Genomic DNA, 72,089 nt, shown 5'->3' with positions numbered 1-72,089 from the left:
GCAAATATCTCCTCCCATTCCATAGGTCATCTTTTAGTTTTATTAACTGTTTCTTTTGCTGTGCAAAAGTTTTTATCCTAATGGAAGTCCCAGTAGTTTATCTTCGCACTTGTTTCCCTTGCATTTGAAGACATATCTAAGAAGAAGTTGCTGTGACTGAGGTCACAGAGGTTGCTGCCTGCATTCTCCTCTAGGCAATGTTCTCAAGAGCCAAAATATGGAAAGGGTCTGGATATCCACAGACAGATGAATAGATAAAGAAGATGTGGTGTATATATACAATAGAATATTACTCAGCCATCATGTATGAGCCTTAATTAAAAAGAGCATTTTTTGGAAACATGTCAACAAAGATGAAAGATTAAAAACCTCATTATATTAATCTACAGCATTATTGTATTTTGAGGAAGAATTATTATTTGAAGGCCTATACATAGAATGTGCATATGAATCATTATAGGTAAAATCCACAGAGCATATCAGTTGCTTATTTAAAGGCTATATTATAATTTGAATTCCAAATAAGGAAAGGAATATATTTTCTTAACTACCTGTTGACAGAACCTTGACTGTCTTTTACTACAAGTGTTTAAATCTTTAGAAAATGGTCTCCTATAATTTCAGCTAAAACACAATCCAGTGAGAAGGGACAGGAAATATCAAAGGTGATACCACCATTCTAAAGTGTAGAGCTCTTTATTTGCGTTGGTTATACTTTTTTTCTAATCAGGTTAATTCAAAATAAAAAATGAACACAAGAAAGTAAAAAGGTAATATAGAATCAGAAAAAAAGAAGTGAGATAGTTTCACTCTTTTGGCCTCTTTTCATACTGTCAAGTATCATTTGTGGTGAATTCCTTATTATACATTGTCTGAACTTAGAGTAGGGCCACAACAGGTCTCTAATTCATCAATGTCCTTCATATTCCTGCCCTTCAAAATTCCACTAAAATTATTTTAAGAAATAATATATTTTGTATCTCTTATGTCAAAAAGTCAGATTTCCCCTTGAGTAATGAAGAATGATCTAGACCTTTTCTACTCCAAATTTAAAATACTTTATTGTTTATTTCCTCTTAGCATTTCTTCCTCTGAACTGAAGAGCATGCACTGGGAATAGCTCCATGGTTTTCCTCATGGTATTCCATTTTATTCCAGCTAACTAGTATTTCATTCCACTCATTTCAGTCTATTGAAATCTTGTTAAAAGGTCAGGGACAGAGCATAACAAATAGCATGGAGGACATGGGGAGTTAGAGAGGAGAAGGGAGTTGGGAGAAATTGGAAGGGGAGGTGAACCATGAGAGACTATGGACTCTGAAAAACAATCTGAGGGTTTTGAAGGGGCGAGGGGTGGAAGGTTGGGGTACCAGGTGGTGGGTATTATAGCGGGCACGGATTGCATGAAGCACTGGGTGTGGTGCAAAAATAATGAATACTGTTATGCTGAAAATAAAAAATAAAATTAAAAAAAAAAAAAAAAAGGTCAGGGGCACCTGGGTGGCATAGCTGGTTGAGTAACCAACTCTTGGATTCAGCTAAGGTCATGATCTCAGTATGGAGTCTGCTTGAGATTCTCTCTCTCTGCCCCTCCTGCTTGGGCTTTCTCTCTCTTTCTCTCTCTCTTTCTCTCTCTCTCTGAAATAAATAAATAAATCTTTGAAAAATAAAAATAAAAAAAAAATCTCAAATTTCCTGTATTTGGGAGTCCTTTTATGACTTTACTAGGCTGGTTTTTTAACTCTTTCATTTTTGATTCCATAATACTTTATTTATAATTACATTACATAATTTATTATGACTATAATGTTTTCTAGTTATCTGTGAACTTACTCCCTTTTTTAGTAATCAAAAGTTCTTTGTTTTTCAGTGTTTTTCTTTTAATTAACCAGTACAAAATTTGAGGATGTATACATTGTACCCTCTCATAAATGCTTGTTTAACTAAGTTAATATCCATCAATATGTGCCAGACGGTTAATGTTTTATGCCATAAGGTTTGTTTTCTTTTAATATCTACTATTCTGGGATCACTGCCCATTTGCCTTTGTGACATATTGGAAAGAATATCGATGAAACATTTCCCCCCAAGTTCACCTTGCTGAACATTCTAACTACTACTACTCCATGCCTTCTGCTTGCATCATCTCTTTTCTCAAACAGTTCCATCATTTTCAATTACAAAATTGTAGGTCATTGCATAGAGTTTCAGCTTCCTTCCAGAAATATCTTGTAAAAGCCAATATGTCTTCTCTTAATTATTTTTATATACATTTAGTGACGAATTCTCTTATTAACCTCTCAATTCAAGTCCATCTTGTCCTTGTTGAATCTCTGTACACTCAGAATAGAGGTGAATCTGCTAACCTCATCAAGGTGGGTTTTTTTTTTTTTTTCAGTAAGTTTTCAGTTGTAAAAAATGCAAAGAGAATGAAAAAGTCCACTGTCAAAATTAGGCATTATTCATCTTGACATTTTTCACTATGGTTCTAATGTGGCCAAGAAAAAGCCAAATATATTTAAAATCTTATATGAATAGAAGCATAATATCTAGATTAGAGTTCAGAATCCATTATTGAGGAAACTGGTGAAGTTATTTGCTTCCTTTGAGCTTTAATCTTCATATATGTAAAATGTGATAAATTTAGATAGTATCTATGTGCTTTTCCTCTTAAAATTCCCATTTTTTAAATTCAGTTTTAACCGATTCAAGGTTAATACTAAAACTATGAAAATTCACATTTAGGATGCCAGCAGTGAATAATTCTCAAAGTCACTGACTTATCAGAATATCAGAATCAGAAGGAAACTTAAAGACCACTCAGTAGTCTTTCTGCTCACAGCAAAGACTTAACATCAATACCCATACTAAGCGATAATTTTTTTTTTTTTAAGATTTTGTTTGTTTATTTGACAGAGAGATCACAAGTAAGCAGAGAGGCAGGCAGAGAGAGAGGAAAGCAGGCTCCTTGCTGAGCAGAGAGCCTGATGCGGGGCTCGATCCCAGAACCCTGAGATCATGACCTGAGCTGAAGGCAGAGGCTTAACCCACTGAGCCACCCAGGCGCGCCTAAGCGATGATTTTTTATAGTCAAATATGTTTTTCAATAACAAGTTTATTATATTGAAATTTAATCTGTTCCATTATTGGACAAGATAACTTGTCAGGACATTCTTAGATAGTATATTTGCATTTTTATCTTCTTCCCATCCTTAGTTAAAAATGCCTAGAGAATTTGAAAAATGTACCCCTAGAACTGTGAAATCTTGTCCATGGTCACAACGTTGAGCAGATAAGGATTCAAAAAATGGGGCCATATTAGCCAACCGTGTCATCTGTGGAAGACAGGATTCTGAAAAGCATGCCCCATCTGAAAATTCCAAACTTAATCCTCAATACTGTGACTATTATGAGCTATCACTCTGGTGATTCAGTTGTAACATACAGTATAGCTGACTTTTAGTGAGGGAATTTTTCAGGGTTGGTCTGACCTAATCCCCTGAATCCTTAACAGCAGAGAGCTTTCTTTGACTGATGACAGTAAAAGAAGTGAGAGGGACTAAATATGAGAAGGACTTGGCATACCTTTGCTGCCTTTGAAGGAAATTTAAGATATTCAGATTAAAGTCAGGACAGAAAATTCAGTGCCTTTTCCACTTATACCCCAATACCCATAACACCTAGAAGCCTCCATAGAATCATAGGATGCCATAGAACAAATATTAAAAATCAATGTATTGCTGATATCTGGTATATGGTATATGCTGATATCTTTCCATCTCTCTTATTCTTTTTGATGTTTAAAGTAATATATATCTATGCTCTTGCTTATTACCTCTATATCTTCTTTTTAATTATTTCTTACTCAGTAGTAAATAGCTTGTGGGTTCAGGTATGTCCCAGTTTAAGAATCTGGGTAGAGGGCACCTGGGTGGCTCAGTCAATTAAGTACTGTACTCTTGATTTCTCTCAGGTCATGCTCTTGGAGTCACAATATCAGGGTCATGATCTCAAGTCCTGGGACAAGCCCCACACAGGGCTCCATGATCAGTGTGTAGTCTACTTGAGAGTCTCTTCTCTCCCTCTTTCTCTGTGCCTCCTTACCAACATGTTCATGTTTTCTCTAAAAGAAGTAAAAAAAAAAAAAAATCTTTAGAAAATGAAAGAATTCAGATAGAAAAACACATTTTCTTTATTGTTATTTATAGGTGTATTGAAGCTACTTTTTTCCAGGTTGATGAGAAATTCCATCCCAGTCATGACTGGGACTCTCATCCACAATCAGAGTTTCACCATTATCTGGGATAATTAGGTAACACAAAGAGAACTTGGGAAGAACTTCTGATCACTAGTGTTTAATAGCTTTATTTTAAAACTTGCCAAAAAGTGGGCAGAAGACATGAACAGACACTTCTCCAAAGAAGATATACAAATGGCTAACAGACATGTGAAAAAATGTTCAGCATCGTTAGCCACCAGGGAGATTCAAGTCAAAACCACACTGAGATACCACCTTACCCCAGTTTGAGTAGCCAAAATTAACAAGACAGTAAATAGCATGTGTTGGGGAGGATGTGAAGAAAGGGGAACCCTCTTACACTATGGGTGGGAATGCAAGTTGGTGCAGCCATTTTGGAAAACTGTGACGATTCCTTAAGAAATAAAAATAAAGCTATCCAATGACCCTGCAATTGCACTACTGGGCATTCACCCCAAAGATACTGATGTAGTGAAAAGAAGAGCCTTATGTACCCCAATGTTCATAGCAGCAATGGCCGCAATCACCAAACTGTGGAAAGAGCCAAGATGCCCTTCAAGAGATGAATAGATGAAGAAGATATGGTCCATATATACAGTGAAATATTATGCCTCTGTCAGAAGGGATGGATACCCAACTTTTGTACAAACATGGACAGGACTGGAGGAGATTATGCTGAGCAAAATAAGTCAAGCAGAGAGAGTCAATTATCATATGGTTTCACTTACTTGTGGAGCATAAGGGATAACATGGAGGACATTCAGAGAAGGAAAGGAAAAGTGAATTAGGGGAAATTGGAAGGGGAGACAGACCATGAGACACTATAGACCCTGAGAAACAAACTGAGGGTTTTGGAGGGGATGGAGGTGGGGATTAGGTGAGCCTGGTGGTGGGTATTAAGGAGGACACGGATTGCATGGAGCACTGGGTGTGGTGCATAAACAATGAATCTTGGAACACTGAAAAAAATTAAATTAAATTAAACAAACAAACAAACAAACTTGCAACATTCCCTTTTAATCTACCAGCAGTCTTTTTCCTGGCTTACCAGTCAGATACTAGAGGCTTTTGTTTTTGTTGTGCTTTTTGCTAAAGCTAGGAACTTTATACCTAAAGGCCAGCATACCTCTAATCATGGCCCCCCTCACCAAACGCTGTTCCATAACACCACAGTTTCCATCCTTCTTGAAAGCCACAATTTCCCCTCATTCTATGGCATATGGTAAACTTTGGGGTTCTTTTTTAAAAAGATTTTTATTTATTTATTTGAGAGAGAGAGAAAGAGGGAGACAGTATGAGCTGGGGAGGGGGCAGAAGAAAAGGGAGAAGCCGACTCCTTGCTGAGCAGGACCAGATCCCAGGACCTAGGGATCACAACCTGAGCTGAAGGCAGATGCTTAACTAAGCAAGCCACCCAGTTGCCCCAACTTTTTGCTTCTTAAAGACAGTTAATTTTTCTTTAGGATAAGTAAAATAATTTCTTGAGAAATAAATCTTTATTTAGGATGCTTCTGCTTTATGTCTCATCAAAATGTGTAAGTGAAGGAATTTCATAAAATATCTGGACAGCAACTGATATGTGAGATGGTTTGAGGGTGGGGAGAAAATGTAAAGCTATATGGAGAAAAATATCACATGTACATGTTTCAGTACATTATTCTGCTGAATGATCTATATCTCATACTCTCAAAAATGTGAGGGTCCAATGGTCAACCCAGTTTTGACCATGATCAAAGATCTTTTCCAGACTCAGGCATTACTAGTGGAAGTCCCCAGGTCCTTTTTTTTTTTTTTTGCATATCTGATGTGTCATATCTTGTTGGCCCAAGACGACAAACGCAGTTTCCAGTTGGTAGTGTGATCACCTCACTTACACACAAAAAGGTCTCATCTAGTTCATTTAGTATCTTCATTTTGTATTCATATAATTACATGGCTGATAGGATATTTTCTTGGGAGTCAGGCCCTAGAAACCATAGATTAATAACTTGCTTATCATAAGTATTCTAAAGAAACAGGTATATCCAAAGTAAATTAAAACAGAATATCAAAGAGATATCTGCATTGTCATGTTCACTTCAATATTATTTACAATAGTCAAGATATGGAAACTACTTAAGGAATGAATGGATAAAGAAGATAAAGAAGATGTGATACATAGACAATGACATAGTTTTCAGTCATGAGAAAAAGAAGGAAATTCTGCCATTTTCAACAAAATGGATAGACTTTGAGGACATTATGCAAAGTTAAATGACTCTTTCAGATAGTAACACTTAAATGTAAAAAAAAATGTTTAAACTCAGAAACAATAAAAAAGTGGTTTCTGGTGGCTGGGAGATGGGAGAATTAGGGAAGGTTAATAAAAAAAGTACAAATTTTCAGCTATAAGATGAATAGGTTCTAACAATCTAAAGTAAAGCATGATAGTGCTGTATTGTATAACTGAATTTTACTAGGAGTATAATAGATGTTTTCACCAAGGGGGGGGATAAAAAAAAACATGCGGAGATGAATGTCTTAACTAGAAAGGAGAGAACCCTTTCAGAATGTGAATATCAGATCACCATGATGCATACTTTAAATATCTTGTAATTTTACATGATAATTAAACCTCAATAAAGCTGAAACAAAAATTAAAGAATGAAGTATATTCTTCTAAAAACATTGCTTAGATCATGACCTTCCTATGAGCAAAATACATTGCATTTTTCTTTCAGGAATCCCATCAGTCTTATTTTCCCCATAGTATTAGACCAGTTCTCTTGTCTTCTTTCTTTCCTGGAGGAGAGCCATAGATAGGCTGCTTAAATCCTTGCTAGAAAAGGTAGCATCTTTGAAATGATGACCATATTCAAAAGGTGTCAGTGGTGAAATTTTCAGTGGTAAAAATGACCTTAGAGAAGTTATTTGGGCATAATTTGGACTTTGCAAGCCCTCGACTCACTGCACATACACAGATGTGTAACCCATGCGATATGGTTCAGCAAGCAGTTGTTTGGTTCAAAGATGAAGCTATACCAATATTTAGAACATGCCATATTCATTTTTATAATCTCAGCACTGACACAGAAGCTGGATCATTTTTTCTGCTGAAAGATACACTGAAAAAATATCCGTTGTTGTATTTTTCTACTTAATTGAGAGAAAATTTTCAGAAATGATAGGTCCATCATCTTCTTGAAAAATAAAAGACTTCGGTTTTATCTTTCTGTGTTACTGCCTCGTTCAGTCTGCACACAATGACTCATTCTTCATGTACATGAAGAGATTAGTTCAACAAATAAGCTGGTTTCGAGAAAAAAGGGTAGCACCCCTTGGTATTTTCTTTTACTCACAAGAATGTTAGAACCTTACAAATAAGACACTTTAAATTCTATTTTACTTGCTTTGAAAACCTGGATACTTTTTCACTAAAATATGTCTTCATTTGGCAGTTGTCAGTTCTTCAAAAGCAAAATTACAAGGTGTCATTCCAAAGAAGTATATTTGTTGTTATTGCTACCAGACAAGTAATAGAGAGAGGACAGAAAGACTTGGAAAGATCTAGCCATGTAGTCAAAGGTAGCCAATACATCCTATGGAAAGGCATCAGATTTGTTATCTGTAATGCCGCTGACCCCAAATCAGTTTAACATTTTGAATATGTCATATTATTCATAATAGTGACTGGGATTCTAATATGACTTATATCTCGACCTTCGGAAAGGCCAAGGTATAGTTTATCTAGATAAGTCTGATTAGAACTCATTTTACCATTATTTTAGTGTCTGTTATTTGAATGAGAGAAAAAAAAATGTACCCCTAATATATCAAAGGGTATGGCACATTCGTAATTCATTTCAAAATTTCAAAATAAGTTGCTTTCTCACTTGTGTTGGATGGGTTAAATTCACCTTTATCCTCATGTGCATTTGTCTGGTGATAAGCAGCATAGTTTTTTTCAGAGAATTAATCATGATTAAGATTTAGAAGAAGTAAAGAGAAAATTTTGCAAGATTTTTAAGAGTTTAAACCCTGGAATTATACCCATTTGAGTCAGATTAACAGATACTAACTCTGTGGCCTTGGGATATTTGCTTTTTCTTTCTTAGTTTCAGTTTCCTATCCATAAAATTTGTGTAATATCAGAACTAAATTAATTAATTAATCAGCACTAAATTATTTGAAGAGATTAAATGAGAAAATACAAGGAAAGTATCTAGTATATATAGCAAGTACTCAATAATGTGAATTCATGCATTCAGTATAAGTATACAAGGAAAAATGTATTAATTAGGCCTCTAACTTTCCTAGGCCTACACTAATTTTTAACAAGTAGAGAACTTTATTCTCTGGACTTACTTTAATAACTAAAACTATTAATACAGTTTTTAATTTCATTTTTACAACCTGACTTTATTTAGTTGCCTTTGATCTGCTACACCAGAGACCAAGGAAGTTCCAAAAAAAGCTACACCACCTCCACAATTTCTACTGACTTGTTAAAATAGAAATGGTAGAAAAATGCATATTTTTGTAGACACTCAATTCAAATCACATATCCCCATGCTTTTTAAGAGGATGAAACTTTCAAAATATTTCCCCTGGCATTGGATTAAATGGAATCCTCAACTTAATGTATCATCCATCTTTTTTTAAAACAACTTATTCTTTTTGAATTAACAAAATGATTGAATATTATTTTAAAGATAAATCTATTAACACCACCAAGCAACAAGTTTTGATTCTTACTTTTTTCACTTCTTAAATGATAAATGTGAAAATGATAAATACACAGTAAACCTACTTGAGAATTAAAATTGTTACATTTTGGATTTGTTTGTTTTATTAAAGCATTTAAAGGATTTAATTTAGTAATTTGGAAAACTACTATGCCTTCTGGAGATGGATAACTTGGTAACTTGATAATGTCAGATCAGGGACATTATCATTTCGACTGTTTTTGAACATTTTAACTTTCAATAAAGAAGACTAGAGAGCAATAATCTGCTAGATTAGTTCACCAATCAGCATCTCTTTGATGTAACACATAGCATTTCCTGAATGCCCCTAAATTTATCAGGCTTTTGAAACTGTGGCGACTGGGAGATTTTCCTACAATTTTCTGTAGATCATGAGATCTCAAATTATCCTGATCCCTTTCCCTACCCTCTTTCTTCCACCTTTTCCTCCTTCTTTTCACATTTTTTCCTCTTCAAAATATGCATGCTAAGAAAAATGGCCATTTAGTAACTCAGCTGCATATTAACCATTTATTAAAAGGAAAATTGCTCTCATTCAATGGCACTGAAGTCTCTTCAGATTTTATGAGGCAAAGGTAGAAGCCCTTTCACTTGTTACATGGTGGGGTCTCGGTGGGTGCTGAGTGCAGATGGAGTGATAGAAAATCTGAGGGTTCTCTATTAGAGCTCATTCCCCTAACCCTGTCACCAAGCCTGAAGATGTGATTTAACAGCAAAATGCCAGCACTGGCAAATAATTAGATTTCAATGATCTGGATATTTGGTAATACCCAGTGAACAAGAGTTGCAGTAGAAACCAGGAAACCTAAGCCCGGATACACTACAAATGATTTGTATGACTTCAAACAAACACTCTTTCCTTGGTTTCTCCAATTAAAATACAACAATAAAAACTGTATAGCTATTTACAGAGTAATAGGAGTATATATGGTTATTTTTTTCAATCATTTATAATTGTTTTACAACTCATGCTATCAGATTATATATTCTTAATTACCTGTAAAGTAGAACAAATTCAGTTCTGAATCAAACATTCTAAATACTTGTGAATGAGTTTAGAGTTCTAGATCAATATGTGGGGAATATAACATGAAACAAAATTCAATTGTTGACCAGTTTTATCTCAACCTGTTTTGTGAATCACAGAAAGCAAATTGCTAGTAGATATGGGAGCTCAGGAGCTAAAAAACAAAAACAAAACAAAGTAACAACAACGAAAAAACCTATGCTTGAAAAGTTAAATCAAAAACAAGTCAGCTAATTTCCCCCAAATGATCTATTTTTCCTTAATTAAAATATTTCCTCATTAAGATAATTTCTCTGTTCCTACTTTAAAAACGTTAAAGAAGATAAGTGGGCTAATGAGGATAGTGTCATTTCCCAGGAAAAACGATTTCCATTTAATTTCTCATTAACACTTTTTCAAGACAGCATATGTTTCTACTTCTTTTCTTTTAGAGTCTGCAGTTACAAATATGTATAAAGGGACTTATAAAAAATTTACAATAACTCAAAGAGAAAGTGTTTTCCAAAATCCAAGAGAAAACCATACATAGAGTCATAATCACCCTAAAATAATATGTCAGGGTAATAATTAAACAGTCTAGAACCATAGTAACAGTTTTATAGAGTTTTATGGAATGTGGGTGTGATCCCTCTACCTCCAGATTCGTATGTTAAAAAATTAGCCCCCAACATGATGGTTTTTGGAGATGAAGTCTTTGGGATGTGATTAGGGTTAGATGAGGTCATTAAGTGTGGGGTCTGTAGGATGAGACGTTTGTCCCTAAGAGATACAAATAGCTTGTTCTCTATTTCCCTGTTTCTCAGTCTCTCTTTTCCTTTATCTGTCTCCTATGTGGGGACATAACTAAAAGATGACCATCTACAAGCCAGGAAGGGAATCTCATCAAAAACTGATTATTATGACACTTTAATCTTGAATTCCCAGCCTCTAGAACTGTAAGAAACAAATATCTGTTGTTTAAGCTTTCCTATCTATTAGGGTGATTTGTTATGGCTGCCCAACCTGAGACAGCTGCCTTTCTTCCCTGTGCTATCTTCATCCTCAGGTATTCTGTATTTTTCAATGATGCTATAAGTTCGTATAATGATTTCATTCATTAGAGTTGCATTATTTAATTATGTAGCCACCAAATACATGTAGCACTTGAAATCAGTACTTGACATGCAGTTGAACTCAGATTTGCTCTAAATGTAAATACATATTGGATTTTGAAGACATTGAACAAAAAAATGAATGTTAAATATCCTTTTAGTAATTTTTTTATTTTAATTACAATTTTAGATGTACATTGTTTTAAATAAAATATTATTAATGCTAATCTCACTTATCTTTCTCCCCCCCCCTTTTTTCAATGTGTCTACCAGAAAATTTAAAATTATGTCTATGGCTTTCATTTATGGGTCATGTCATATTTCTTTAGACAACACTGATTTAGAATCTCTTCTTGTGGGCGCCTGGGTGGCTCAGTGGGTTAAAGCTTCTGCCTTCGGCTCAGGTCATGATCCCAGGGTCCTGGGATCAAGCTTCAGGTCAGGCTCTCTGCTCAGTAGGAAGCCTGCTTTCTGTCCTCTCTCTCTCTCTGCCTGCCTCTCTGCCTACTTGTGATCTTTGTCAAATAAATAAATAAAATCTTAAAAAAAAAAAAAAAAAAGAATCTCTTCTTGTTCCTATTAAACCCTGACAAGCCCTGATTAAGAAAGTAGTGTGAAAAAGATCAGTTATATCTTGGCACTCATTAATTGTCACAACTTAAAAGATTCTTTCTAAAGAAAGCTTTAAAAAAGAGTCATAATGTTGGAAAAGATCTAGAACAACATCAAGAGCAAGAAAAGAAGTTTACACACAAAAGGGTTCAAGGAAACTTGGTAGACTCACTTTGTTTCAGTTCATAGTAGAACACATGTTATTTAGTAGGTATTGCAATCATTGGTTCATAGCATGTTAGAGCTGGAAATGACTACATAGACTATTTTCAAATAAGGAAAAAAGGATATAATCTATTGCTCCTATTCTATTTATCTTTCTTTATCTTTTGTCAATTCTTCCAATGTTTACTGAACTTTGTTTTCAGACATTGGTACTTAACTTCCATTTGAAAGGTGCAATATTATACTCTGTTCTGACTCATTTATCCTTGATACTGAGAATGTTCAAAATAGTTAAACTCATCAATTCCTAGTGAAAGAATGACTAGATTTTGCTACTCACCTCTTCTGTTTTAGAAAAGCTAGCAAAATTGTGTCATCCATGACTATGCTCAGAATTATATAATGATTGAGTAGATTACATCTTAACATTATAAACAAACAAACAAAATAAATAAAGGTTGCTACATATGAGGGTAAATAATACATATCATTATTATCAAAATAATCTATCATTTTATAATCTAAAATGGTATTTTATAATTTAAGGTAGATGTGTATAAATGAGATTTTAAATTTTGTATACACAGGTAGGATTTGAAACCTAGATTATATATACTAACCCCGAGAGGTTAAAGGCTTTAGGAAACAAAGCAATGAGGCTATCATCCTACATACCCCACCTTCCACTTTACCAAATTCTTAAGATTTCTTTCTTTCTTTCTTCCTTTATCTCTTCTTCCTTTCTTTTTCTTTCTTTCTTTCCAGCTGTATTTTAAGGTATAGTCTGTTTCTCTTCCTGTAGCTCTTACTACCATGTCTGTTAGATAAAACAAGTGAAGAGAGGCTTTTATTTCCTGGGTCTAACTAAAGATGTCAAATTTATGTGTCTGCTGTTAGAACATCCAGCCTTTTCTAGACCTTTCAGTGCCAAAAAACTTTCCAAATAGAGAAACTGAGTTTATTACACTATCAGATGGAGTAAAAGATAGATAAAACCAAATAGAGCATAACAGGGAGGGAGCTTTATTTTTCTCTGCTCCCAGCCTCTAACCCAGTGAAAACTCTAGATCCTAATGACTGTTTATTGTTTACTCACATCAGAAATCCCCATTTTTTTTAAGGCAGGGATGAGGGCATAGTGCATTTGAAGTTTCCATATCCATTCAGGGTGAACTTTAATTATTCGAAGTCAGTTATGGAAATGTCGTGATCTTACCATTGGTTTTCAGAAATCAGGCTTAAGCTAATAGATGTGTGGTGGTCCCCACATTAAAAGCACAATTTGGGATTAGCATTTGATTTAATCTGGGGTTATGAAGTGTGAGAAGTTTTCTGCTGGGTGTCTGCAGTATTGTCTTCACTCAGAATTGAGATGAACAGAAGGAGACAGTCTCTCTCTTTCAGATGTGCCACCTGGAATTTCTCCAGCCATTTTTGATGGTCTGTGATTAAGGCCAGGCACACTAAGGTTAAGACCAGGAATACCGAAGGCTGAGATGAAAGAAATGCGATTAAATGGAGCTTGAAACCTTCAATAATTTAGTCAACTGGAAAGGTAACTATCTCTGGACTTCCATTTATAGGAATCACTATTACATTTTCTTCTTTTTAAAAGCAATTTGAGTTGGACTTCTCATGTTATTATAGCCAAAAGCAACCTAATTTCTCCATGGTGTGAAGAAACTATCAAAGTTTGCTGCCACACAGACCAACCTATGTAGCTGACCTTAAATATCAAGTAATTTCTTTTGTTGCCAAAAGCTACATTGGAAGCCATATTACCTGGTCTAACACAAATACAATATAAGAGGTTCAGGGTCACTGAAAATCATCAAAACAAGCAGAAAGACAGTGAGAATAAGACCACGGTACCATCTTTGTATTTATAGTGTTCTTTTATTGCTGTTGAGATAGCCATGCTACCAGAATTCCTTTTATTTGAAAGCAAGAAAAGTAACATGTGTTTTAGTAAATGAGACACAGCTATGCTTGAGTCCATTATTCTGTCTCCTGGGGCCCAAGAAGTTACTCAAGCTGTGCATTTGTGGTTTATCCCACCATCTGCTACTCAAATGTTTCCTATTAACCATGACCACCAGTGGTTTAACCTTTCGGTATTTTTCAAATGTTTCATTGACAGGGAAAAAAAAAAAGTAACTAGGATGGATGCACAAAATCCATTTTGAGGCCTGTACTGTATAGGTAATAGATCTGTCATCAATTAAATGAGGGCATATGTTAGAAGAGTTACATGACCAGATACATTTCTCTGTTCTGAATCCATCCATCTACATTGCTAAAAGGCCATGAAATAGCTTCCTTGATATTTTATTACCACTGAGCTGTAAAATTTAACAGCAGAGCCAACATAGTCTGAAATCTACCTCTTAGGGAAGAAAGGGACAATGTGGAAGATTTAAAGCTTAACCAACAAAACATCCAGAAGTAGAAATGAATGCTTGGAGTGAGCCTTTGTTAGTTAGAACTAAAATCACTGCTGAATGAAATGACTTTCCCTTCATAAAAATAGTGTTCGACATATTTCAAATCCAAATGCTTATTTCTTCCTTCATAAGAGCACACACTTAATGTAAATTTGTTCCATGCTCTCTACTTTGGCTGAGGAAATGCAGCTATTGTCCCACAAATCAAATCCCTCCACACAATATCTTCCTTTCACTCATTTGTAGAAAATGCAAGGGATATCAGAGTTGTCAGAATAAAAAATTTTTTTTCCTTAGCAACAGCAGTCAGGAGTAGACTTTAGGGTCGTAAAAGGAACTTGGGAGGCTGAGAGAGAAAGCCCTAAACTGTTTATCATGGCTGTGTGGGGAAGAGAAGACAAGTCAATCCTGAACCAGGGTTACATTATTTATGTAATACATTATACTTGTAAAGCATTGGTAACTATTACATATATTTAAAACTAAATGCAATTCTCCAGGCCTATTTGACATTCATTCTGTAGAAAATAGCATATTTTTCCAGAAGAATCTATTAGAGAGCATGCCTTTTGATTCTCAACCAAAAGTTTTATCCATGCTTAATTCTTACAAAGCGGGGCGTTTAGAAAGAAGCTCAGATAACTGACACTTTGTATGCTGTGTTACTGTGGTTACCAAATCCTCTGAGATAAAAGCTTAATTTAACAAATTCGGACCCAGTGGCTAAGGATTTGGGGGAATAAGCATGACTCTCCGAGGGACAGGCTACAAGGATGGACATGTATGATCTCAACTGAGAGAAGAAACGTAACTGAAATTGTGAGAAAGAAGTTGTTCACTCCGACTTGACTTGGAATCCTTCTCTTGTCCATTTGCATTCAGAAGCCAGAATGTTTCTGTATAAACAGAAATCACATCATATCATTTCCCAATTTAAAATCATTCAAAGGCTTGTGATTGTAGTTAGAATAAAGTCTAAATTCCTTACATTAGTCTACAAGTCATGCTATGATCTAGCTCCTACTCACATAAAAAAATGAAACAAACAAACAAACAAAACCCCACACTACTCTATAAAATGCTGGACCACAGTGGTTTTCCATACTTTGTTTGGCTCCATTAACTTTTTCTACAGTCTTTATTCACTGATCATTCTCTGCATGGTTGAATTTTTATCACAAATGGCCTCTTGCTAAATGACAGCTCAATGAGCCTTCTCTGTTCCTCCTGCCTAAAGTACCCCTTCTTTTGTTCTGCCTTTTTTCGTCTTTTGTGGAAGTTATCAAAATTTGTAGCTATTTCATTCTTGTATTTGTGATCAAGTTTCACCCTGGTATCTGACAACTGCAAGGAAATGTTTTAGAAAGCATAAGAACTTCAATAAAAGTTAGTTTTCCAACTTATACAAAGGTCATTACTTTTGTTTTCATAAACTATGAAGTTATTAATTTACTTCATGAATTTTACTATTATTTGTTGAACATTCTACAGGATATAAGCTACTGAGTTGACATTTCATAACTCACACAAAAGATTCTTACATTTAAAAAACCAAAAATTTTGATGAAAGTGAATTACCAACTTTAAGCCAAAGGTTAGAATCATAGGATATAAAAGAAGGGTATTTTTGTTTGGCTGAGAAATCATTTTAGATACTTGGATAGCTTGGGTTTTTAATTAACTTTGAAAGTTTAGAAGAATATTGAATAGAAGTTTCACCTAAATTCTTTTGTGCAATGAAGTAGGTACGTGTGGAGGTAGAGGATTGAAGAGATATTGGACAAAATTTTAGTTAATTAAAGCATTAATGGAAAGGACATTCTAATTTTACAAGTAACTAGATAAATGGCAAAGCACAGGACATGTAAGTACAAGGAAAGCTGTTGGAAAAGATTTATTACAACTATAACTCCTTGTGAGAGTCGGTAGAGCCAGAAGAAAATGTATATAGTTGTAAACATTTGACAGTAGAGGGCCTCTGGAAAGAGCCAGATCTCCTGAATGAGCAAACAAGCAACTGACGAGGAACAAGCTCAGTGGGTTATTATGAGTTAAGTGAACTGGACAGGAGGAAAGCAGGGGGCAGTCAGAACTTTCAGAAGGTTTTATTAATATCTGCCCTATGGCGTTAACAAAGCTTTAGTAGTATCAAATGCAAGTCATCTGGTAGAAAAAGATTTTATTATGGACTAAAAATAACAATCAAAGCAGAATCAGTATTATCCTTCTCAGAATGAGGGAGTGGTCTTGCCAAACTAATCCTCCCAGAGAGGATCAGTATAAACTCTGGAAAAATGTTTAAAAAATCAACTACTAAAGGCACAGACAGTGGAAAACAAAACAAAACAAAACAAGCAGAAGTCTGAGGAGACTTGATGCTACACAGGAACAGGAGGTCACCCTCCCATTTTCATGGCTTCCTGTGTGAAGGCAGACCCAAATAGGGTAGAACTTAACACTCTCTTGAGAAATCATAACGGATATTTTAGGGTGAACTCAGTCTCTGGAATGTGACAATAAAAATCTGAAAAAGGTGAAAGTTAGAGAGGTATATCTTCAGATTCTGAAAGTAAACTCTATTCACATCTTGGGATGTTCCCAAAAGAGTGCACACATGGAGCAGAGTTCAAGTACCCGACTAAGCCTAAGAGAAGTAAACAACTGTGTTAGCTGCTTCACCACAGAAGAGGTAGAGCCTGGTTTCAGCCAAGTAAATTGGCCTCTGGAGTTCTTGCTTTATTTTCACTCAGAGGTGATTGGAAAAACACCCTGAAGTATGTTTATATTTATGCATATCTTAGAGAAGTTGGGTTTATCAGAGATAGATTTCAAATGTGAGAAAGACAGTTATTCGGGACACTGAGAAATAATAGGAAGGTGAAATCAGCTAAAAAGGTAGTCAATGAATAAAAAATAAATGTTATTTCTCAAATTGACTTCCATAAATAGTTCACTGCTTTAGCTTTGGTTCTTAGTGATGCATACTTAACATAGATTCTTCTCATCTGCATGTTCAAAATTACTTATGTGACTTCTCGGCTTCTCCCTGTTTGCCCAAGTACATTCTTCAGAAGCGTATGATTCTTGTGGGCAGACAAATATGACAAAACTTGTCAAAGTATATATATTAAATATATGCAAGTCTTTTTATCGCAATTAAAAAATACGATAAAAAAATTAAATACCTTTTGGAAAAGGCCACTTAAAAGATACACACAGATACATTACAGATAGTTACATTACTGTGAACTATGGGATAAAGAAAATTAAGATAATAAATGATTTTTCTTTTGGAAACTGAACAGTATGTTTATACTTTATATTGACATGTCTATCTATAAAAGCAGAACAACTACAGTTAAAACAGATTAAATAAAATGGACAAATCTCTTCTGGAAAAGAAAATTGTAGGTTCTTGTTCAACTACTAATTAGTATTTGCCCTTGAGTACCATGTAAATTTCAATTTTCTGGTTCTCAGTTTTTCACATAGATTATAAATTGGATGTAATAGTTGTTAATGTGTTTCTAGCTATGGATTCCTCTGACATTTCTATAAAGACAAGACAAAGGAATATCTCTAGATTCTGTTTAAAGTAATATTTCCATAAAACAATGGTCCATTAGACAAATGTAAGGTATTATTTGGAAATATGTTGTAATTTAGTAAAACTGATTTTTCACCTTAGGTTCCCGTAAAACAGATGAGACAGGATCTGAATGCGGGTGATTTCTTTGGGATCTGACTTCAGGAAGCATAAGAAAGAAAGAAGGGAAAAGAGAAAAGTCCAGAAGAGGGTGTTAACGAAGAGGTTGCCATTGTGAGCAACTGGGGTTCAGTCTCACAGGGACATTCTGAGAAACCAGCTACAACAATACCTTAATCCTGTCCCAGAAAATCCTGTCCTTAATTGGTCCAAGCCTGCTCCTAGGCAATATTAAATCCAAGGTGCTTCTTGTCTGACCTAAGGGAAGATTGAGAAAACTCTCAGAAGACTGGAACAACCCTCAAGCAAAGACACAGAGAGATATGACCTTTGAGGTGTCGTGTGCAAGAGTTGGTCAATGAGAGTGGATGTTACCTCAGCCTGTGGTAGACTGTTGGGATTTAAGTGTACAAAGTGTGTGTGTATGTGTGTGTGAGTGTACATATTGTTTATACACATACAATGTTATGAATGTGTAAACTATTTATATGAATATAAAGATTTATACAATGTGGTTTATCTCCCCAAATATTCTTTAGTCATTCTTCTAATTAACCAAAGGTAGAAATCACTAGTTACTTGAACAAAAATTGAAAAAAGAATTTTTAGAGTTTCCAGGAATTTTCATTAATTTACTCAGTTTTTCAGATTCTAAATTTTACTTTTTATTTCTAAAACATTAAGCTATTTACATTAATTTTAATGAACATTGACTTGCCCCTGTAGTTTGGTTTCTTTCTTTCTTTTTTTTTTTTTACTTTATAATTTTGGAAAGAATATCTCAGTAAGTTTCTATATTTAAACACATGCTAAACTATTCAAAAGATATACCTCTTCATACAAATAACCCACACTCTAAAAATGATAAATATTACATATAAACACTATAGAAAAAGATTTCAGTAGCCTCACCAAGTAAGAAATACAATTATTATATAACTTATTTATTCTAGTAACTCTGATATTCTCCTTCAGAGACATAAATGCTTTCAGATTTGTAACTTTATATTTAGTCAGTTGTAAAAAGAGCTTAAATTGTCCTCATGCTGTAGATTGCTTTCCCAACGGGATATTTTAAGTACAAAAATTCATCACTCTAAAACAAAGCTAATCTGGAGGAATTTTGAAGACTAACAGAAAGTAGTGAATTCAAGTGGCATATGTTATAACATGTTTTCTTTGAGGATAATTATAGAATTTATGGAGAAAAACTTCTTTTATTTAATGTTTAATTTTTAAAAATGGGCATGGTCAAATCTATTCAGCTCTCAGGTGAATATCCATTCTGTAATAAGTCACAGGAGATCTGCTTTGGAAGACCTTCCCAGGGAGCTTTCAGTCAAAAAATAGACCATCATGCCCCTCAGCAGATACAGTAGATCAAATTCCAGTTGAAGCTTTTTAATATAACGAAACAACTCTAGTGAGGATGAAAATACATTTCATAGATACCCTTTAATCCATTTATTTTCACCAGCTTGTACTCTTCTCAAACTTCAAAAATCTTTGGGCAAACTCCAATATAAAAATCATATAAAAGCTCAGTTTCTTCTCCCCACATGAGGGGCTCCCAGATTGTGACTCTCAATCCTTTAAAACTCTGCAGAGCACAGATTGAAACCCACTGATAGAGTCTTGCTATTGTCTTCCAGATGGCAAAGCTGAGTGTTGCGAGGATTAACATATTTACCAAAGCTGGTGGCTTGATGTGTGGTGTTGTGGGTCTAGAAGCTGAGTCTCTTCACTCTAGCTCTTGTCTTTGGAACTTGCTTCATTCCAAAAGAGGACATGCTTGAGGTTGTAGCCAAATACAACTCACATCATGTAGATGTAAGGATATTAAGCTAATAATTTTTCCTTTATTCTTCCCTACTGTATTAAAATGGGGTCCTCTTGCAGAATGGAAGTAATGCTGTCTGCATGGTTTAGATATCTCAGGGTGATATGTCTACATGTCAGCCAGTGAAGAGACCATGCTATTTTAAGAAGGAAAATGGCTTCCCAAATCTTTTCAAATGGTGTTCGCTTCTGTAAAAACTTTCTGGAAAGCTTAAAATTACTTTCCACAAAACTTAGTATTTTATTTTGGGTTTTCCTTACATATTCTAAATACCAAATGGCATGATTGACCTATGATAACATAACCATCATTTGGTGGATTATTCTTAAATATTACAATTAGATGAGAAGAGAAAGGTCATACTGAGAGCAAAAAAGATTTCCTTTCAACACTTTTAAAATTGTGTGGCACCTTCAAGAGAAGAGTATATTAATACTTTTATCACTATTATTTTGTCACTCGTAAGTGTTAACTTCTAAGTGCTATAAATCATGAAGGGCCATATCAATTATTTCTCTTGGAAAACAGTCCCAAATGTACAACATACTGTGAAATCAAAAACTGACTAAATCTAACAGACTTTGACTTTTCAGTGCTATACAATGTAATCATTTCAATGTTACTCACTCAAGTTTGCTCTTAATTCTTAAAAAAAAAAAATAAAGGTTGCAGGAGACCTTTATGGAAACGTTAGTTAGGGGCGTCTGGGTGATTCAGTGGGTTAAAGCCTCTGCCTTCAACTCGGGTCATGATCCCAGGGTCCTGGAATCAAGCCCCGCATCAGGCTCTTTGCTTGGTGGGGAGCCTGCTTCCCCCTGCCCCCGCCTGCCTCTCTACCTACTTGTGATCTCTGTATGTCAAATAAATAAATAAATAATCAAAAAAGAAAACATTTCTTAACAATTTAAATCTCAAAAGTAAAAAATGTTATCTTTTTCAGAACAACTATCATTTGACAAGGAAGAGTATTCTCTTTGTACCATAATTACCATCTCCGATGTAAATTTATTAGATATCATCACAATATTAAAAGATTGATTATTTCTCCCTATCTCTAACTATTTATATGATACAGTGTTTTATAAGATTAAAAAAACAAAGCGAAACAAAAAACCAGGACACTGGACAACTCATATACTAATATTATAAACTTTTTCCTTGGGTCTTTAAGTTATAGAGAACTCGTATATTATTAAATTCTTTAATCCAAGATTTTTTTGTACAATTGCTTTCTTTTATAAGTTGTTTAACCAAAATCCCTTTAAAAATTTAAATGCAAGTAACATAAATAATAAAGAAAAAAAGAACAGCTAACATTTAAATTCCCAGATGTGTAAACATTATTAAAACTTATTTAGAAAGATTTTTCTTAATATTATTTTGAACAATTTAATTTTTAAACTCTTAATTTTACTATAATTATTAATTTACTTTAGACGTATTTTAAAATAATCTAAACTTATAAAATGTTTCAATGATTACAAAGCAAAAACAAACAGATTGCAAAAGTATAATAAATTTAATATTTGCTTTTCTACACCTGCACTCTTTCAAATCACTACTTCCATTATTATTGTTATTATTATCACTTATTATTTTAAAGCTATATATCACTATTTATTACTTTAAAGCTTCCTAGATTTAACTTAGTTATTTTCGATACTTCCCTGTGTCTGGGGACACATTTATTAAGTACCTTTATAGAGTTTCAATCTTCTTGCAGAACCAAATGTAAGACAAAGATACCATCTTAGCCTCAGTTAGTTAATATGATCTGTTGGACTGTGCCTATGAATTTTTACTATCATTTGTGTATATCTCCTGAGACATGAGGACTAAGATTTATGTAGCTATATTTGTGAATATTCACATCAGCTGATCAATTATTGACAACCTTTCTACATTGTTATTATTTGGGACTATTGGTCCTGTTCTATCCTCTTCTGTTTTCTATTTCAGGACAATGTGGTTAATTAGTTGTTTTTGTCATTCCCTCTTTTCCATTTCCTGAGACAGAGAATACACAATCACATTTGCTTACAAGAAAACATTTTTTTTTCCACTTCAACTGTTTTTTGTTCTTATGAAATTGTAATTTCAATATTGCAATGTTTCTCTTCACTATAGTTATTTTGATTTTGATTTCTTTTTAATTTGGCTATTGATAATCTTGGCTGTTTTTGTACTTTAGGGTTATTCCTGAAAACTGCTAAAAGTATTCACATTACCAAGATATTCTGAACCAATGATGATCTTATTTTTTGTTCCAAGAAATGAAGTAGGCTGAAACCTAAATGTTCTTTCCTCCTTGTAATATTATAGAACAGGGTTCATGCCCTTAACTACTAGCTTCAAGTAATTTTAACTATCCAAGTAGAAATTTAACTAAGCATATGCTAAATATTTATTTGGTTACAATATCAAACTCATAGGTAAAAAAGTGAAATAAAAGTTGATCATAGTTTGTTTTGGTCAATTTCATCATTTTTACATTTTGTTTGCACTTTGAATTGATCAAATGTTTCTAATAGGTACAGATGTAACATCATAAAACCTCTGAAATACACAATCTTCATAAATTTATATATTTTGCCATTTAAAAAGCTTTCCTATGTATGTTAATCTTCTTTAACAATATGGTGAAAATGTGTTTGTAGACTTAATTTCTTTTTCACACATATATCTATTTAATTTCTGCCTCAAAAATACTATTTTTAATTGGTGTCATCAATATTGAATATGTAATAAATCAAGGGCAAAGTGGAAATCTGATGAGAACTTGGGTAAAGAAAAGCCTTTACTTTTTCTAAATATTAGTGGATAATTTGGGTCTAAGTAAAATTGTCACCTCTATTTCAAGATCATTATATTTCTCTCTGTGATTTGCAATAAATTACACAGCTCTTTGAGCAGTTTATATTTTCAGCAATTCCTTTTTATAGTAATAGTTCCATGGTATTATAAAATATTGTTTTACTCTTTCACAAAAAAAAAAAATCTAAAGTGAATATATCTTTGGAAATATATGTGCCATAATGAAGTATATCGAGACAACATTTCCAGTTCTGATTTTTGGATATGCCCTTGCATTCCAGATCCGAACTGAAAATGTAAGTAGCATCTCCAGAATTGTGCATTTTAAATTAGACTGCTGTGAGGTATGTGTCTGAACTTACTGTCCCAAACCTTACGTGTTGCAGTTTGAGTAATTATTGTTTACACTTTATTTTTTTTACCTGCCACCTTATATGTATTTCTGTTAGTTCCCCAACATTTATGTAAATCTTTAAAAGAGAAATTTATAAATTTTTAAGTCTCTTGGCCTCTTTAAAATTGTTTCAGTTTAAATTTTAAAAATTACCTTTTTTTTTTTTTTTTAGATTTTATTCATTTATTTGAGAGAGAGAGAGAGGATGAGATGGGGGTGGGGCAGAGGGAGAAGCAGACTCCCTTCTGAACAGGGAGACAACCTATGGCTCCATCCCAGAATCCTGGGATCATGCCTGAGCCAAATGCAGCTGCTTAACTGACTGAGCTACCCAGGGGCCCAAAAAGAATTTTTATTTTTTCTTATGTCAATAATTGTTACCAGAAAGATAAGATGTCTACCCATGTCAGTGTGTTTAGTTCAAAATTGTTATATTATCAATACATTCAATCTTTGTGACATAAAATCAGCTTGTGAAACTTAGTAAGGAAGAATTTAATCACAACAGATAGATTAAAAAGAATCCTTTGGATGGGAAAAGAAAAATATTTGTATAATACTCATAAATCAAATATGTCCTTTTCCCATCTAAAATAGTTTGGGCTCATTTAAGACATAATGACTTGAAGTCACATACCTAAATTATTTACCTGAAACAAACAATTAAATGAGTCCGGAAATCTCTTTATAGGAGTTTTGTGGTTTTGTCGTAGGCGGAGTTTCCACAAAAGTCTAGACCCCATACATTTGAAGAGTCTGGACTCAAAACAAAAGCTGGAAGGGTGGGGTCATGGTGGTGGTGCCTGGTGGTGGTGCCTAGGTTTCAGCTCAGGTCCTGATCTCCAGGTCAAGAGGTGGAGCCCCGAATCACATAGGGCTCTGTGCTTAGCGGGAAGTCTGCTTGGGATTCTCTTTCCCTTTCCCTCTGTCCCTTCCCCCACTTGCACACACTCTCTCTCCCTCTTTTTCCAAAATTAAAAAAAAAATTAAATTAAAAAAAAAATCTTGAAAAAAAAAAAAGACTCTTGGCTCATTGTTTCACCTTTGTCACTACTGCTTCACCACTGACGGCTAATAAAGACCCACACTGCGGAGTCACCTGCTGCTGCGAGCTGATCGTAGAGACAGTGCCCAACAGCACTCAGCCTTTAATATATGCACCCAGAATACTTTTCATCTAGAGTATTTTCAAACTTTAAGTCATAACCTGCTGATAACTTTGAAATCAATTTATAAAACCAACACAGGACAGAATATAAGGTGAAAACTTAGAATTCATCATGTAAAGTCAGAACATGTGTCATCAGTGAATGTTTTTTTTTTTTTTTCAGTTTTGTGTGTGTATTTGAATAGGGTCTTTATGCATACTATGTTTCTTTTTTTAAAGATTGTATTAATTTATTTATTTGAGAGAATGTGCACAAGCAGGGGGAGGGACAGTTGGAGAGGGAGAAGCAGGCTCCTCCCTGAGCTGGGAGCCTGACCCGGGGCTCCATACCAGGACCCTGAGATCATGACCTGAAGGCAGAGGCTTAATGGACTGAGCCAACCAGGTGCCTGACATATTTCTTAATATAAGTTGTGGAAAATATGCTCAAAAAAGCATTACTCTAAATGAATTTGATATATATCTGATGAACTCATTAAATCTAGAGTAAAAATTGAATGGAAGTTTGCAAACTATTAATGTGACTCCATATTCTGCCTATTGCTTTTCTCTTATAGTAGCACGTTCTATTACTTCCCATGTTTTGTCCATCAAAGTAGCATACTGCTTTTGTTTCTTAAATTGTATCTGAAAAGCAGGTTCCTTTTTCTCTTTTCTTCTTCTTCTTCTTCTTCTTCTTCTTCTTCTTCTTCTTCTTCATTTGAAGTAGGCATATATCAGTCTTCTATGATGTGTCAGGAACTGTGTTAAGCAAAGAAAATGCATATATATATATATATATATATATATATATATATATATATGCCTTTATATTCACTCTTAAGAACCTGACTATTGGAGACAACAAAAAAGTAAATAAATTATCGTTCAACTAAAAGTATCATTAGAACTTATTTGAGCTGATGACAAGTGAAAAAGGATTGTCAGAGTCCCCTTTATAAAGGAATTTAGGAGTAATGAAATTTTACCTAGAGACTAGGGAAATGATTTCCTGACAGAAAGGGATAAAAACATTACGAGGTTACTTGAAACTTGATAAATAGGAAAAGAAGCAATAATAGTACCTGGCCCATCAGTATTTAAGGTTTAAATGACATCTGAATGGCCTGTCTACTTCTGTGTTACCTGTCTCAGAGGAAATTCTTTCAGCTATATTGATAATATAGAAAACAGAAAATCTTATTCTTGCTACATGATTTACGCTGTGTGAGAAACAGTCTTTTGTGCTATTTTGCCATTTCTCTCTGTTGGTGACTGAACTATAAAATCTCCTGACTATTTTGTGATGTGAATTCAGTGTCCTAAATTTAGTGCTTCCTTTGGGAAAAAAGCCTGTACAGTCCCTAAAGAATCCTGAAACTACCCCTGTATCTACAAGATGTAATTCTTTCCACAAATATGTGTATGTGTGTGTGTATGTGTGTGTGTGTGTGTGTGTATACACGCATATATGTGTGCATGTATATATATTGTCCTTAACAATTCCTACTGTAATCTGGTCCTTTTCCATAAATGTTCAAACTTAAGAAAATAGATTCTTACGTGTTTCTTACCATATGTACTCCAGGATCCCATTTGCTTTTATAAATTTATCAAAAATGTTTCCAAAATAAAGACAGTCAGGGACAATGATTTCATTCAGCAGAATGTACTGTATACTAACACTCTGCCAGGCACTGGGGACACAGGGATAACCAAGTAGTGGCAACATTTTTGTCTTTGTGGGATTCGCAGTGATAGAGACAAATACAGTATGGAGACTGAGGGAGATAGGATTGTCAACAATAAATCCTGATTTGCACTTGAGCAGGTCTTTGGCTACTACGACAAGAAATGATGGAGAAAGACCAGGTTTGAGGGAAACAACAGGAATTAGTTTGGGAGCAGTTAGTGTGTGCATCAAGCTTCTATGTGGAAATGTTAAGTAGGCAGTTGGATGGATGGTCTGGAGTGAAGATGGGGAATCAGGACAGGACACAAAAATCTAAAAGTCATTGGTTTGTTGAATGAAGCAGAATCATGAGTGAGATTTTCAAATAAAAAGAAAGTGAGAAGGGAAAATTTTCTCAGTTTGTGTTTTGAGGAACTCCAACATGCTTGTGAAAAGTGTAAAAAGAGATTTGAGCATGTGTTCCATTTGAAAACACAAATGTATAACATCCTCAAGTAGATAATGGAACTGAATTGAGGGCTTCTTTTTTTTAGGCTTGTATTATGGCTATTTTCATGAGTCATTACCCTGTATTGTCCCTTTCTTGAGATCAGATGTCTTTTTTGGCTGCATGTGTCATAAAATCTGTGAGGGTGTTTCGATAAATATTTAATCGGATGAAGCAAACATGTACTTTTAAATTAGTTCTGAAATATTCTGGATCATAATCTGATCATTGTTTTTGACCCATACATTCACCGGGAGAGCCAGATAAAGTCAATTAATCGTTATGTTCCAGTTTCACCATTTAATAAGAAAAGCATAAACAAAACACTAAATACATTATTGACCAATTTATATTACACAAATAATAATAGAGGATGACACTGTTGGGTAGTTGATAAAGAACACTTCTTCTATCCCCCTTAAATTGAGAACTGTGGTTGATGAAAGAAAGCTACAGATGTGGTGACTTCTAACGACTCATGGGGGTGTGTGCCCCCTCCTGAAGTCTCTGGGTTGGCTTCTGGAACTATGTGATCAACAGAATATGGTGGAAGTCCCATTTTGCCATTTTCTGGTCCAGGCCTTAAGAAACAGGTGACTTCCTGGGATGGTTAATGATATGTACCAGTTTGACAGGATCATAGTTTGTCCCGATATTCGGTTAAACATTATTTCTGGGTATATCTGTGAGACTGTTTGTGGATGCAATTAGGATAAACCACTCAGTAAAGTGGTTTTCCTTCTCCAATGTGGATGGACATCATCCAATCTGCTGTGGGCCTAAATAGAACAAAAATGACCGAGGAAGGAAAAAGGAGCCTGAGCAGAGAAATCAATCTTCTCCTACCATTGGCTCCCTGGTCCCCAGGTTCTTAGACTTTGGACCAAATTATACTACAGGCTCTCTTGAGGTTCCAGCTTGCAAATGGCAAATTTAGGGGTTTCTCAACCTCCATAAGAGTGTGAGCCAATTCCTTATAATAAATCTCTTCTAATATATATCTATCCTATTAGTTATTTTTCTCTGGAAAATCCCGAGTAATACACTTTCACTCTTAGTCTTGTGGAACACTTTACCATGGAGCTCAGCTCCCATGCTGTGAGGAACTGCCAGCACTACTCGAGTAGATCGTTGTGAAGAAGCACACAGAGAAGAACTAGCCAACAATCCCAGTTAAGTTCTCATTCGACAACCAACAAATGACCATATCACCAAAGGTGTGAGACCATCATTCTGGGATTAGATTCTCCATTTTCAGGTGATGTTTTTTGAGCTGAGATGAACTGTTTACATTGAGTTTTGCGTGAATTACCAATTTAGAGGTGGGACAAGTTATTGTTGTTTTAGTTTTAAGACACAAGATCTTAAAGTGATTTATTACACAGCAGTAGGTCACTATAAAAAAGAATAAATTGAAATAAAAACAAAATCTTCGTGTCTGTTAAAGCTGCATTATTGATTGTGGCTTGGCTCTATGGTTATAGATTCCATAATCATACCATCCCCACAAGGTCTAGAGGTCGGAACAGCCCAAGAGAAAGTTTGGGTTAGCATAACAGATACACATATCTAGAATCACTAACTTCCAGGACTCCAGGATTTTATTTATTTATTTATTTGACAGAGAGAGAGAGCACAAGTAGGCAGAGAGGCAGGCAGAGAGAGAGGGAAGCAGGATCCCTGCTGAGCAGAGGCCTGATGTGGGGCTCAATCCCAGGACCCTGAGATCAAGACCTGAGCTGAAGGCAGATGTTTAACCTACTGAGTCACCCAGGTGCCCTAGAGTAACTCTTGTTAGAGTCACTCCCAAGAAACTTGGTGACAGATGAAACATTCTCCCTCAGGAGCTCATGATTGGTAGAAGTTATGCTAATTAAACTAGAAAACAAAACGGCAAATAATAGAATCACAGAGGAATATGTTTATTGTATCATAAGTAAACACTCAGCATTTTATTTCCATAGCCTTAGATATAGCTCACTAAAAAAGAGACTAATCTTCCTTCTACTTTACTTCTTTTTTACTACTTTGTTTAATCAAAAATTATAAATATAGCCAATGGAGATTGGAAATAGAGAATCAGGATAGGGGGAAAAAAAAGAATGAGCATCTGAGTGTGTGTGTGTGTGTGTATGTATGTGTGTGTGTTTCATGTATGTGTGGTAAAATATTTGAAGATGAGTCCTTTAAGAAGAACACAGGTTTGAAAGAAAACTTTAGTTATGGTTTTTTATGGAGGTTTCCTCATTGGGTATTATCTACACTTCTTTAAGGACTTAAGCTAAAATTTATTTCTGCATAATGCTTCTCCAGTTAGCTCTATCTTCTAACATGTATAAATAAGTAGGCATATATATTTTTTCACTTGTATCTCCTATTTCCAGTGAGACTAATCTGTAGCTATGCCTGCTCCCTTTGATTGCATATAAAGTAAGGTAGAAATGTTTTTATTTATTATTTGCATATTATTGTATAACAATATGCACTTTTGATATGTTTTACCTCCAAAAAGAGATTTATAAAAAATATTATTTCTTTCACCACAATTATGGTAAGATATATTCTTCAAGAGGCACATTAAAGTAATCATATTTTAGCTGAGCCTGACACATCCTTCATAATTACCTTTGTTCTATTACAGCACCTTACAAATTGAATTAATTCACAGTATTGTAAAACCAAAATATAGGATATAAAATCACTGAGCACCAGAGAATTTAAGCTGATATCAGTTTTGCTACCCAAATCAATCAAATAACACTCCTTTTTTTCAAACAAGTGACCATCCTTTCTCATAGAAAACATAAAGTAAAATAGCACAGGAGAAGACATTAGCTTATCCAATGACCTCTTTTGACCCATTCACCTCTTTGAAACATAAATATGGCTTAGTAAATCATATCCAGCAAGAGCAACAATTTATCACTCATTAGAACTTGGATGATTTAAAGCAAAATAAATAAATTTAGGCCACGACTGACATTGTTGTATTTTTACTGAAAAGCTATTAGGTTTACTTTTATTGTGGAATTCAGAAGCAAATGCCTTGAAAATTATTTCTTGTGTTTTTCATGGAAATTATCTATGTTCGCCTATTTAAAGCTTATACACCATCTCAACTTGGGAGAAGTGCCTATGATGACTCCCTCTGAATACCTCTATTTATTTAACTATTGGACTATTAAACTTAATTTCTTTTTTATTTTGAAATTAACATAGAAGCATGTCGGCTTGATAATAGCTTTTTTATTGTTGGGTTCATTTAATCCCACCTATACTTCTGTAACTAGCTTGAGTGTGACCTGACCACCACCGCCACTTTCTGACACCCTCACTGATACAGTGAATAGTACCAGAAGTTGCACTAAGAAACGAACACTTAATTACATGTATGAGACACATTTGCTCACCTATTCAATGCCTTCCTTGCTGGGAGAAAACAAACAAACAAACAAACCAGACACAGAGAAGAGCATCTAGAGATAAAGAAGATACCACCCTGGGGCACCTGGGTGGCTCAGTGGGTTAAGCCGCTGCCTTCAGCTCAGGTCATGATCTCAGGGTCCTGGGATCGAGTCCCGCATCGGGCTCTCTGCTCAGCAGGGAGCCTGCTTCCCTCTATCTCTCTCTGCCTGCCTCTCTGTCTACTTGTGATTTCTCTCTGTCAAATAAATAAATAAAATCTTAAAAAAAAAAAAAAAAGAAGAAGAAGATACCACCCTGAGTCAGTTGCACAGATCAGAGTAAATGGGAGGATGGTAAGGTAAACTGGTTCCTTCTGTTGGCCTAAAAGTAATATAAAGGAAAAAATACTCAAATGATGACCTTGGAAGTCTAATTGAAATTATGAAGGTGGAGCCAGAAAATCTCTATGAGGAAGATAACACTGAGAGTCAGGCCCAGAGGCTGACCTCATGGACTGTGGAAGTACAGTACCAATTAAATGCTTCTCCCCACCAGGTAAGGTAGTGCCAGGTAGGGTAAGGGAAGTGATAGGGAACCCCAGAAACCCGGATATTGACTATCGGTCATTTGAAGCTGAAAAATGGAACTCTCAAATTATGTGGGATTTCTTTTTGTGGTCGAAGCGTCTTATCCCCCTTCTGCCTGAGGGAGCTAGCTGTTTTTCTACTTGAAAAATCTTTAAATTACTCTATCTCAGGAAGCTGCCTTTTAAGGGGATTCTCTCCAGAACCAACCCAGACAACCCCTCATTTTCCTCCAACTTCACAATAAGAATTAGTTCCTAGCCCATTGTCAATATGAAAGGACAAAAACTGGCAGAAAAATAGTCTATATACTGACTATTAGCTATATTTTTAGTGAAAATATATTATAGTCTGTATAGGAAAAATAGTCTATATACATGACATTGTCCAATGTGGTCAACATGAACTTGACAATTCTAATGAGACTGCATGCTGAAGGTGTTAGAGAAGGTATGCATAACGTGGTGCCCTCTGAGCCTGGACTTACTGACATAGATACACTTACTCAAGCCTCTAGATTTGAAGTGTTATCTTGAACCCTGGGGAAGGCACTTGTATTCTGGGGGGAGGGACTAATTGCTTCACCTCATGTTAATGAAAAGGAAATATCAGCAGTGCTCTGGCATATTCTAAGGAAAGGAAGACACAGGCTAAATGTGAGAATATTGAAGTGGGTCTATTGTGTACGAACTGCTCACCTGGTCTTAAGCCTCACCTACTGGAATGGTTGATGCCAGCAAGGCATTATCTTCATGATAGAAGTAAAACAAACTCAGTGGCAAGGGGACACTTCAGGGGTGGCTCCTCTCTAGGTTACGTACAAAAATGGGGAATACCACAAACAGTTTGGTTTCTTGATCTAAATGAGAAGAGGGGGATCATAGTAGGTTGAGACCATCTTATGGCTCTTAAAAACAGAGACAAAGTGGTCACTAGGATAAAGGGGTAGCAATTAGTAACAAGCATGGTTTTCAAAATGTTCTCATCGGTGAGGTCTTTGAAGTAGCTAACAGATTCTGAGAATTCCTAGGAATGAAATTATTAACCAGACTACTAAGGTGTTTGACATATTTAAGGGGGCATCTGCTTCTGAATGTTGAAATGCTATCTATCATAGCAAAAAAAAAAAGAGAAAAAAGTGGGATACTGGAAATGTCTTCCACACTCACATCAATGTGCAATAGAGGAAACCAAACAGCAAAATTTCCTCTTTGGAGAATGGCAGAGACTAGAACACTGCCCCCCACCCACCCACCCAACCACCACCACACACACACAAAGTGATGGAAAATATAGGGATGCTGATTTCTCTATGATCCTCACTAAATTGACTGGTTGATTGGCCCACGACCAAAATAGATACTGAAAAGAAAGAAAAAAGACTAGTTTTAACTACCCTTCCAGACATCAGTCAGCATAAAAATCACCTGGGATTGTTAAAAATGCATATTCTAGAGGTGCCTAGGTGTCTCAGTCATTAAACATCTGCCTTAGGCTCAGGTCATGATCCCAGGGTCCTGGGATCCAGGTCCACGTCTGGCTCCGGGCTCAGCGGGAAACCTACTTCTTCCTCTCCCACTCCCCCTGATTGTGTTCCCTCCCTTGCTGTTTCTCTCCCTGTCAAATAAATAAATGAAATCTTTATAAATAAATTAGTATGTACATTCTAATTGAAAAGCTCTAAGAAGAAGTGTCAGAGTCCACATTTCTTTTTTTTCCTCTTTTTTCTTTTTTTTAGATCTTATTTATTTATTTGACAGAGAAGAGAGACAGCAAGAAAGGGAACACAAACAGGGGAAGGGGAGAGGGAGAAGCAGGCTTCCCGCTGAATAGGGAGCCTGATGCTGGGTTTGATCCCAGGACCCTGGGATCATGACCTGAGCTGAAAGCAGACGCCTAACGACTGAGCCAGGTGCCCCAGAGTCCATATTTCTAATACATTCCCAGTAAAGAAATACAAGTGCTGCTGCTGCTGGTTGACTATTACATCTTGAGGAGCAAGAGATTATGGCAAACAGTATGGTATTGATGCCCTTGGTAGCTGTGGTTCTAGAAAGATTGTAGTTACTAGAGAAAATCAGCATGACCAAAAATTATTGTTCCCATTTATATTGCTAAATGAAAAGAGAATCAGTTGACCTCCCAAGCTTTTGTAATAAATTGATAACTGCTGTGGATTGTCTGTATGTGTTCCAAAAAAACTGATATATTAAAGCCCTAACCTCCAGCTCAATGGTCCTTAGACTGTGGGTCTTTGTGAGGTAATTTACGTTTAGATGAATGGGATGATGGAATTACCACCCTTAAAGGAAGAGGAAGAGAGACCAGAGGTCCCTCGTGCATACTCTCTCTCTCACCATGTGAAGACAGAGCGAGAGAGTGACCATTTGCAAACCAGAAAGAGATCTCTCACTAGATGCTGAATCTACTGGCATCTAGATCTTGAACTCCCAGCCTCAAAACATTGTGAACAAAAGGTGTTTGTTGTTTAAGTCACCCACTTTACGGTGTTCTATTTTAACAGTCCAAACTGTTATCTTTATACTTATTATTCTTAATAATCTTGTCCTAATTATGGTTGGTGAGCAAGAGATAGGTGATACCATAAATGACTTAACAAGACGCGTACATCCCGGAGATGGGAGATAATTCCCGTACATGGACCTAAAAGCTATTGTACTACTGCCAGAGTATAACAGGCAACATTGCATCTGCACAGATGCATACCTTTCACACCAAAGGAAGGGAGGGGTGCCCTGAGCTCACCCCTTTATATTGCCTTTCTCATGCTCTGTCCCATAGAGATGACTATTTTTCTATAATGGTGGATTTGCTTCTTAAAGGCTCAGTTATAGGATCATCATTAGGAGATGACCCTTTGCAAGGTTACCTCTTCCCCATAACAGAAGGGGGTAAAAGTGGGAATGGCATCTCTCACTATTACTCCCATAAATGACTACATGTTTCTATCCTTTCGATCCTTTTATCACTAAGATTTTAGTTCATTTGAAGGTTCTAGTACCTAACGAGGGCAGAGATTTGATAATAATGCAGTTCTGTTAAATGGGAAGCTGGGATCAGAACTTGATAATGTTCATTTTACAGTCTTGGGGGTGAGAAAGAAGGAAAGGAAAAAGAAAAAAAGACAGTCTCTCCACTGGTCGGAGTGCCCTATCTCAATCACTGAAGGGAAGCTGGGCTATGGTAAAATAGCAAGAAGAACCCTATAGAACAAAGGATATTCACTGAGACAGGTCCTGGTTCTTTTCTGTCCAGTGGTCTTAATCATGGAAAAATACCGTAAGCCAGTCAAGACAGTATCAATAGATACTGAAGGAATGAAATTTGGGCTAGCCAATCATGGAAAGAATCCTGTCGAGCCAAGCTAGTAGCGGAAGATAAGGAAAAGACGGAAAAAAGAGAGGGACCGATAGCAGCTATGATTTCTGTTAGTTCTTTGTTCATTTTCCTTTCCTTTCCCCTGTGACCTTGTCTGATGAGTGTGCATAGTAATTGCACTTAGTTATCAGATCAGAGTGTGACCAAATAGACGTTGTTCTGAAAATATGCAGTAGCTAATGAGAGTTAGCATGTTGTCTGGTTGGGGAACACATTTTCTCTTCAGGGCAAGTGACAAAAATGGCTTCTGATGGAGAAAAGTAATGATCCTTTTTGCTGCTCTTATGCTCTGTGCTGTGCGATCTGAACAGTGTCCCTGGGCTCACTCATACTTGGGATCAAGATGTGGAGGGCGTCCTCCCCACTAGGGGACACTAATCAGAAGACTGAAGGAAAATGAGGTTGAGTGTTTATTCCTCTGGTCTGTCCAGTTCAGGACTGCTGTGTGTCGCTGCTCTGCTTCACCAAATACCACAAGCGCTGCTGAATGGCTCTCGCCTACAGATTCCGGTGAATACTCCTTCTTCTACCTTCAGACAAGTTGCTAGTGGCTCTGCACCATGGCCTTCCTTGGCACATTTGACCAAATCTTCTTGGTTTCCTTTAACTTTGTCCTGCTATTGTAAACTGTCCCTTTACTGACGTCACTTCCTATGTATTTTACTATTTTGGGTTTGTTTTCTCAGTTTTTCTTCCTGCTGTTTCCTTATTGGTGTAGAGAAATGCAACAGATTTCGGTACCTTGATTTTGTACACTGCAATGTTACTGAATTTTTTCGTTGGTTCTAGCGGGTTTTGGGGGGAGTCCTTTAGGTTTTCTACATGGAGTTTCATGTCATCTGCAAATAGTGAGGTCTTAATTCCTCCTTACTGATTTGATGCCCTTTGTTTATTTTTGTTGTTGTTGTCTCACTGCGGAGACTCGGACTTCCAGTGCCATGTTGAATAAAAGTGGTTCAAGTAAACATCCTTGTCTTGTTCCTGACCTTGGTGGTAAAATCCCTTCATATATACCAATGGATTTTGTCCTGTGCTTCCTGCTGGGACTCTGACTGATACAGAGTGAAAGCCAGCTTTGAACACACAGACAACACAACACCTAAGGTGTCTACAAAGGAACAAGATAAAAGGAACCTGTGTCTACTCTTGAATTTCCTACTAAGCAGAGCTGCCTACCCTCCCAGGACCTTTGCTCACCAGACTGTTACATGAAATAGAAATATGTTGCCGTCTGTTTGAGGCACGGCAGGTTGGTTTTGTTTTGTTTTGTTTTTTTCCTATCTGTTCCAACAGCTTAGCTTGTGCCCTAATTCATAGACCTACTGTGTGTTCAACACCAATTAAGTGATTTACACAGAATTTCTCATGTAATTCTCAAAAAAATCCTAAGAGGTTGCTATTCTTTTTTTTTTTTTAATTTTATTTATTTATTTGACAGAGAGAGATCACAAGTAGATGGAGAGCCAGGCAGAGAGAGAGAGGGAAGCAGGCTCCCTGCTGAGCAGAGAGCCCGACGCGGGACTCGATCCCAGGACCCTGAGATCATGACCTGAGCAGAAGGCAGTGGCTTGACCCACTGAACCACCCAGGCGCCCCGAGGTTGCTATTCTTAATCACATTTTATAAATGAGAAAATTGAGCTTCACACACACTGAGTAATTTGTCCAAGTTTACATAGGTAATAAGTGACCGAGTTGGGAATTGACCTGAAATCTATCCTCCTCCAAACTGTGTCATCTTTCTCCCACAGTGCACTCCCTCCTTACGTGGGTTTGCATTGCTCCATCCAGGTTCCCGTCTCCGTAGCTTCTTCAGAACTTCGCTTAATTAGCACTTTCTCCCGTCCATTCCTAATTTGTGCAATGTTGTGCTCTGATAGAATGTTCCACAAGCCTGAACCCTAATAAATGATAATTAAGCCTGCTCCCCACAATTAGTCAATCAATATTTTGTGTAATACAGATTAAAAATAGAAAGAGATAAATACACTTTTTTGCAGGATATCTAAGGTCTTTAGGAAATTTATTTGCTCCTCCATAAAGTAAAGTAGAGTCAATAATGATAAGAGGAGCTACAATTAGATGACGATGCTTATCAAGGATCTACATCTTTTGCCGGAGCCCATGCGAAAGAAAAAGATGAGATTCTGTTAACTTTGGCAGAGGCTTTTAAGCTGCCAACAGGACCCTAATCCTTGAAATGTTTGACAGGGAAAAAAAAAAAATGTATGCTGGCCAAAATTATTTGCTTTACATTTCAAGGACGACATTACAGCCTGCTTTCCAATGAGTACAAGCTTAGATCAAGGAAAATCTTCATAAATACAGCATTATAAAGCTTTGGTCCAACTTTTCAAGCTCTCTTTCCTAGTCTCAGTCCTCATCTTTGCCATATTCTGTTCTCAAGTGTAGTTCAAGAATGTCTGCAAATACGGTACCTGTTACTAGAACCACGGAGAACACTGACACAGTGCCACCTTCAGGATTGGGGGAGCCGTCATGTCTAATCTGGAGAGCAGAGATGCAAACATGTATGCAGTTACTCTCAGGAATTCTATGAAAAATATTAAAGCTAGAATTGAAATAATTAAGCCGATTCTATCCTTTATGCTTTGTACGGCCTCACACTGAACACTTTCAGAGATGTTTGGCCATCAGGCTAGAGCTGGTAGAATGGGTGGCTCCTGGCTCTCACAGATCCAGGCTCTAAGTCGGCTGAACATAAGACACTATTCTTACATCTAAACTTATATTTTATGTATTGGCATAGTATGTTTTAGATACTCCAACTCTTTGTAGACTATATTATGAGATTGAGAACTAGATTTTATTAGAAAGGCTGGATTCTGACCCAAACCTATTATACATAGATTTTGTGACCTCTATAAATATCATTTTCTTGGACTAGGATAGAGGTGGGAAAACCTTCACAATATAAGTTCTTTTCCCAAATGGAAGGGTGTTTGACCCACTGCGTAAGGACGTGGGTTTAGGGTCAAAACATGCAGGTTCGAATGCTGGCTCTGACACTGACTCCAGGAAATTCTCATAGCCCTACTCTCTATCACTTTATCTTTACTTGAGCATGTCCCTCTGCTGTTACTGACAACACTGATACATAGAATCTTTCAAACACAAAACAGGCCTCAGAAAGTGACTTTAGGATATTATCTTATTTTGATTCATTTAGATTTTCAACAAATACTCTGTGAGTTACTTTGTGACAGATCCTGAGATTGATACTGATCAAAACTCTAAAAGCAATTAGAATGAATGTCTAAAATCAAACCCTAGGAATTTAGTACCTTTCCATGCAAACATGGGCCATGTGGAAGTTCTTCCCAAGAGGATACAGTGTTTTGATGCACACTTCAGTAACATAACACAAGATGCCTTGGCTGCTCTCATCACTTGGAAAATTCCAAGGGTTGTAGGAGTTTGTGCCAGAAATTAGATGAAGATCAAGTATGTATTTCCTGTTATAAATTATGATATCACACAGTTGAGTCAGTTTCTTTAATAATTCTAGAATCATTTACTTTAAAATTTTTTTCTAGATATTGGTTTTGTAAGTTAATTTTTTTAAATTTTCTAATTTATTGGCCTGCATTTTCTATTATTCTAATTAAATTTTAATGTGTTAGATATGCACATGTGCCTAATTTTTATTCCAAATATAAATTATTTATAGTTTATTTCCCCTTCTCTCTTAATCAATCCTATTAACTATTTGAAACTGCCTACACTTTTTATCATTTCAAAGGATCAACATTTGACTTCATTTTTGTTGTTTTTAATTCACATTTAGTTTTGCCTCTAATTTCTTAATTTTAGACATTTTGTTCATTATCAGCCTATTTTTCTCCTTTTAATATTTCAGATTACATATTTTCTTCTAGGTGTGTTTTTTTTTTAACTGTTTTCCTCCTATCTTAATGTGCAGTGTTTTCAAGATCATTTCATTTTCAAAAGCTAAATTTCAAATTTTATCACTTATCTTCTTTGACATGTATTATCTAGGATTATTTCTGTGATACCTAAATTTTATTTATGTTTAGTTACTGACATCAGATATAAATGATTTGTCTCAAAATATTGCATTTGCTCAAGCAATATTCATTGTCTACTACTTGGCAGAGACTTTTCTTCGTGTGCACATATGCTAGTGAACAAACAAAAACCTTGCCTTCGTGGAGCTTACATTCTGTTGATATTGATTATTTGCTGAAGCTTGATTTTATGGCCTAAAATATCTTTAGTTCTTATAAATGTTCCATATGTGCCTGAAAAGAGATCATATCACTAATTGTTGGCTTAGGGTTGTATAAGAGTCTCATAACCCAAGCTTGCTATTGCGTTTTTCAAATCTTCTATTTGTGTAGCATTCTTTTTATGTTTGAAAGAGCTAAGTTGGAATCTTTCATTATGTTAATAATGTATTTAAAAATTTCTCCCTGCTGTTTTCTCAATTTTAGTTTTATGTGTTTTTAGGTTATTTCATTAGCTTCATGTTTTTATTATTTTAAAACTTTCTGGTTAATTGAAAATTGTATATAAATAATTCCAATTTCTTTTTTTTTAAATTTTTTATAAACATATATTTTTATCCCCAGGGGTACAGGTCTGTGAATCACCAGGTTTACACACTTCACAGCACTCACCCAAGCACATACGCTCCCCAATGTCCATAATCCCACCCCCTTCTCCCAAACCCCCTCCCCCCTGCAACCCTCAGTTTGTTTTGTGAGATTAAGAGTCACTTATGGTTTGTCAATAATTCCAATTTCTAACTATATTCCTTTGTGTATCTTTATTCTTTTCATTATTGCAGTTCTATATACATCTTCTGGGATTTATTTCTTATAAACAACCTATAACTAATTTTTAAAAAATTCATTCTGACAACTTATTTTCCTCAACTTAGATCAATTATATTTATTGTGTTTCATAATAAATTTGAAATTATGCCTTACTCTACATATTTTAAATTTTTCATGTTGCCTTAAAATGGACTTTTCTTGCTTTTCTGTGGGTTATTTCATTGCTTTTTTCTTCTTCTTTACAGTTTGGAAGTTACATACACTTCTAATTTTTTAATAATAGTTCTACAATTCTTTTTCTCTTGAGCTAATGAGATTATAAAGTTTGCATATTGTTAGGTTCATTATTAAAGGAAACAAGACTGAGACAAAGTGAAAGTTATTTAAAGCTTTATTTTATGACAAGTATTAGAAGTTAGACTGATTGGCCAGGGGAATGAGACTGAGACAAGAGGAAAGTTATGCAAAGCTCTATTCTGTGCTAAGTGTTAGAAGTCAGACTGACCTGCCAGGGCCGTCTTGGAAGAGAGTGACCCTGCCCAGCCTTACAGACTAACTTTTATAGAGCAAAAGCCTGACCACACATAGGTGGCCAATGAGATCGTAACATACACAGAAAGTTGCATAGTCATGTTAGGCCACATGCAGGTGGCCAATTGAATTATAATTTGTCCTATAGTAGCTGTTTGAACTAGCCTATCACTCTGCTTAGAATTGGCGCCCAAGTTTGGTGCCCAAAAGGCAGAGTTTACATTCTTTGGTGGTCAGGGAGACAGTATGTGTGCTTTACTGATTGGATGTCTCCACCTGGCCTGACTCGTCCTTGTATTCTGGGCTCTGTTAGCAGGAACTGGCTGACCTGGCCTTGTATTCTGGGCTCTGTTATTAGGAACTGGCCTACCATATTCTGCTGGTTTCCCAGACTTGCTTTTTTTTTTTTTTTTTTTTTTTTTTTTTTTTTTTTTTTTTTTGAAAGGGAAGAGATTAGGACGGGGAGGCGGGGGGGGGGGGGGGGGGGTAGCAGGCTCCCTGCGGAGCAGAGAGCCCTATGAGGGGCTCAATCCCAGGATTCTAAGATCATGACCTGAGCCGAAGGCAGAGGCTTAACCCACTGAGCCACCCAGGTGCCCCCCAGACTTGCTTTTAAGTAACTTGGGGGCAAGGGGGCAGGGTCAGTTTAAGTTTTACTGCACAAACAACAAAATGGCTTTTTAACCAAGATGGAGTTGCTCTGGCTAAATAGGTCCTTATACAAATTAATCAGATTCCTGAGCAATAAGTCCTTTACAATATGAGCTCAAGGCAGATTCTCATTGCTTTATATCCTGTTGTCCTCCATCATTTTAAGTTTTGCCTCCTTCTGAGGCCCTATTAATTACACATTATCTTTCTTATTTTGTAATAGTGATGTTTGTTTATATTTACATGTTTGCTTTTTGGTGTTTCTTTTTCTTAATTTTTCTTTTCCTTTCCTTTTCTTGGCCCTTTTGGAATTCCCTTTCCTTTCTGAAAGCCTAGTAATGCAATAAAAATATCATTTGATTCAGGATCTACTTGTATCATATTATTGTAAGTGGAAATTGGATGGTTTCTGTTATGGGATTTCAAAAGAAGAACAAGTTTGCCTGGTTTATATACTGGCTACTAGGTGTTGTTAAAAGAAAAAGAAATAGCTATTGTTTAAAAATCATTGCAACAGGGGGTGCCTGGGTAGCTCATCATTTAAGCAACTGACTCTTGGTTGCATTTGGTTCAGGTCATGATCTCAGGGTTTTGTGATTGAGCCCCGTAGGGCTCTGCGCTCAGTGGGGAATCCCGCTACCCCTGCCACTCCCCAACACTCACTTTCTTTCTTTCTAAAATAAATAAATAAATCTTTAAAAAAATTAGACTATTCTGCATATTGTCATGTGATTTGCAGTGGAAAGATGAAATAAAAGTGCATAGCTTCAAATGCAAGCAGTAAAGCTAAATTTTATTGTAAAAATTAATTTGTTTTAAATTTCCATGTTACTTGTGGAGCATAAAGAATAACATGGAGAACATTAGGAGAAGGAAAGGAAAAGTGAATTGGGCGAAATTAGAGGGGGAGATGAACCATGAGAGACTGTGGACACAGAAACAAACTGAGGGTTTTGGAGGGGAGGGGGGTGAGGGGTTGGGTGAGCCTGGCGGTGGGTATTAAGGAGGGCACGGATGGCATGGAGCACTGGCTGTGGTGCATGAACAGTGAATTCAGGAGCACTGAACAAAAAAGTTTCCGACTTTTGAGCTTCAGTTTTAGGTGTCCTTAATTAGCTTTGATTTTCTGAAATCAGGATTATCTCTTTTCTTTTTTTCAGTTTTGTTGAGGAATGATTGACAAACACTCTATTATTTACACTGTGCAACATGATTTTTTTTAAAGTGTCCAATGTGATGATTTAATATACATATACATGGTGGAATACTTACACAGTTAAGTTCATTAACACATCACTGGCATAGCTACCATTTGTGTACGTGTGTGATGAGAAGCAACTTTAAAATACAAAACTGTTACCCTCACTTTGCTCCTGGTTATCCTTTTCCTCAGTTGGCAAGAACTGCGTGGACAGTGGGGTTTAAATAACTTTTTTTTTTTTTTAATAGTTAATGATGTACTTTTACCACAATCAAGGAAGTGAGAAGATTCTATTTTAAGGGTTTTTTGTTTGTTTGTTTTTCAGGAAGTTTTATTCTTCCCTCAGGGTGTAGGGAGAAATCCTTTAAACTTCAGAAGTCTTGACTTCAGTGCAAAGATTAAAAGGAAGGATGGAATGTCAGAGGCTTCTCAAAATAAACAACGCTCTTCCAACTGTGAAGACAATCTTAATCCAGGATAAAAGGGCCATAGATGGAATAAATAACTTTATATTTATTAAAATTGTAGAGGTGTATTTGTCACTGACTGTGGCCGATAATACAGCTTCTTTAAAGGTGAATCCATAAGCTTGGGTTTTGTTTCTTGTTTTTGCTTTTGCTTTTTTTTTTTTTTTAAGAGAGAAGAAGAGAGCTCAAGTGTGTGGGGGAAGCTGAGGGGGGAGGGAAGGAGAGAATCTTAAGCAAGCTCCATGCTCCCTGTGGAGCTCAATGGGGACCTTGAGCTCATGACCCTGAGATCATGACCTGAGCCAAATCAAGAGTAGGATGCTTAACTTATGAGCCACCCAGGTCCTCCTTAAGTATTTTTTATTTAGTGTTTTGGTAGCATTGCATGATATATACAAGGCCTATATTCAGAGAAGAGTCTGTTCTTCCTGTTTTAAAATAAATCTGAAAAATTTTCAGCAATTTTAGCATCTATGTTTTTAATTCCCTAATTGAGTGCCTCAAAAAGACCAAACAGAAAAAAGAAGAAGAAGAAGAAGAAGAAGAAGAAGAAGAAGAAGAAGAAGAAGATCAATTAATGCCGCTTCCAGTCCGCGACGGGAGAATTAGGCACCAACAAGTCAGCTGCAAGAGACTGGGAGCAGGGGAAGAGCAACTCCACAGTCTCACTTTCATTGGCTAGAAAACAATAGCCAGCAGGAGGACCGGTGAAGGTCAAACGTTAATCCCGTCTTGCAGACAGGCAAGACGGAGGATCAAGTTTATAGTTGACCAAGCACATTCCAAGGACTCATCTAACTAACAATGGGCGCTTCTGGGAAGAGAAAGAGCGACAATGAAAAAGGGAAGCAGGCCATTTTCATTCCACCCTGAGCTGACCGGGCGTTCCCGGGTGCTCGGCTTCCCTGAAGCGGGCGGCGTTCCCCCCTGGGCGGGCTGGGCATCCCCAGCTGCCCAGCTTCAGGGTCGTACAGCGTCCTTCTCCCCAAAGACCTGTTGCCAGTATATGTATTTCTTAAGGCCCTGTCTAAATGTACTTGGTAACTAGTAAAATCCTCCAGGGGTTACAGTTTAAGTAACAAATTGCTCCAAGGGGCAGGCAGCAGCAAATTAATAATCCAAGTTAGTTCTCTTAAGAGAGAAACTTTAAAAAAATACAAAACCTATATTGCAAAAGCATTGACCTGAGAATAGCGGACTAGTTGTTGTTGTTTTATAAACTGTCGTGAGAGAGTATTTATAGTAACTTAGAAAATAAACAAGTAACTTTTTAAAAAAAATCTCCTACCACAGGCAATATTCTAGATCTTTATTAATTAGAAAATATAATCTAAAACCACGTCTGGTTAAGAAAACCCATAGCAACTCCTCTCACAATGCAAATATAAAATTCAATTGTTATGTTAGTATGAGGAAGAAAAATTTCCTCATAATGAATAACTTTTTTCATTTTTAAAAAATTGAGAGACTTTACACATTTTGAATAAACATTTTTTTTCATTTTTTCATTTTTAAAAAATTGAGAGACTTTATACATTTTGAATAAACAAAGAGATGGATTAGGAATCATCTAACATATCAGTAAATTAACAGCTACACATTATGTTTGAATAGTAGTATATCTCTAATATACTATTGTAGATTTTCCTCATATTTCTAAAATCCATCATGACAAATGTCTTAAAATGAAATCAACTTTTAATAACTTTTGCCAAACTTGTTGAGATTCCTGTAGGTGTTGTTTTCGTTATCTGTATTTATATAACACATATTATCCCCAAACCTCATTGCTTAAAACAGCAGTAATTAGTACCACATAATTTCTGTGGGTGAGGAGTCTATGCACAGGTTAACAGGGTCCTTTGGGTCTCTTTCATGACTTCAGTCAAAACACTGGCTGGTGATGTAGTAAAGTCTTGACTGGGGAAAGATCTGCCTCCAAGTTCACCCATGGGGATGTTGACAGCATTCGGTTTCTTATATGCCATTGGGAACTCAGTTCCTTGCTGGTGATGGCTGGAGGTTATCCTCAGTCCATTATCATGTGGGCCTCCCTCTCCATGGAAACAGCTTGCAACATGGCAACTGGTTTCTTTTTCTTTTCTTTTTTTTTTAAGATTTTTTTTTTTTTTTTTTTTATTTTTTTTAGAGAAAGAGAGAGAACATGAGCAGGGAAGGAAAGGAGAAGCAGGGTTCCTGCTGAGCAGGGAGACTCATGTGAGGCTGGATCCCAGAGTCCTGGGATTATGACCTGAGCCAAAGGCAGACACTTAGTTGACTGAGCCACGGAGGTGCCCTAAGCAGCTGGTTTCATTGAACCCAAAGAGGAGCAACAGAGAGCATGTGCAAGAGAGATGGAAGTCAAAAACTTTTGTAATAAAGCCTGGACGTGGCATCCCATCACTTTTGCCATATTCTGTTGAAACAAGTCAACAATGTGGAGGGGATGACACAAAGACGTGGGCACCAGGAAGCTGGTATCCCTGGCAGCCGACTCAGTAGCTGCTGATGATACAGAAATTATGATGCTTCCCCAGGCATTTCATAGGGTGTAAATTTAAAATCACTACACGGTTTGGTCTAAATAACACCCACCATTTTGATAAAAATAAAAATAGTTCAATAATCCAGATGTTACTGAAATAGCTGACTCTTAGTCCTGTGAAAATTTTTAACAAATTGACTGTTTCTCCTTTTACTAAGGGTACAGCTGGCAATTACCTTCAAGCATAGTGACGGGTTAACATTTAGGTAGAGCAGGATCACCAAATTCCTGTTGGAAGTAAAAGCTGATCACAAATGCCTCCAGTGGGAGGGACTTGATTAAGAAAGACATTTACCCAGGATACGCCGGTACTCTGATAATGCTCACTTGATGCATCTAGGGCAAGTCCATTTTTTTTTCCCTTAGGTTATAGATCAAAGGGATGATGATCATAGTTGCTTCCTTTATGACAAAATAAAGGAAATTAAACTTCTCATTCAATCCTAGGTAACAATTATTGCTATAATGGATTTAAACTGATTATTCAACTAAGATTTACTTGTTCCTCTCTAATGGTTATGTACCACATAGGAAGGTATTCATTTTTACATATCATAAATATATATTACCTATCATATGTATGTAATAACCTATATATTTTGCTTGTTTCTTTTTGTTTTGTTTTGTTTCCTTTTTTAAATTAACATATAACGTATTATTTGTTCAGGGGTACAGGTCTGTGATTCATCAGTCTTATGCAATTCACAGCACTCACCATAGCACATACCCTCCTCAACGTCCATCAGCCAACCACCCCGTCTCTCCTACCCCTCTCCTCTCTAGCAACCCTCAGTTCATTTCCTGAGATTAAGAGTCTTATGGTTTGTCTTGTGGATGGAACTGGAGGTTAATATGCTAAGCAACATAAGCCAACCAGAGAAAGATAATTATCATATGATCTCACTGATATGAGGAATTTAAGAAATAAGACAGAGGATCATAGGAGAAGGAAGGGAAAATTGGAACAAGATGAAACCAGAGAGGGAGACTAACCTGTGTATTTGTAGTCCATTTCCATCAATAATGTTTTTGTGGTAATTCATTTGTTTTCTTTCATGAAATTCACTTGTGGCCTATAAACAGAATTACTAACATATTAAATAACAAATTCCGTTATTTACCCATCTTGATCTTCTGTCTTTTGTTACTGGTTTCTTTTAAATGAATCCCAAATCCCTTTCATCCAAATGTGTTCATTGATTCATACATTAATGTTAAGTAAGTTTACTTTTGTTTTTTCCTAATCTCAGTTATTACTCTAATTAGTTTAAACAAATTCATTATGGAAAAGTCAGTGAGGCCAACATTAAATTTAGTTAATAAACTGTTAATAAACAAAAGGAAAAGCTTAGTTGGTGAATTGTGATTTAAATTCATGCTTCCCATTGTTCCCATCAGAATAGCCTGTGATATCAGAGGGCAACAAGCCCCCCATGAACCACGTGGTGACTGTAGTTCATAATACTGTATTGTGGACTTGAAATGCGCTAAGACAGTAGATCCTGTGTTCTCCCCACAAAAAAATAACAACTATTATTATGGGAGGTAATGAATGTGTGTTGTAAACCTTAAATATATACAATTTTTGTTTGTAGCTAGTGGGGGGAAAAACACTCAACCGAACTCATAAATAAATGGTTACATACATATGAATCAACAAACTTTTTATTATATTATTAGTTTATTCTGCTAATGCTCTGGCAAATAAAAAGAACTATATTTGCATCTTATTTTCCATTATTCTTAGACCTTATACTTATTTTAAATGAAAGGATTTTTTTTTACAAATATCTGTCATAAGGTTATAAATTCATTAAAATATTTCGGTCCAATAAAAAAGTAAAATCAAGATGTGGCTATAATGAAACATTTCAGTAGAATTATAATTTCTCATTGAAAGAATATCCCCCCAACCATGACACATTTGTCAGGGATTCTTAGGTTCTGATTTTGTATTTCCTGTTCAAGTATTATCTCTTCCCTTGTTGGCACATAGCTAATGTACAGCAGCTTTGCTTTGGTTTTCAATAAACCAAGGATATTCCAATTGTAGTTAGAATGTATTAAGTTTCCCCTGGGGGAAAAAACACTTATATTGGGCAGTTTGTAATCTTATTCACAAAGTTAAAGGAAGTCTGGAATTCTGAGGTTGAAGGACTGTATAATGAAAAGAAAATTAAGATACCATTCCATTGCATATATCTACATAGTCACTTCTATATATACATATGGATATCACCTCTTTAAATATTCTTAAGATCCAAGTATAAGAACTTAGAGCAACAGCATAATTACTTACCGCAAAATGTATAGTTAACAATTAATGGGAGCGAAATGATCAGTATAAACTCAGTAAAGGTGAATAAACTCAGTAATGGTGACAGAAAGAAATGTTCATTTGAACTCTCTGCAGATAACCATTATGAAAAATTGCTAAGTATTATTTAAAGCATCAAGAGCAGAAATAAAAATGTAAAGTTGATTTAAGAAATACAACCATCGGAAAAGCTAAAGAGCTGAACTTGGAGTTTTCTGACCTAAGTACACTACTTACCATCCGGGCTTTGGAGGTAAAACAGTGGAGCAGAAACCTACAGCTTTGTGATTTGATTTGGAAAAGTAAAAACAAAATAAAACAAAAAAAAAACCCGAGCTTAAGACTGATGGATCAGCTGAAATAGAAAGGGAAAAATCCTGGTAGCAAGAGGACTACAGAAGGAATAAGACTCAAAGAGTGTAAATATGAAATTCTTCCCATATCATTGGCTGAAGGGTAAGCTAAGTATATGGGGGGAAAACAATCGGGGGTCTGGTGGAAAAATAGGCAGAAACACTGACATATAATCTGCTCTTGAAAAAGCAGCAAGATTTGTAAGTTTTCTGCTTCACAGAGTGGAGCTTAGTAGACAGCTAAAGTCATATGTGCTCAAACTGTCAGAGGATTTAGTCCAAGGCTGGTAAAGCAGCGGGAGATTAATTGGACATTCCTAGAAGCAAAGAAACAGAGGGTGATCCCGTGTATCTGAGTGTAATCCCTGCTCCAAACCTTGGCTGACCACCAAGGTACACAAGGACCAGACTAAAAATACAATAGCAGGAAGACAGAAGAGAGAAAAGGTATTTAATCCTATGGGAGAGATAGTTTTCAGCATCTAGGTGAGTTAATGGGTACTTGATAAGAAAGCATCAATCATTAGAATAATTCAAGACAATTTAGACTCACAAAAAATTATTATCAACAATGTCCAGGGGAACCTGCGTGGCTCAGTCGGTTAGGCATCTGCCTTCAGCTCAGGTCATGATCCCGGTGTCCTGGGATTGAGCCCTGCATCGGGCTCTCTGCTCAGTGGAGAGCCTCCTCTTCACTCTATCTCTCTCTGTCAAATAAATAAATTAAAAAAAATAATAATGTTCATTTTTTTTCCACCAAAATTCCTAGACATGAATAGAAAGAAAAAGATGTAGAACCAGATTTGGAGTTGTTGAAATAAGTTGTCTAATTTATAAGGCCACCATCGTATGCTTTTATAGTCCCTGAGTGTGTACTAGAACTCTGAAAAGATGGATCCAGAACTAGGTACTGGGTGATATTAATATAACATTCATGAACTGAAGAAACAAAAAGTACCACTAACAGATGATATCCAGCAAAAGTTGCTCTAGAGGATCCTCTTGCTCTGCTCAGGCAAGTCAGACTTGGTGGCTGCATGGAGAAGCAGAAAAATTGGAGGTGAGAATGTGCTCCATGGTGGGTTAAAGGCTTAACTTGTTCATTGGGTTGAAACGAAACAAGAACAGTGATTGCAATGCCTAAAGATTCCAGCACATTAAGAATTTTATATAAATAGCATTTGATGTTGTCCTTAATATTATTTTGGAAAATTTTAGATCAATCAGTATGGTTAGGAACACAGGAGGATTTTAACTTTGTCCATACTACACGTGTTCCTTCTCCTGTAAAATCATAAGATGCATAAAGTTTCACGACTTTTGTCCTTGGGGCATGGACGTAGCTAGTCCTTAGGCACTCACTGCTTATTCTTCAGTGATTTGATTAAGGAAAATAATGGTTGGGTGTCAAACATCTCTGCCTGAATTCAGGATAAAGGATGGTAGACAGGTCAATATCCCCTCAGAAACAGTTACCAGATCTTGCCCATGGAACCCTTTGGCGGCTCTTCCCAAAATGGTGGGATTTCAGATGCACAATCAAAACAACAGAGCAAACTTCACCAACAGGAAAATTTGAAATCAACGCAGGCAACTCATTCTTCGTTTTACCCTATAAAATGTTTACCATGGAATAAATACCTGGAGGTGTTCAGCACTGATGTGTTGGCTACTCCTGCTGTCTTGCCATATAGACCGGATAAACACCCTGGCCATCAGACTTTAGTTGGCTTGTGTGTCATGCTCTGGTCCATGGGATGTGAGTTTTGGTGACATACACCACGCTCCACAGAAGCTCGATGGGTTGCCCGTGTTTGGAAGCTCTGTAAGCCTCGTTCCGTTCCCTCCCACCTGCTCCCCATCTCGGAATTCCTTCTGTCATGAGAATCACCACAGTCACCCGCAGTCCTTTGTAAAAGGAGCTGGACACAGATGTCTGTCATGACAATCCCTGATTTTGAGGACCGATCATTGCCACAGTAGAGGTTCAGAGAAACGGCTTTACCTAAATCTCCATCACGTCATACCTTATGTTTTCTTTTCACTGTTCCTGCACATTTCAACTATTTAGAGCATGAGAAAGATAAAAGAAAGGCCAGAAAATTACTGAAAGCACACTCTCAGTTCTAGGAGTAAGAAGAAATAGACTTGAAAGCATTACATCACTCACAGCAAACTTACACTTGGCTAAACATTTAAACATCTGCTAGGGTGAATTGGCAGACATTTTGCACTTACTCTGCTACATCAGGTAAGGTCACAGGCAGACAACTGTCTCTCCTGGTCCCTCTGATCCTCCTGATAAAGATAGGTCCCAGAAATTCGTCTACCCTGGCGTTAATCAATCCTGTCTCACAGATGTGTGCCCATGGTCTACCTCTCTCCTTTCCTTCACTTTTGTCTGTCTCTGACTCTCTCTCTCTCTCTCAACATCAGGACCCACAAAGTCTTCTTGCTGATGGGTCCTGCCCACCCCTTCCCCATATGTCTGAATGAGTCATAAACATTTCAATTACCTGTGATCCCAAGACTCAGTGCAATGTGTTTTGACATTGTTCTTTTAAAGGGGAGAGAGCGGCAGTTGCTGGTCTGACATAACACGATATTCTTCTCTTCCCCTCGACTCTCCCAATCTACCGGAATCCATTCCTCTATCACGGCTGAAGCTATCCAGGGGACCGCCAAGAACACAGAAGTGAAACAAACTGCTACAGGGAGAACTTTAGATGTGAGGAAGAGAGATGTTAAAAATACCCTTCTCAGAAAAGCAGTATTACCTATTTTGAATGTGTGTGTGCCTCCGTGTATTTGTGCATGCATCATATGTTTTTCTGTGTGTGTGTGTGTGTGTGTGTGTGTGTGTGTGCAGGCGGTACTTATGTGCTTAAGAATGAAACCACTGGCATCAAAGAGCCTAAATTCAATTCAATTCTGGGCTCCGTGATTCCTCCCTGGTAGAGTGCGAGTGTGTTATCCATGGCTTTGTCTTAGGCTTCTCCTAATCTGAAAAAGGTGAAAATAAAATTGCTTACTGCTTAGGTTTTTTGACGATTAAATAAATAAATCCATGTAACACAGTTAAACAAAAACAAGGTCATGCTAAGCTCTATGTAGGTAGTAGTAACTATTGCAGGACATGTTCTGTCTTTAGAAATATTTATCTAGGAGTCACCAAATCACTTATGCAGCTGCTACCGGAAGAGCTAACGCACTCACGGAATAGAGTCACCACCTCCCTTTAGCATTTTGGGAGGACACAGAGTCACCCATAGAAGGTCATGGAATGGGGACCATATTGTACTGCAGGGAAACGCCGATCAACTGTTCAGACTGCATTTTGTCTGGCCAAATTTATATTTATAGCACGTCCTTCAACTCAATTTACCAAGACAAAAATCTACCTGGAGTTTTTCAGTCAGTCTCCTACTCATGGAAAGAAGATACATTTGGCCGGAGTACCCTCTGTTTGCAAAATATTTTTCAGGAAGCTGCAGGAGGTGACCCTGGATTCAAGCATTCAAGATCACAACTGTGTCCTATAAGAGGCATGAAAAACATTTATGAATCTTCCTGTCTATGTTATCATCCAGCCCGCATTCCATATGGGGCTTATTAAAGACTTTGTCAAGTGCATTACTGGTTTAGAAATGTATCATTCTAAATGCTAATGTGGGTGTAGTAAGAAAGATACTTTCATATATTACTGGTGTATGTGTGTAAGTGAATATGGCTACAAACTTTGGAAAGTACTTAGGCAACATGAGTAAAGGGTCTTAAATTATTCATACTGCATAAATTCCACTTCTATAAATATATTCTAAGGAAATACCAGAGAAATTGACAACCCTGTTAATAACATTATTTGTAAAAGCAAAAATGGGGGGAAAACTCAATGATAAATAATAGAGTGAATGGAGAGAATGCATTATGGTGTAGTATAGATAAAATATTTTGGAGAAATATCAACTATAATTTAAAAAATTAATGACTTGGAAAAATATTTATGAAATAATGGTACTTGAAGAAAAGAACCAAGACCAAACACAGATAAAGAGTAGTTTATATTTAAAATAATATACACAGTTTACATGATGCATTATCCAATAAAAGGAAAGATTTGGGCAAGTATTTAGAAGCAGATAATAACTATTTATGTCTGAATTCCTGGATTCTGAGGGTTTTTCTTCCTTCTATTTCTTCCTGTTTTCCAAATTTGGTGGCATGTAATTTTTTTCTCAGAAAAAAAGTAATATTTTTAGAACTTTGCTGAAGTTTAGATAAACTCTATGATGGTGGGTTCGACTATCATTTGCAAGCAAACTATAATTTGAAATGAGGTTAATTCTTACATAGGTAATTTTAATTAAATTCCTTTTGGTTTTTAGTAAGCCTTTCTTTCAAGGGCTTAATAACCAGTCACTTGAAATTGTTTACCCATGGTTCTACACAAAGTGCATTGGTGTGCAACATCTGTCTCCATTAAAAACATATTTCCCTGTCTACTCACACCTCAAATTTTCCTTAAACGAGATGGGTTTTTATTTGTTGGAATTTTTTTTTTATTTCTCCTTTCTTTTTTCTTATTTACTTAGCATTTTTCTTAGTTATTATTTTTATTCTATTTTTTTATAAAACATATGAATAAATATATTTACTTGGGATTGTTTGTCTAACTTTCCTTAATTAATTTATGCATAATAATCTTAAAAGCAACAGAGTTTACTTCAAATGTACTCCCTTCTCTCCAGGTTATTTCTGATTGCCACCAAACTTGTGGGATATTTAAAAATTCTAAAAGGTAAAATGAAAATGTTCCAGTAGATCGTTTCTCTCAATTATTTTTAACAACCACACGTTTCTAAAGAAATCTTAAGTTGAACTCCTGCAGACCAGGTAGGAGAACAGAGGGGATATTCTAACTGGAGAAAGAAGAATAATTTGGAGCTTAGTGCCCTCGTCTCCTTAATTACGACAGCACCTACTGCTGAGATGCCCAGAGATACCACCAAGAAACTGCAAGTCTGTAAGAGCACAGTAGGAAATCAATATGCTAGAATATTCTGTGCATATGTAACACCAGATTTTTGCTATTTCACATTTGAAATTGTTCTGCTTCTTCTGTACCATCCAGTAAAGACATATTTCTCTCTTTGCCTCCTCCTCTGCTCATCCTTATTTCTACTTAAGTCCAAATGAATGATTTCGGCAGAAGCTGTGCAGTCAAAACACAGTTACCAAAAATTCGGTGTCAGTTTACAAAGAGTTGTTTGATACACTGTTTCTAGTAACATGTTGTCTGCATAAGTGGGCATTCTACCATGATCAGAACCAGAAGCCTGCACAAAATTTCTAATAATATGCCTTTGAAATATAATTTTTTTTATTAGCTGAGTCACAGATAAAACCTTGAGAAAGTTTTCAAAAGAAAGAGATGTATTTCAATGCTTATAATCAATTAACTTCTTATGTTTTGTCTAAAAGAACACAGATAATAGGAAACAACAGAGAACATATATATCTCTTTATTCTTTTATTTTTTTTTTTAAATGTCATTTACTTATTTTAGAGAAAGAGAGAGCACATGTGAACAGTGTTCTAGCGGCAGGGGGAGGGTGAGGGGGTGTTTTTGTGTCTTGAGACAGAGGGAAAGGGAAAGAAAGAGTCCAAAGCAGACTCAGCACTGAGTGGGAAGTCCTACATGGGGCTCAATCCCTTAACTGGGAGACCATGACCTGCGTCGAAACTAACTCAAAGGCCCAACCAAGGGGGTTGCCCAGGCACCCCAAGAATATCCATATCACTATAAATGATTGTAGAATGACACGTATATGTCAGAGATGGCTATCCAACTGAAATTGCACAAACAGAAACTTAGTATTTAACTCTGCTTAGGAAATCTCCGGACTTTTACTAGAATGACAATTTCTTATATAACAAGTTTAATTCATTAATGTTCACAAGATGAGAGACCTTAAGTCATTCACAAATATTGTTTTAGTTTATTTGTAGATTTTAAAATATTTGTAGATATTAAATTTTTTAATTAAAATATTTGTAGACATTGAAATTAACTTGAAGAAAGCTTCCTATAAAATGTTTGTTAGAGGCTCTACTACTATTGAAATATCACGTGAAAGCTTCCCAAATCGGTAGAATATATATTTGCATTTTACTAAAGAGTTTCTCAAGATTCCTGCAGCAATCATTTATTCTTATTCAAAATAGAGCCCCTCTGATATTACAAGACTTTAGAAGTCAAGCCTCAAGACTTTCTGAGGAATAACATGTATTATAATTTCATGCTGTCAGGGTTCCCACACCACCACCACCAGAGTGAATTGGTCAAACCCAAGCAAGTCGGTCAGACACGTATATAAGTATGATATACACATAAACACAGATAGATGAAGGTATGGATACATGCAGATGCTCTAGTATGTTTAAAAACAGTTAATGAACCAAGTCAGATGATGGTCAAGTGCAGCCATTACCAAAGGCAGCTGACGTTCGTCTGTTTATGTGCCCAGCACATCCTCCACTCCTTTTAGGAAACTTCCCATCCCCTTTTCTACCTGAAATTGCCAAATCCTTCCTCAGAGTTACTATGAGAGTCTCACAACCATATAGGGGCACTCACGCTTTTGCACATACTTGATTTGTTGAGGAGTGGGAAACTGGTGCAGCTCACCCAACAACCATTCTTCTCTGGCAACAGCTGAGAAACGGGACTAAAATGTCATGCCCGCAGGGTGCTCTGAGCACAGGGAGTAAAGAGCTATTTATGGAGGGCATACTTCTTCTTTCTGTGAACTTCAGGCCACAGCAAACAATCAAAGCAAAGTAAGTAAATACATAAATGTGAAATAAGGAATAAAAAATATAACAAGTAGTGTGGAGAGACCAAAAACAAAACAACAAACACATGAAATAAAAACAAATGCAAAAATCTCCTAAAGGAGTTTGGTTCCTGACTCCTGGTCCCAGTGGAACTTTTGTCCATATCTTCCATGAGACATACCGATACCCTTATAATAGATTCCTAGATAATTTTTATTTTAGCTAAATTTAGCTAAATAAATAGCTACGTTTTGGTTTCTTGCACAAAAAGTTTTGTCTTAAAGATTATTTCTGAAAATTAGTAATAATGATGCTGAATATAGAATATATTTTTAAAATAAAATTCTCCATATTATTGTATAGAAGCAAAAGCAATGTTATCACTTTTCATTACTTAAAATTTCAAATGTTAACATTAGTTTGAAGAAAAAAGATGTTAACATACAAGCAAGATAGAGCACTGAGCAATACACACTTGCCAATTCATTATGTATAAAGCAATGTTTACAGCATCGTTCTACATCACAGCAAAAACTGAAAACAATTCAAATATCCACAAATAGGAAAGGGCAATTAATGATATATGAACATAATGGAATATTAGGTAACAGTCAATACACAAGCCCAGCTATAAGCAATAATATGGATCAATCTTAGTGAAATAAAATTAGTTCAAAAACTCTTAAAAGATTATGAGATAATATACTTCTGAAAATGTGAAAAACAACTAAAACATGAACCTACATTAGGGCAATTCATAGAGATAAAATAAAGCCCTAAAAAGTGGTAGGTATGAAAATGATAATCATGAGATTAGGGGAATGCTTACCTTAGGTTTAAAGAGGCAAAGGGTTGGAAAGTATTTGATTAGTTGTGGGCTAGTAAATATCCTGCTTTAGAAGTTTTTACAGAGAGTAACATATTGAATAAGTGAATTAAAGCCCCTATCTGAACCAAAGACCAGTGTTTCAAGAGCTGAGAGTGATTGCTAATCTACTCTAAATCCAATCTTCTTAATGTATGCAAATAATACATTATTACAAAGTGCATTAACAATTTTAGGTAAAGAAATGGGGTTCGCATGTTTTAAATAGTTTTCATCATATATTATGGAACTTAAAGCATGGCAATTTTTGTAAATGGAAAAGTCTCCTCTAACTTATATTTTCTATTTCAAATAATATTTTAGAGTTGATTAACTACAACATCCCACCTGGTTTTGACATGGTCAGGCATGAGCTTTACTCCCAAATAAAGCTTCCTGATGAGATGAAATAAGGATCAGGTGGCTTTAATGAAAGGTGGGCATGAGCTATGAGAAGAGGGTGTGTCTCTTTTTGCTGGTCTATCTGGCTCCATTATTCATGACTGTGCCTCTGAAAATGGTTTTTCAGTTTAGATGGCTATAAAAGCCAACATTTTATTCAGCATAGATTGGATGATATTGAACACGAACTGTGAATTGGTAATTTATGCACTGGAGACATGCTTGAGAATTATGAGCAAGGTGACCCGGTGGTATTTCAGAATAATTGGCTCCCTCACTTCCCAGGAAATTTCACCTTTATTACCTCAGCATGATACTTTCCATCTTAGAGCTCATCAGAACCAGCCCACCAAGAAGTTTGCTAGTAGTTTGACACATATACCCTGAAAAAATCATGTGTTATTCAAGAAAAAAAAATGATAAATGTATTTTTCATGTACCGAAAGTCTGTTAACATAAAACGATCCTGACTAAACTACTTCTCTTTTGATTGTGATTATAACTGTAAATAATATAATTTTATTCCTCTATTGGATTGGCTGTAGGCAGAAACTAGGGTTTTCTTTTAAACCACCATCCACTGACGGTAGGACTTGCTCAAAATTGCTACATTACTAAGACAGATTCTGTTCTACCAGAGCTTTAAAAATAGGAAAATGTTACATCTGACAAGTATGCTTAAGGCCAAGACTGTTTTGCAACACAATTTTCTATTTTAGGAGCTTTCTAGTTTACTTTTAGCCCAGTAACTATATATTGTCTTTGTAATACATATTTGTGTGTAAATTTAAAATACTAACAATGTGAACATGACATAGTCACCTTGAGAACTGTACCTAGTTAAATTTCCCTTTTCAAGTCATCGGCAAAAATACCATTAATTACAAACATACCTGGAATAGATATTCTCTAATTGCTTTTTTTTTTTTAAGATTTTATTTATTTATTTGACAGAGATCACAAGTAGGCAGAGAGGCAGGCAGAGAGAGAGAGGGAGAAGCAGGGAGCCCAATGCGGGCGGGGCTCCATCCCAGGACCCTGAGATCATGACCTGGGCCAAAGGCAGAGGCTCTAATTGCTTTGAGATGTAGGTATTTTCAGAGGACGAGCGTTGGAAAATAACCCTGATCCTCGCCAATGTGATCCTCTCCAGTGTGTCTGGGGTCATGTTGAATCCCGTGAGAACACTCCAGGAGACGGAGGGCAAGAGTTTTCCTGGGTCTACACCCAGAATAAATATGGGAGGATCCCTGGAGTGTTTTCCTGTCCTCCTTTAGAGGGATCTGATAAGTGTGGAGAATCATTAACTTGCTCTTGTCATTTAAAGTTAAGAGATATTGTCATTTAAGGCTAAAAGATAATCTTTGTTCACTTGTCTCACTTGATTGCCTGCCCCTAAATCACATCTCACAGGTAGCCCACACCCTGCACGTAAATCTATATCCTGTTTGTAATCGGATCTTGTGAAAGGTATAAAGAAATGATTTTAAGAAATAAAGACATCTACCAATCATCACTCTGTAGCCCCCCTCCATGATTTCAGCTCTGATCACCAGGATTCCCACCTCACAAAGGTGACAGAGAAAATAACTAATGAAATTACTGGAAATTCCATCCATTGGGACGTTTAGACTGAAAATTCCTGTAACTCTTTGAAGAATTTCTGAAGCTTCTGGAAGCTTCTGAAGCTTCTGAAACTTGCTTATTATTATTACATAATGTGATGCTCAAATATTACAATTACTTGGAAAATGCCAAGGCTGAAACCTCTGAAATGAATCAATAAAAACGTGCCTTGGATAGATTCAGATGAATCTATCCTCTCTTCACTGAAAAGACTCTTTCAACAAGGTAGCACCTACTTTGAATTAAGAGTATATACAATAATAAATGTATCTAGGGATACATAATAAAGAAGCACTAAGTGGTGACATTTTGCTTACTTCTGTGGTTCCATACAAAGTTATTTATATGATACTCTTCTACATATAATGTCAATTTCTCAGCCTAGCTTGAACACTCAGTTTCTTCTTCCTTGCTCTTTCATACCTCATTAGTGACCACTCCTGTTAATCCTATCCCCAGAATATCACTCATATGATTAACACTTTATTTTGCACATTTGTAATGATACTAATATAGTGCCTCAGGTAACTGGGGTACCCAGGGTTCCTCATCCCGGGATTTCCCTGTCGCCCCCTGTAGCGCTTCCAAGATCCTGAGCCATGGGGCTTACTCTGAGAATGTGTCAGGCAGCAGGGCCTGACTCAGCCACTCTCTGAGGTTTCCCTCACTCTGAGACTATCCCAACTCATGCACTCTCTGCCTCTCCTGCATTTATTCACACACACACACACACACACACACACACTCAAAACCACCTAGCACACCCTATAGGCTCCAACTATACCCTGTCTGCAAAAACTAAAATAATCTTTTTAATTTAAAAATATTTGAAGATAAAGTTGTATTCATCCCGTGCCAACACTACTGAATATGGTTCCTAACTAGTTCCCTCGCTTCTAGATTTTCCCCTAATTTGTAGAATATGTATTTGTTAGAAAAATCTTGTAAACTTATTAACTATGTCATTCTTCAAAGAAATTATTTAATAACCTCTACACCCTTATATTGATGTCCAAATTCCTCATCTTACCATTCAAAGTCCCTGAACACTGCCCAGAAATCATTCCACAGCCATATTCCAAATAACTGTTCTCCAAGGAGCTTTCTCCTTCCTGTTAATTATTAAGTCTTTGTTATTCCAGACACCCACTACTGCCTTTAAATTATTTCTTTTGTTCATGTGTCTCAATATTATTCACTCCCTCCTTTATCTCACTTAACTGAATATTTTTATTCCTTAAGATTAAGCTATAGTCTCACACTTTCAATGGAGAATTACTAGACAATCTTGTTCCAAACACACTTATTAGCCTGAAAATACTTAGAGAGGAGAGGCTGGTATGCTTTTCGATTTTTCATAACATTCTGTTTCTCATATAAGTATTAATAATTGTCTCTTATGTGTTCTAGATAGTCGTGTAGAAGTTACATTTATAGTGGTGAATAAAACTGATGTGGCTGCTTACCTCATTGAGCTTCTGGTCATAACTTGTTATGCTAGATAACTTTCTAGACTATGAAACAGATTTATTTGATTCATGCATGAATCTCAGATTGTTGAAGTTCAGGGTAATTCTCAGATTTGAAGTATTTTTATATAATAACATTCTAGTTGAGAAATTCACATTTTGTTCCAGCAAACTCAAATTCCAAAATAATAATAACAAAATAATAGGTAAAGTAATGGGTCATTGTTTTATGTACGAAATGTTTTCATGTGACACAAACTATGCACCTTTCTAGGTTTCTAATTTGAATTCATTACTTTGACTAATTTTTAAATAATTAATGATAGAACACTAAGGCAATAAAAGCTGTCTAATTTATGACAAATTTCAGCTAGTCATTTTAGTTGCAAAAGCAATTTAGGTTTTAATATAATCTGAATTATGTATATAAAGGAACTTCTTGAAAATTAAACTGAAGATAGTTTATGACCATTAGTACGCTTTCTTGAAAATAAAATAATAGCAACAACAAATACTTGAGTGTAGTTAGGCCACATAAAACTCTAATCTAAGTTAGGAATCAGCTGGTACTTTTTCAGTGGAAATGGATTTGGTAATCTGGGACGTTTCTTCCTTGTTTGGTTTCAGTGATTGTGCGGCTAAGTCCCAAAAGCTGTAATTTTAAGAATAACGTTTGAAAAGCTTTTCTGACCTGAATGTCAGAAACTGGTCAAGCAAATAAATGCAACAAAAGGAAGCTGAGTGAAGGGGAAAAAAAAAAAAAAAAAAAAGAATAGATACTATTTTTAAATAACATGAATGTGTAAGAGAATATTTAAAGTATGTGTATCTTTTCACATGCTTCTTAGCAGTGGAATATAGAAATTTATAGTTTCTGTAATTATTTATTTTTTCCCAAGTCTATCAATATAAGTTAGATGGAAATTTATAAATGATTCAAATAATATTGGTAATTAGAAAACACAAGATGAAATCAAATGATGCTTAAATTGAGACACACTGTCCAACTTTTGATTGACATTTGAATACCAAGAGGTAGAAAGATTTGTCCTCGTCAGGTCATGTAAAAAAAAATAAATAATAATAATAATAATAATATTATTACATGTCTTATCCTCTTAAAATTTTACCATTTTTTAAAACTAAGTAAATTCTCAAAAGTAATATAAAGAGTTATCATATGAGTGTATATACAATCAAATATTTCTCTGTAGCTATAAAATTCCTGATTGCCAATAAGATGAGTGACACCCATCACTAATGACATGTCTTTGAATGGATATATGTAACATGTGTGAATAAAGTTTCTGCCTTTGGCTCAGGTCATGATCCCAGGGTCCTGGGATCGAGTCCCACATCAGATTCCTTACTCAGGAGGAAGCCTGCTTCTCCCACCACCTGCTGCTCCCCCTGCTTGCTCTTTCGCTCTCTGACAAATAAATAAATAAAATCTTAAAAAAAAAAATTCTTAGGAAAGTCACATTGTCCTATCATGTATACAAGATATATATAATATATACAAAAAGAAAAGTTTACCATTTACATTCTCACATCAGGAACAGACAGATGAAGTAATACTTCCATTAACTTGAATATTAGTAAACTACATTCAGTATAGCATTGCATCAAACTCTGTCATAAATCATCTGGCACCATTAGTGGTTGGTTGACATGTAAGTAAAACATAACATAATGGCAATAATGTGTTTCCATAATATGCACATAACAAGTAGTTTGGATAAGAATGAATTCCTTATTTTTTGGTCTTACCTTATAATAGTTTACGGTTGTGAAATGAGGAAAGAAAATGATTAATTCAATAGCATGTGAGGACATTAATACCCCAAATGCAATGTGGTTAAAGAATTATATTCAACATGACCCATGTGCAATTTGTGGCTATGTGATCTTTTATTTGCATCCTGTTTAATTTAGAAATACGTGTGGTAAGTTTTATGAATTTTACCTCTTTATCTACACAGTAAATAATAAAAATAAAAATAACAATATTGACAGAATTGGTATTTTTTAGCAATTGGGAAAATTATGGAATCTATGGATCTGTTTCCTGATATGTAAAATGGAAATAATAATACCATGACTTTCTAGAGTCTCTATTAATGAATAGCTCCCATAATAAAGTCCATAGAGTGGGATCTAGCCTATAAGAAAAAAAAAACAATAAATGTAAGAAGTTGAATATTTGATGTAAGAAAATGAAATTAAATATATTCAGGATAGTCTTGAATGAAGCATCTAGTGCTTCAATATGAGCTCAATGGCATATAATGAGAGTCTTTCTTTGTCTAGCCGATTAAAGAAAAGCAACTGAGTTACTCCAGAGATATGTATTTTCTTTATATGTTCCCCAAATGCACTCTTTGGCCTAAAAACATGTCCTACAGGTTGTGTGTTTTTGCTACCTAGAATACTACTAGAAAACTAACATGAAAATCACAACAACATGCAAATATATCTTACATACTCTAGAATCAGTTTGATCGTGTCTGGGAGTATATATTTAGGTAATGTGAAGTATATGAATGCTAATTTATACTTTGAGAGTAAACTACTATTTTAAGGAGTGTCAAGGTTTAGCTATAAAAGCCTGTATTCACTTAGATTTTGTCTAAAATCAAAGTTTCAAATATGTCACATGAAATTTCATTCTTTAGGGGAATAGAATGTTTTACCCTACACAAATTTTTTTCTTTCAAGTATTTTTGTTATTATTTTTCTTGTCTAAAGCCTCACTGTAGGCCATCTTATTTACTATTTCATGTAATGTAGGATGCCACCATTTAAGACTCTGTTGTCAGTAATGAACTAGGGCAAGTATCAGAAATACTCTCTAGCTTGTGGCTCCAAAAATAGCCAGAAAACTTTTTCTTTCTCTTTTTATAAATGATTAAATTTGACAGCTGCATAAATAGTTACAATATGTAATTGTATAATATGTAATACAATATGTAACTATTTGTACATCATGTGCAATACCACGTTCTGTCAATAATATTTAAAGTAATAATTGTAACAGTATATTATTGTTTCTAACATTATAGATATAATACTAATACTAATACTACTAGTAATAGCATGTATGGGGAGAAGAAGGATATGGCTATACAGAAGCTATAACTCATTAAAATTTAGTTTAAATCTGATATCAGTTCTGTTAAATTAAGATGTACATGTTAAGCCCTAGTTTAAACAAAACACAGCAAAGAAGTCATTAAATAAACTAAAATGTAAAACTAGAAAGTATCCATTTAATGAAAAAGAGAGCAGTAGAGAAGGGATAGAGAAACCAAAATGCATGAATATATATAGTAAAAAACAAAAAGTAAAATGGCAGTAATAAATTCAGTTATCCATGCACATTGAATGTTATAGATAAACAACCCAATCAAAGGTGGCAATTATTGGACTAGATAAAAAATGAGATGCTGTGTGCAGGGATCTAAAGGAGATACCCTATAGACTTGAAGATACAACTAAGTTTAAAAATAGAAGTATAAAGTAAAAGCAGAAGAATAGAAAAAGACATATTCAAGTAGAAATATAAGAAAACGGTAGTAACTATATTAACAGACAAAATTGTTTTTAAATCAAAGAAAAAATGTGTACATATATTATTGAAGATAGAGAGGGAGGTTCAATAATGATAAAAGGGTCAACCCATGAGGAAGACATAACAATTATACATAAAACAGGCACCCAACAACATTACCCAAAAACACATTAAGCAAAAACCAGATGGACTAAAGGGAGAAACAGAAATTTTAGCAATTAATATTTTGAGACTTCAAAATACTGAATTCAAATACTGAATTCAAAAATCCTATTTTCAGTTATGACAGATCAAGAAGACAGATGACCAACAGGGAAATAGAAGACTTGGATGTTATAACCCAACTAGACCTAAAAGATATCTATAGAACATGTCACTGAACAACAGAAGAATACACACTGTTGGCACCTGTTGGGAGGAAGGAATAAATATGCCTGGAATAGAATGACACTGACATACAGAGGGAAACAGACCAGAAATAAACTGGGGGGAAGGAAGAGGTTTTCCATGATGGCCACTGGTTTGAGGATTTTCAAATCCAGGTACTCCCGTCTTTACTGTACATTATTATATTACTCTATATAGTGTCTATTCTACTTAGGCTAGTTCCAGTCAAGTGGCTATCCCTTACTAACAAATAGGTCCTGGTTCTTGTCTTGGTATTCAAAATCTACCGGTAGATCCTCAATAATGGTTTACTGATTAAATTCATAGATAATAGTCAAGGAAATAAATGAACATTCTAAAGCTAATTGACAAGTTAAATGCAAATAATTTGATAAAGTTAAATAGTAAATGACACCAAAATAATTTAAAATAACTTAAGAATTTTTTAGTAAGAATTGGAAGATTGGCCAAAGAAATTTTGAGTGCCATATACAATGGGCATGAGGGTCAGTATATGAGCCCTGACTGATGAAAATCAGCATTACTGGAAGTAAAGGAGACTATGTAGGCACCCTTGCAAGGGGCTGAGGTAGGAAAGACCATAAGCATTTGGGAAAATTTTCACTTGTGTGAATGATCAGAGTTCACCCAGGGGCCAAATGTAGTAAAAATACAGAAACATTGAATGGTTTAAAAATTATACTGCAGAAAACAGCAACAGGGAGGAAGAGGAGCATGGCCATAAGTAGTATCTTTCTTGAAGGCAGCCATAAGAGACTCAGAAAAAGAAATATTCCAGTGGATCTTCCTCTATCACCTAGAATCATATGACAACAAGGAGCCTGGAGGAGTGTCAGTAGCTAACGACACAGCTTAGTGACAGCGAGATAACTGAGCAGTTGAAGATAGAGAGGGAGATTCGAAGAGCAACGTTATAAACAGGAAGGAAAACCAAAGTGAAGATTGCAACCTAAGTGTTGTCAAGATCAAGCCTAATGTCTTTGTCCAAGTATAAGGATGGTGCAAAAAATGTAATGCGAACAAAGAATATAGTACTACAAATGCAGATGAAATACATGGGGAAATAGAAGGAAAATCTAGAAAATGTCTGGTTTGTGCTTTTAGTAAAATTTCACTATAAATGTGTTATAAAAGAAGAGAGATGAGATATAAGAAGGTGATAGATTCAAATCAAAAGGAAACAAAAAAAGATGTAAATATGTACAAATAATTTAAAAATATCTCTATGGCAGAAAAAATGTTTAGGAAAATAAGAGTGCAGCTATAAAGCTGAAATCTTCATTAGAAGAAATAAAGAGCAGAATCAAAATTACAGAACACACAATCATTAATATATAAGACAAGATCCTCGAACATGAAGAAAAGAGCCTTATGAAAAAGTTGAATGAAGAATCATTGATTTAGAAGACATTGATTTAGAACACATAACAAAGAGATGATTTTTAGATAAATAATCCTGCTATAAATAGCTAAACAAATGTAATGAAAAACAAAATTGAACACAACTGGAACTAGAAAAAGACCAGGAGTCTTGAAATTAAAATGCCTAACTGGATATTAATAATATTCAATGAAAAGATGACAGACCTTGGACATACTCTGTTGATAATCTTTTTTTAAATTCAAGAATAAAAAAGGAAAAAAAATAGCCTATTTTCTTAGGAATCACTTAAGATTATTTAGAAGAAAACAATGATCAGGAACTATTTTTCTTGATTTGTTTTCTTTTCTTTCGATGTCAATACAATTCATTATTTGTTTTGGTTGTTGCCACTTTATTGTCCAGTTTATGCATTCTTTACATTTGGTTTTGGGGTTTTGACGTTTAAATTAAAATTCACTATTAGAGTTAAAACATCTTAATTACAGCTTTCTAGCTTTCAAATATATCAATGGTCACTTCTCTAACTTACTTTAATTTCTAGTGCCATATGTGAATATTGTATTTAAGATGGCTTCCCATTTGTCAGAAACTTCATGCTACTATGTCAGTTTTTCTGCTTCCTTTGGCTTGCTAGGACTCTATAGTTGGAACTCTTTATTATCAAAACAGTCTTTAAGCCATAAACAAAACAGAAACAGAATGTATTTTTTTAATTCCCAAAAAGAAAAATTATATTAAATTGATACAGAAAAGACCTTGTTTTACATATCAATAACACTTACCACTTTCTTTATAAGAGTTATTATTTTACACAATGGAATCATTCTGGTCACAGATTGTGATATAATTTTTTAGAGCAATTTACTATGTATATAACATATTATGCATAAATTACTAGGCACATAAAGCAGATTTGTAATTTATACAAATTTATGCTTTAATGTAAACAGGTTTTATAAAATATAAAGAGGTGTTCTTTTTTTTGGCTTTTAAAAAATGCTGTATTTCTTTACCTCTCTTATTTCTTAAATAGTCATACTCTCTGAGATGATTTTTAGCATCTCTAATTGAATTCATTACATTTATTTTAACCAATGATTTTTTTTAGTTCATTATTTTTCAGGTTTACTCTCCATCTCTGCATCAGTTGAAGGTGAAACAAACTTGGCCTAACTTTCTCCAAAGTGTCACTTCCATCAGATAACAGCATTACCAATTATTCTATGCTCCAGTTCCAGTTTCACAATTTAATTGAATATTGTGTCCCAATTATTCAAAACATTCTTCCCAAATATGCCTGAGTGGAGGGGGCAGTTCAAAATTCCCTGAACTCCCCCATGATTTAGGGTATCCTCAAAGGTACTATGACCTCACTGTTTAAACACATGGCCCTCTCTTTGACTACACATTTGGAATTACGTGGAGGCGTGCTTCAGTAAGTCCAAGTGGTGTGGAACACTGGAGGCAGCAACAATAGCTTCCCTTGGTGCTCCAAACTGCTGCACTACAGTTGTGGACATTCACTTGTTTATTTATTTTCAGTGGAGTAAGGACTCTGAGTTGAATGTATACAGAGGTGTCTGGGGCACAGCGCGGACAGGGAATGGAGGATGGGAGGAAGCGGAGAGTGTCCTGGCTGTGACCATACAGTCTTAAACCTTAAATGCAGATGAAAGTGACAGAGTTCAGTTTTGAGAAGCTGGTGACACTCCAAGCATGAGCTCTAAAGCCGAGAGGCCAACATCACGAAGTCTGACAAACATCAAAGACACATCGGAGAGGGGCTGCCTAGGGGTCTGTGGGTGACAGTGGTCTGCTGACCCCCTCCAATGCCTTGTTCATTCCTAAGAAAAGACAGGAGCTGATGTGCATGCACTGTTTTTTCCCTGGACACACACCAGATGATTTCTGTATAAAGTGAGTCAAAAAAACAGTGAGTCCATGATTCAGGAGCTAATAGTTGCAAGTTCCACATTATGGTGGAGGGAGATACCTGCCCAGAAGGTACATGTATTTTAAAGCTAATGATGAATCAGGGCTAATATTGGATGTTAATATTAACATAAAGGTAGAAGAACACAATCACAGAGAATGATGAGTTTAAGATTGTGAGACTGTAATTTATAAACCCAAAAAATCAGACAAACCACCATTTCTAGAACAGCCAAGCACTGTTATCCTGTGTACTAAGGGCATTTTCAGAGGAAAGAAACAATTGTATGAGTCAGATGTTATCTACCTAAGGTCTGGAAGGAGTTGAACAATTACTGTCTTGAATCCAAAGAAACATTTAGGAGAAATAATATTTTGCACCCTTGAGAATTTCCATTCCAGGCTTGCGCACATACTCATTTGGTAAGATTACTGATAATCTAATTCCCAACGGTGTAACTTGTTACTTTCATATTCCTCCTAGTTATTAAAGATTTCCTTCATTTTATTTTTTTTTTCCTTTTGGCTTTTCTAAGTAGAAGAATGGAAAGCACTCATGGCAGCAAAAAAATCTATGGGGATATTCAAAGTGTTTGAATAACATATGGTGTGTTTGGATATATAAAATGTATCTAAATGTTTGCAAGGAGTTTTGTGTTTCACGATTTCAAATGACACCAGAGTTTATCCAAATTCATGTCACATGAATAGATACTATATATTTCAAAAGTTTGCAGAATACACATTATCAGAAAATTAGAAAAGATATTCCAGTTTTAGAGGAGGAATGCAATTTACATGATAGTGGATAACAAATCAACCATAAAATACCAGGCTGTCCAGCCAGGTGGGAAAATTTCCAGTTATCACACAGAATGCATCATGACATTTGTGAAGTTTTTGTAACAGAGAATAATTTTCTCTGTTCAGACCAACTATGACACTGTTGTTTAGTACCAGGATTTCCTATAGAGACTCACTAACGTAGAATGAAGTGCACCCAGGGAAAGGCTGTGCTGAGTAGAGAGGTAACATCCTACCAAGATATGCCCACGCTGGGGAATAACTGGGCAGACCCCATGCAGACTTGAGTACATGAGGCAAATCTCACCTCGTCTCTCTCTCTAAGGGACTGGCTGTCTTACTGAGTCTTCCCAAGAGACTAAGATTCTCCTTAACTATTATGAAAAGGCACAAGATACAAGGATATTCAAAAAATGACAGTAAAGAAAGTCCTAGAAGAGAACTATCGAAGACTTCCCCTTATTTCAGTCTTTGGTAAGGAGGCCATGAATTCTTAAGTGTAGACAGAGTAGAAGAAAGGGGGAAAAATAGATGTATCATACAGTACACTTATAATTATACTTAATTATTCAATAAGCTCCATAATGATGTTTTACCTATTTCGAATTGATCCTTTTATTGTTATTGTGGTTTAGATAAAAATCATGTCAAGGTAATTTTAAATTAGACATTTGGACCAGAACCAGAGGAGGGGGTTGGTATTAGAAGTACGCAAGTGACTGTTGTAATCATGATGGCTCTGGGGCCAAGAGTATGGATTTCTAAGTGCAGTCTGTCATATGATACTACTTATTATGAACAAACAATCAACTAATAATTTTATCTTTTGTCCATGTTATTCTGTGAGATTAAAACAATATCGACCCATCTCCTTGGAAAGATACTCTGTATCAGTAATACTTTTTTTATATTATTGTAAACCAAGAATAATGTCATCATATGAAAATGTTTTATATGTATGCATAAAATAAATTTCCCGTTCTCTAAAACCTATCTTTTCTTAGTCATGTTATATGTCAGGTAATTACCCTTCCTCTTCTCTTGTATTCTTTAATATTTATACACTGTTGACAACGGCAGGTTAACCTTTGCTTACTGTTGTATGTTTATTTCTACAATATTTTTCATAAATCAGTATCTCCTGATATTGATACTGTTATATTTCCTAAATTTCCTAGATTTTATCTATTTTTTTAAAAGATTTTATTTGAGAGCGAGAGAAGGAGCAGAGAGGAAGGGGCAAAAGGAGACGGAGAAGCAAACTCCCTAGGGTTCGATCCCAGGACCCTGAGATCATGACCTGAGCTGAAGGCAGATGCTGAATCAGCTGAGCCCCCCAGGGCCCCTCTATGTCTCTCATATAACAAGGTTTTTTACTCTCCAATTGCATTCCTTGATTCTTGCCAAAAAAGTATAGCTCTGTAACCCTCATCAGCTTAATTTCTTAAGTTTTCTTATTTCCCATATCCTAGACTACTTTGCGATATGCTCACATGGTTTGAATTTGCAAAAAAAAAATAACTAAAGGGGAAAAAATAATGAAAGGAAAACAAATTTTGTTTTTAAGTATAATTTTACATCTGAATAATGAGAATAATTGGATCTTGGATAATAGCTTTAATATGTATTTCTTTTTTTCTGTAATTAGGTAAACAATTATATTTTCTAGGAACTCAATTTACATAAATTTTGCTAGTCATATTTCATTTTTTGAAAGCTTAAAACATGGGGTGCCTGGGTGGTTCAATCAGTTAAGTGTCTGCCTTTGGCTCAGGTCATGATCTCAGGGTCCTGCGGTCAAATCCCAAATCAGGCTCTCTGCTCAGCCGGAGTCTGCTTCTCCCTTTCCCTCTGCTACTCTCTCTCTCTGCAAGTAAGTAAATAAAAATCCTTAAAAAAGAAAAGAAAATCTTAAAAAATTTTATTTTATCAAATATTGATTAATTTTCCAAAGAAACAAAAAAAGTCCTTTGAAAATATTTTAATAATTATCAAGATAATTTTGTTTTGTCTGTACTGGAAATATTTGGTGTTTTTTTCTTCTGGTGCACAGTTAAGTAATTTGCTGTATTTCAATATTGTTTTTCCGCTCTGACAATTTCTAAATTTTCTAAGTAATTTCATTATTTAATACATTTATTGTTACAAAGTTTGTTTGTTTTATACTTAATTTTTTTTTATCAATCAAGAGCCCTACAACTAAACTTTTTTTCTATGTTTATGTATTATGCTAAGTAGCAAGATATTATAGATTTGTTGGGTATGATGTCTTAAGTTATATTTCTCATACTTTGTTTTACTTTAAAATGATTTACATTAAACTGTTTAAACTGTTACATATTGTTTACATATTGTTTGTTTTTGATAATATCCAGACCAGCATTTTAATGCTACCTGTTATCAAACATACTCATTTTCTATTTCATTTTCATTATAACAAAGTCATTTTGGATTTAACTTCTGTTTAAATAGTTTAAATTTCCAGTCTCTACCAGGTGTGAATGTGTTGATGCTCACTTTTTCATTGTTCTGTCCCAAATGAGCTGTGCATTACCAAATCCCAGTTATCATTTATTTCAAGGCTTATTTTTTTCTGTTTTATTTCCAAATTCTGTCCCATGATCTGCTAAAGTCAGGAAGCATTAAGAAATGAAAAACTGTTATTTCCAGTTATTGTTAGGTTTGATTAGTTATGTATAAGTGAACCTATTTTTCATATTAAGCTATCAAAATTTTCTTTCATCTAAAGTTCCTGAGAAATCATAGTCAAAAAACCATATGATCTTCCAACCTCTGGTTGATACAATGACAAAACAAAGCTGAATCCCAATTATGGAAAATGCAAATTCATACTGAGTTGATTTTGATTTTTTTAAATAAGAAGGGCTGTTCTGTGCAACATTTAAACTTTGTGTTTTCCCATTATCATCCAGCTTCATTTGCATATGTTTCTCAGTTTGTCCCTTATGTTTGTAAATGTTGCTCTTGTAGATTGCCAGAGTTTAGCTATATATAATACCTATTTTTTATTTATGTATAAATGACATGCAACTGTGAATTACAAGACTGCAGGAATGGAATAATAATGAACTCATTTGCAGTGAAGTGGACTCATTATCATGCCAGCTGCTGGTATTTCCCCACCCAGTATTTCTGGCAAACAAGGTCCCAGGGGAAAGTCTTCCGTCTGGCTAAAGAAAATCATCCTGTACTTTAAAAGTCTCTTCAAAAATCTCGTATTCATTGCTTTAATAATAATAATAATAATATTTCCTAATCCTGTCCTTGTTTTTCAGGAGGCAGCTGGTTTTCCAATGGATTCAATATGTACATACTTACCTCAATATACCTATTATAATATTGCTTAGTCTTAGGTGAAATATTGCACATGAATTACACATGAAACAGAATTTCCCAAGAGAAGCTCATAAGTTTGTATATTAGCCACATAAAATATAAACTATCCGTTTAACACCAAAATATAATAAACTATATTGTGCATTGGTAAATTTAGATTTATATGGATATAGTGTATAGGTACACTTTGGATGCATGTGTGTTCTTGGGTATATGCTGACATTGCAAAAATCATTGCAACCTACATTGAGTGTAGCAAGGAAAAGGAATCTTTTATTCTTTTTGCAGAATTCTGATTCCATAAGTCTTATAGAATGGTAATTTTAAATCCTCTTAATAAGAAATCCTTGCTAAGTAATGATACAGGTATGCTGACACCACCATGTAAATAACCTAAATTCTTTTATTTTATATTTAATTTCAACATGTATGTTCATAAACACACTTGCCATTAAATTAAGTAAGCTCCCCTTTTAATTTTCAATATCCTACAGGAAAAATAAATTGGGGGGTTTTCATATTTCTTTATGCTTTGCATTACCCAATTATTATCTCCAACACAAGCTGCTATTATGTGGCATGTTAAACCGTTTCATTCCTCAAAATTCTCCCCAAAATAAACTTGCCATCTACACAATGAAATATTTTTGAGTGCATGAAAAAGATGAGTTTATAGAAAAGTGTCTCAGCTCTTCTATTTTGTATGAACCTTACCAAAGTGTTGTTCTGCTTCTTTCTAGTCCTTTTTCGCACTTGGCGGCGTGCTCTATAATATCTAAGGAAGTAAGACCTGTTTAAAATAAAAATAAGAGTTTTGAAAATTTTTTCTATCTTTGGATAAACATATAAGCCAATAGTTTGAAAAATTGCGGACATGCGGACGAACTTAGAAAAATAATAGTGTAGCCACTGCATGGAAGCAAAGGTAACGTTGTTTAAATTTGCACTAATACACTAAGAATTTTTACTTAAATCCACTGGCTTTGGTGGGAAAGACTATCATGCATTTAACACACCTCAAAATGCTATTTGGATAAAGGCAAAATATACTAGAAAGAGTATCAATAACTTTTAATTGTTATTAATATATCACAGCATTCTCAATTACATACAAATCAATTAAATAGTTCATGCTACAAGTACTTGCCTCGGGATATGTCCATAAGATACTAAAACAGATTACAAATCACAAGCAGGTGCTTCTGTTTCTTTAGCCGCCCATTACATAGCATATCAATATTTTAAACCCATGATTAAATTTTAACTTTCACCCACTTTGTTGGAGTCCCATAAGACAATTTTCAAAAAGGGGTTGAGCGAAGAGAACGTGTAAGTCGCGGTAGCAAAAACCGGCACCAATGAATTATATGTCACTTTTATGTAATGCCCTGTAGTTAAGGGAAACAAGTCTATCTCCAAACGTATCATTTTCTTCTCGTGCTTTACCAAAATAAAGCAAAACAAAAGAAAACAACCCCAAAATCCCCACTGATTTCCTTGGAGAATAAAATCAATGTATACAGAACATTCACATTTGCCCCATAAGAAGCAAACTATTTTTAAATAATTAGCTCAAACCATATGGCGGTGTGGTGTGAGTGATACCTGTGGCTGTGCCAGTTGTAAGACGTCCGTGCCAATCTGCAGGAGATAATTTAGCAGTAGGAGCATCTGGCTCCTTGGCAAGCTCTTTAAGCATTTTTCTTGGCACTGCTTAGTTACCTCCAGCTTGATCGCTTGATAATACATTTTAAAAGGTCTATGGATTATTTGGCTAACATTTAACCTGTGTTTACCCCTTTTTCCTCTTTCATAAATGTTGCCTTTCTCAGGTCAAGAGCAGTGTGTGTGTGTGCGTGTGTGTGTGTGTGTACGTGCACGTAAGAGACGCAAAGTTTTCCTTAAGTCTGAAATGTGAAAAAGGTTTGGGGAGCATGTTATTATAGAAAACTCTTCCCCAAATCTGTAACTTTATGAAACACCATCCCAAGTGATGACATCACAGATACCTTAAAAAATTGATCAAATAGTATAACACTGAATATATGCAGAAAACAGATACAATGTTGAAATCTCTCACTATCAAACTTGGGTACAAAAGAGCTCAGTGAAATAGAAGACCACCGTCTAGATTCCTGACCAGTACATGGTTTCTGCCTATTATAATTGAACAGACACAGGTAAAACAAGTGGAGTAAAGTAACTGTCAGAACAGATATAAAATGTTACTTTCAAGCACAGAGGTACTAATTTCAGTCTTTGCAGGAGTTTGCTCTTTGGAGACGATCTCTAAAAAATATGATTAAGCATTTGGCATTCAACAAATTCTACCATAGTTTATATTATATTCCTAGGTATTTATGCTCATAAATATATGTATATATGAATGCAGGTGCATTTAGATACGTTCGTATGGATCAGATTGAATTACGGGCTATTTCTTTAGCCAACGCTGACCCATGCACACTGCCTTGAAGCCTCCCTCCCCCAAAGGTAAAACTTTCTTCCTCACCCTTGAACTTGATTATCAGTCTCTGGCTTATTTTAGCCAAAGGGATATTTGTAAACCTAATGCTTGTGCAGAGAAATTGCCCCTTTTCACTGTAGTTGCTGCCCTAAAAAGAGCTTCACCTGAACCACAAGTAAAATTTAGTGGGTCAATCCATAAGCACACAGCCAAGCCCAGGCTAAAGGAACATAAGGAACATAGACTTTTCAGACAATGAAGATTCACAAGAA

Source organism: Mustela nigripes, chromosome 8, assembly GCF_022355385.1.
Source record: "Mustela nigripes isolate SB6536 chromosome 8, MUSNIG.SB6536, whole genome shotgun sequence".
In the NCBI taxonomy this organism is placed as follows: Eukaryota; Metazoa; Chordata; class Mammalia; order Carnivora; family Mustelidae; genus Mustela; species Mustela nigripes.
This window is presented reverse-complemented; position numbering follows the sequence as displayed.